Source organism: Macaca nemestrina, chromosome 2 (assembly GCF_043159975.1).
Source record: "Macaca nemestrina isolate mMacNem1 chromosome 2, mMacNem.hap1, whole genome shotgun sequence".
Classification (NCBI taxonomy): domain Eukaryota; kingdom Metazoa; phylum Chordata; class Mammalia; order Primates; family Cercopithecidae; genus Macaca; species Macaca nemestrina.
Window position 1 is genome coordinate 43,502,347 of NC_092126.1, and position 72,089 is coordinate 43,574,435.

The 72,089-nt window shown below is 37.1% G+C and overlaps 1 protein-coding gene across 1 annotated transcript; it reads left to right on the top strand.

Annotated features, from left to right (window-relative positions):
- Positions 1 to 6,468: 6,468 nt before the first annotated feature.
- LOC105469974 (solute carrier family 25 member 36) lies at positions 6,469 to 44,658 on the top strand. Its single transcript, XM_011721622.3, has 7 exons — positions 6,469 to 6,730; positions 21,330 to 21,494; positions 24,092 to 24,169; positions 28,079 to 28,179; positions 36,181 to 36,247; positions 38,859 to 39,148; positions 41,437 to 44,658. The coding sequence occupies exons 1-7, from the start codon at positions 6,690 to 6,692 to the stop codon at positions 41,628 to 41,630; spliced, it is 936 nt and encodes a 311-aa protein (XP_011719924.1). The 5' UTR covers positions 6,469 to 6,689; the 3' UTR covers positions 41,631 to 44,658.
- Positions 44,659 to 72,089: the final 27,431 nt, after the last annotated feature.

Below are 72,089 nucleotides of genomic sequence, written 5' to 3' on the forward strand. Positions count from 1 at the left end.
AAACAAACCAAAATGTAAAGACAACCAACACTATGAAGAAACTGCATCAACTAATGGGCAAAATAACCAGGTAGCATCTTAGTGACAAGATCAAATTCACACATAACAATATTAACCTTAAACGTAAATAGGCTAAATGTACCAATTAAAAGGCACAGACTGGCAAACTGGATAAAGAGTCAAGAGCCATTGGTGTGCTGTATTCAGGAGACCCATCTCACATGCAAAGACACACATAGGCTCAAAATAAAGGGATAAAGGAATATTTACCAAGCAAATGGAAAGCAAAAAAAAGCAGGGGTTGTAATCCTAGTCTCTGACAACACAGACTTTAATCTGACAAAGATCAAAAAAGACACAGAAGGGCATTATGTAACGGTAAAGGGATCATTGCAAGAAAAAGAGCTAACTATCCTAAATATATATGCACTCAATACAGGAGCACCCAGATTCATAAAGCAAGTTCTTAGAGACCTACAAAGAGACTTAGACTCCCACACAATCATAGTGGGAGACTTTAACACCCCACTGTCAATATTAGACAGATCAATGAGACAGAAAATTAACAAGGATATTCAGGACTTGAACTCAGTTCTGGACCAAGTGGACCATCTACAGAACTCTCCACCCCAAATCAACAGAATACACATTCTTCTCAAGACCACATAGCACTTATTCTAAAATCGACCACATAAAACACTCCTCAGCACATGCAAAAGAATGGACATAATAACAGTCTCTCAGACCACAGAACAATCAAATTAGAACTCAGGATTAAGAAACTCACTCAAAACCACACAACTACATGGAAACTGAACAACCTGCTCCTGAATGACTACTTTGTAAATAAGAAAATGAAAGCAGAAATAAATAAGTTCTTTGAAACCAATAAGAAAAAGATACAATGTACCAGAATCGCTGGGACACAGCTAAAGCAGTGTTCAGAGGGAAATTTATAGCACTAAATGCCCACAGAAGGAAGCAGGAAAGATCTAAAATTGATACCCTAACATCACAATATCACAATTAAAAGAACTAGAGAAGCAAGAGCAAAAAAATTCAAAAGCTAGCAGAAGACAAGAAATAACTAAGATCAGAGCACAGCTGAAGGAGATATAGAAACAAAAAAAACCCTGAAAAAAATCATTGAATCCAGGAGCTGTTTTGAAAAGATCAACAAAATAGATAGACCGCTAGCCAGACTTATAAAGCAGCAAAGAGAAAAGAATCAAACAGACACAATTAAAAATGATAAAGGGGATATTACCACTGATCCCACACAAGTACAATTTCCATCAGAGAATACTATAAATATCTCTATGCAAATAAACTAGAAAATCTAGGAGAAATGGATAAACTCCTGGACCATACGCCCTCCCAAGACTAAACCAGGAAGAACTCAAATCCCTGAATAGACCAATAACAAGGTCTGAAACTGAGGCAGTAAGTAATAGCCTACCAACCAAAAAAAGCCCAGGACCAAACGGATTCATAGCCGAATTCCACCAGAGGTACAAAGAGGCACTGGTATCATTCCTTCTGAAACTATTCCAAACAATAGAAAAAAAGAGACTTCTCCCTAACTCATTTAATGAGGCCAGCATCATGCTGATACCAAAACCTGGCAGAGACACCACAGAAATGAAAATTTCAGGCCAATGTCCCTGATGAACATCAATGTAAAAATCCTCAATAAAATAGAGGCAAACTGAATCCAGCAGCACATTAAAAATTTATCCACCACAATCAAGTTGGTTTCATCCTTTGGATGCAAGGCTGGTTCAACATATGCAAATCAATAAACATAACCCATCACATAAACAGAACCAGTGATAAAAACCACATGATTATCTCAATAGATGCAGAAAAGGCCTTTGATAACATTCAACACCCCTTCATGCTAAAAACACTCAATAAACTAGGTATTGATGGAACGTATCTCAAAATAATAATAAGAGCTATTTATGACAAACTGATAGCCAATATCATACTGAATGGGCAAAAGCTGGAAGCATTCCCTTTGAAAACCACCATAAGACAAGGATGCCCTCTCTCAACACTCTTATTCAACGTCGTATTGGATATGCTCTGGCCAGGGCAATTAGGCAAGAGAAAGAAACAAAGGGTATTCAAATAGGAAGAGAGGAAGTCAAATTATCTCTGTTTGCAGATGACATGACTGTATATTTAGAAAAGCCCATCATCTCAGCCCAAAAACTCCTTAAGCTAATAAGCAACTTCAGCAAAGTCTCAGAATATAAAATCAATGTGCAAAAATCACAAGCATTCCTGTACACCAATAATAGACAAACAGCCAAATCATGAGCAAATTCCAATTCACAACTGCTACAAAGAGAATAAAATACCTAGGAATATAACTTACAAGGGATGTGAAGGACATCTTCAAGGAGAACTACAAACTACTGCTCAAGGAAATAAGAGAGAACACAAACAAAGGGAAAAACATTCCATGCTCATGGATAGGAAGAATCAATATAGTGAAAATGACCATACAGCCCAAGGTAATTAATAGATTCAATGCTATTCCCATCAAGCTACCATAGACTGTCTACACAGAATTAGAAAAAACTTCTTTAAATTTCATATGGTACCAAAAAAGAGCCCATATAGCCAAGACAATCCTAAGAAAAAAGAACAAAGCTGGAGGCATCATGCTACCTGACTTCAAACTATACTACAAGGCTACAGTAACCAAAACAGCATGGTACTGGTACCAAAACAGATATATAGGCCATTGGAACAGAACAGAGGCCTCAGAAATAACACCACACATCTACAACCATCTGATCTTTGAGAAACCCGACAAAAACAAGCAATGGGGACAGGAGTCCCTATTTAATGAATGGTGTTGGGGAAAACTGGCTAGCCATATGCAGAAAACTGGAACTGTACCCCTTCCTTATACCTTATACAAAAATTAACTCAAGATGGATTAAAAATTTAAATATAAGACCTAAGACCATAAAAACCCTAGAAGAAAATCTAGGCAATACCATTCAGGCATAGGCATGGGCAAAGACTTCATGACTAAAACACCAAAAGCAATGGCAACAAAAGCCAAAATTGACAAATGGGATCTCATTAAACTAAAGAGCTTCTGCACAGCAAAAGAAACTATCCAGAGTGAACAGGCAACCTACAGAATGGGAGAAAATTTTTGCAATCTATCCATCTGACAAAGGGCTAATATCCAGAATCTCCAAGGAACTTAAACAAATTTAAAAAAAAAAAAAAAAAAAAACAGCCGGGCACAGTGGCTCATGCCTGTAATCCCAGTACTTTGGGAGGCTGATGCGGGTGGATTGCCTGAGGTCAGGAGTTCAAGAACCAGTCTTGCCAACATAATGAAACCCTGTCTCTATTAAAAATACAAAAAAAAAAAAAAAAACAAAATTAGCTGGGCGTGGTGGCGGGCACCTGTAATCCCAGTTACTAGGGAGGCTGAGGCAGGAGAACCACTTGAACCCAGGAGGTGGAGGTTGCAGTGAGCCGAGATCGCACCATTGCACTCCAGCCTGGGTAACAAGAGCAAGACTCTGTCTCAAAACAAAAACAAAAACAAAAACAAAACAGCAACAACAACAACAAAAAAAAAACCCATCAAAAAATGAATGAAGGATATGAACAGACACTTCTCAAAACAAGATGTTTATGTGGCCAACAAACATATGAAAAAAGCTCATCACCACTAGTCATTAGAGAAATGCAAATGCAAACCACAATGAGATACCATCTCATGCCAGTTAGAATGGCGATCATTAAAAAGTCAGGAAACAACAGATGCTGGAGAGGATGTGGGGAAATAGGAATGCTTTTACGCTGTTGGTGGGAGTGTAAATAAGTTCAACCATTGTGGAAGACACTGTGGCAATTCCTCAAGGATCTAGAAATACCATTTGACCCAGAAATCCCATTACTGGGTATATACCCAGAGGACTATAAATCATTCTACTATAAAGACACATGCACACATATGTTTATCGCAGCACTATTTACAATAGCAAAGACTTGGAACCAACCTAAATGCCCATCAATGTTAGACTGGATAAAGAATATGTGGCACATATACACCATGGAATACTATGCGGCCACAAAAAAAGATGAGTTCGTGTTTTTGGAGGGACATGGATAATGCTGCAAACCATCATTCTCAGCAAACTATCGCAAGAACAGAAAATCAAACACCCCATGTTCTCACTCACAAGTGGGAGTTGAAAAATGAGAACACATGGGCACAGGGAGGGGAACATCACACTCTGGGGCCTGTTGGGGGTTGGGGGACAAGGGGATAGATAGCATTAGGAGAAGTACCTAATGTAGATGACCGGTTGATGGGTGTAGCAAACCACCATGGCACATGTATACCTACATAACAAACCTCCACATTCTGCACACGTATCTCAGAACTTAAAGTATATTAAAAAAAAAAAAAAAAAAGGAACTGGTAAGTAGCAAAAAAAATCTCAGAAAGTTTTTTACTCTTTTCAGTTAAGCGAAGGATGGAATATACGTAAATTTAAATTTATATAAACATTTTCCCTAAAAAAAAAAAAAAACAATGTATGAATTTCAAACTTTTTTGCACCAAAAATTCATACTCACTTGTCATAACGTATGTGAACAAGATCTAGTTTGAGGCACTAAAAAGGATAAGACATCAGCTTGAAAACAGTCCCTATCAGAGCAGCATGAATTGAAGCAAGAACAAAAGTCAAATTTATGGTCAAGATTGGGTGGAAGGATGGGGAAATCGAGGATGCTTTACAAAGTTTGATGGGGAAAATTCCCCCAAAGAAATCTGAAGTTTACAAATGGATAACTTGTTTGCAGAAGGGATGAGATAATGTTGAAGAGGAAGCCTGCAGTGGCAAACAATCCACATCGATTTTTGAGGAAAAGATTATTCTTCGGTGTGCCATAATTGAAGAGGACCCGCAATTAACAGCACAAATAATAGACAACACCATAGACATCTCAACTGGTTCTACTTATACATTTCTCACTGAAAAACTGAAGTTGAGCAAATTTTCACGTGATGGGTGCAAGAATGTTGCACCCAAATCAGCTGCAGACAAGAGCAGAGCTTTCAATGGAAATTGTAAACAAGTGGGATCAATATATTGAAACATTTCTTTGAAGAATTGTAACAGGAGATCAAACATAGCTTTCCCAGTATGATCCTGAAGCCAAAGCACAATCAAAGCAATAGTTACCAAGAGGTGCAAGTGGTCCAGTCAAATCAAAAGTGGACTGGTCAAGAGTCGAAGTCAGAGTAGCAGCTTTTTGGGATGCTCAAGGTATTTTGCCTGTTGACTTTCTGGAGGGCCGAAGAACAATAACATCTGCTTATTACAGGAGAAAGTGAAGCAAAGCTTTAGCAGAAAAACACCTACGAAATCTTCACCCGAGAGTCCTTCTCCACCAGGACAATGTTCCTGCTCATTCCTCTTTAAATAAGGGCATTTTTCCGGGGATTTCGATGGGAAACTATTAGGTATCCATCTAACATTCCTGACCTGGCTCCTTCTGACATATTTTTGTTTTCTAATCGTGAAAAATCTGTAAATGGCACCCATTTTTCTTCAGTTAATAATGTAAAAAAGCCTGCGTTTTCATGATTAAATTCCCATAACCCTCAATTCTTTACAGATGGACTAAACAACTGGTATCATCACTTACCAAAGTGTTTTTAACTTGATGAAGCTTACGTTGAAAAACAAAGTTTGTATTTTTAAATTGTATATTTTAATGCCATTTTCCATGAACTTTTACTTTATTATTTAAAAAATAAACCCGAGTGTTTAAATTCTACTTGCCTTTTTTACTTATTACACACCTCGGGAGATTTTTTGCCATATGGAATCACCTCATCCCTTGTCACGATTACATAATATTCCATAGTAGGAATGTTCCGTGATTTATTTCTTCATTCCCCCACTGATTTCAATTTTCTGCTACTACAAGCATTGTTCATAATTCTGTACTGTTTGAGAGCCTGTACAGGAGTATCCATGCACAAACCTTTTTATGCATTGTGCGAAATGTTACTCTGAGATAGACACCAAGTGAATTGCTGGGTCATAAATCCAATTTTTTCAAAGTAATACTCTTGTGAACCCGGAACCAAGGCGATTTTTCCGGCCCCGCCAGTTCCCTGTTCAGGAGAGCGCAGCCGTGATTGTCGCGTTCATTCCAGGTCTCTCGCCCCAGGCCTCAGGTGCGAGAGGCGCGGTGACCTACCACCCCGTGGGCACGCGCTCTGGCCACGCCTCGTGGCCCCTTTCATTGAGAGAGCCCACAGGGATCACGTGAAAGAGCCCTGCAGAGTGCTTGACGTCACGACGCTCAGACCAATGGGAGCCTCTGTTTATGTCGGGGGCCATCAAATAGTCATCTTCCCCCTACCATCCCCCGCCCACCCTCTGTCGCGCTGCGCCGGGTCTCTCTCAGCCTTCGGTGGAGGGCGGCGCGCTTAGGCAGGCGGCGGGGCGGCTAGAGTGCCGCGGGGAGGGCTGTGCCGGGTTGCTTTCTGCAGCCGCGTCTCGGCCAGCTCTCCTCGCTGTCCCCGGGGCGCTGTGCGTCTCCAGTCCGGGACCGAAGCCGCCTGCCGTAGCGGGCGGCCAGATCCGCGTCCCGCCTCAGCGCCCGGAGGACATGCGGGAGAGAGAATGAGCCAGAGGGACACGCTAGTGCATCTGTTTGCCGGGGGGTACGGTCCTGGCGGGGCGTGCGCACTGGGGCTGAGGGTGCTGGGGCCGAAGACGCAGGCGAGAGGGGCGAAGGGGGGTGAAGGGGGACGAGGGGGGGCGGGGGTGAGGCCTGGGCGGGTAGCAGCCACGGGCCCGCGGGTGAGGGGAGAGACCCAGCCCGTGGGTGGCGTAGGGGGTTTCGGTTCGGGGAAGCAAGGGGGTGAGGCCCGGGCCCGAGAGCGAGAGAGGCCCAGGCAGACAAGGTTGAGGGTTTCATAACCCGGGCCGGGAGTGAGGTTTGGGCCCGCGGGGCCTGGAGTGAGGCGGAGGCCGAATTCAAGCGTCTCAGGAGACGCCGGCGAGAACTGGGGTTGGCGCTTGATTACCCGACCGCCTCTGGACCCGGCTGCACGCCGCAGTCTAGCGGGTGTCGGGGATGCAGGGCCGCTTTGAGTAGCCTGGCTCCGGATTTCGCGTAGGTTGCATGGCCCAAGGGGACGGGGCGGAAAGTGCGGAGGCTGAGGACAAAATGGGCGCCGGAGCCTCCTTCAGCCTTCGCTCCTTGCCGCGCGCTTGGGCCTCCGCACGTCACTCACGCCCCACCTCGGACCTCGGGCAGCTCATTTCCGGGCTCGGCTTTGCAGGGTGGGTGGTAAGGGAGCTACGGGATCCAACGGGGAAGGCGTTGGCATTCTCCCGTGGTTGCTGTAGGGTGTTTCTAGGCCTTGGAATATTTCTTGCCCGAGCTTTTCCAGGTGGTGAATGGGGTGCAAAGCTTTGGAGTACTTTTGGGGTCAGATTCCTTTCGAGAAAACCACCCCTCTTGTACACCGTCTGCTTTTCTGCTGCTTAGGAGAAAGTAGGAGTGGAGAGAGGTCAGATTTTTTGAAGATAGTGTTAATAGTTACTATGTGTGTGCAAGATTAGGACTAAGCCCAAAGTCTTAGTTCCCTGATTGCCAACATGAGTATTAGAGCTGCCAATTTAGCCTCCTGTTTAGATTTGTTTCTTCTAAATCATTTGGAGAATCATAGCAATTTTAAGAGTTACTTATTTGGAGGATTATAAAGAGTTTTTTTAAATCAAAAATGGCTTCGGTGATTTATGCTGAGACTGTTACTGGCATCTTCTTGAATACTACAGTTTTTAGATCCACCACTTTTGAGATTATGAAAGAAATATACATGCAGTTCTGTTCACGGTGTCTTGCTTTGAGTTGGACATATGGACTCTATTGAGCCAATGATGGCAATACTTTATTTAGGTTGGCACACTTTCATTCAACAAACATTTATTGTACACCAATTATGGGCCAGCCACTGTTCTGGCATAAAAACAATATTTTTCTATTAATTTGTGAGACCCAGTTTAGGCAATTGGCTTTCCATATTTTTGAAATGTTTGCTGCCAATAATCAGGCAAATTAAATCTTTTTAAAAAAATTCAGTAGCTGTGTAGATGCTCTTGAAAAGATCTCATGCAAATAATTGAGTTCCCTCGTGTAATTAGATCTATAACACCTGAAGTGAGGAGACCACAGATGTAGTCTAGCACTATTTTAATTTGGGTGAAAAATTGACACTTTTATTTCAATTGCTTCATCTATAAAATTAGGAGATTGTATTATATGATCTCGAAAGCCCTTCTCTAGCTCCTAACATTTCTATTACTCTGCATTCAGGATTCATATATCAAGTTTTGTTAAAAATGGGACATGCTTATATTTGAAATAAATGTTAGCTTGATTGCACTAATTTCCCACTTTGGATTGGGATCATCATTTTGGTATTACAAAAACATGTAAATATAGATTTTCTGGTTTAAGAACAGGAATGGGAGGTTTTTGTAGCATCTAAACACATAGATTAGGAGCTCCATCCCGTCCCCGCCAGTCTAGCATATGTAGTTTATTTAGACTATTAAATGAGATATTGGTATGTAGAATCTGATACAAAGTAGGTGCTCAGTCATATGATTTCTCTTCCTTTGCATTTCATCTTGATTTTATTTTTATATGTGGTTACATAAGTGAGTTAAGTAAAACACACCTTATCTATTTAAAGAAAGCCCAGTGTATTTTAAAAGAACCATCAGTAACCTGTCACAGTGTATTTAATCTTAGGCAAGGGTTTTCAGAATATGGAGCCTTTGAGTTGTTTTTCTGATAAGTAAAATTGTAATATTCAAATATGTTTATCAGAATCCCAGATTTCTAATAGCCTAGTAACTGTATTGTTAAACACCATCACAGGACCTTGGTTCTGGGTGAAATACTGACATGCATAACTCGTGCTTTCTTTAAGACACCCTTTGATCCCATTATGCTTTTGCCAGAGTTAATATTCAGAGTTTGTAAGGTCAGTAGTTAGGTTAATTGAGTTAAGGAACCATATCATGGCAGCCAGTAAAAAAGATGTAAATATAATTTAATTTTATTTGTACCTCTAATACTGTATGTATATAGAGATGAAAGCAATATGAAATGCATTTTTAAATACATTGTCCAGTTATTGTATCAGTGGCATATATCTACAGAGGCAGCTCATTTTTTTGTATTTAAGGGAGATACTGTCTCATATAAGAGCTATATACCTTCAGACTTTAAGTAGATGAAATTTTTTCTTTGTAGCTTCTATGATAGAATTTAATATATGTAGTGAGTAAAATCAAAGATGATCTAAGAACTGTCTGTTTTTATATCCTGGAGCTCATTTATTTGCTCAATCATTATTATTTATTGAAACTCCCATTTTGGTATAATGAATGATATTTGTTAAATTATTTCACCGGTTTTCTTGAAGATCAGGGCAGAAATAGAATACTTAAAAGTATAATTAATATGATTTATTTCCCCTTCACTCTGACCATATTTTTATTAGTCTCATTTCCTTAATTTTTACTACCTCTCCTTTTCCTCTGTCTTGCTCTGTTTAAGCTGCTATTACAAAATACCAAAAACTGGTGGCTTATAAATAACAAATATTCCTAACAGCCCTGAAGGCTGGAAAGTTCAAAATTAAAGCAGTAACAGGTTCTTTGTCTGATGGTGATCTACTTCCTCATAGAAGACACTCTCTTACTGTATCCTCATGTAGTAGGAGAAGCTAGCCAGGATCTCTGGTGTCTTATAAAGGTGGTAATCCCAAATGTCAGGGCTACAATCTCATGACCTGATCACCTTGAAAGTGTCTACCGCTTAATACTATCACCTTGGGATGTGAGTAGGATTTCATCTTACTAACATTGGAAGAGACAAACATTCAGACATCCTCCCCTTTTTTTCCTTCTAAAAATGCATTCTGTTCTTCTTACTAATAGATTGCAAAACTAAGGGAAGTTTCTTATCCTGTTGGATAATATTCTCAAAGAAACCACTTTTCTGTAAATGGATTATTGTAGCAAAGCAGCTACCATTTTTCTGCAAATGGATTAGTGTAGCACAGCATTGTGGGTCAGGGATTCTCCTTCTTGAGACCCTACTTGTGGTCTCAGAGTTTAAAACTATTTTCATAAAAATACTAAGACATTATTGGCACAAATGTGTTGACATTTGTCCTGATGGTACAGAAGCAATGATGGGTAAAACTGCTGATGCCTTAGCATGCATCAAGGCAGTGGCACCAGACTATAGTCATCATATTCATCTCCAGGTACTTGCAATTAAAAAAAAGCCAGTTTAACTTAAGAATGCTGATTTTATTAAATCGCAACCTTTGAATGCCTCTATATTTAATATTCAGTGTGACAGAATGGGAAATGGGCATAAAGTAACTGCATGCGGAAGTGGGGTTCTGCATTGTTTAATTGTAGGCTACACTAGCTTCTTTTTTTTTTTTTTTTCTTTTTTTTTTCTTTTTTTTTTCTTTTTTTTTTTTGAGACGGAGTCTCGCTCTGTCGCCCAGGCTGGAGTGCAGTGGCGCGATCTCGGCTCACTGCAAGCTCCGCCTCCCGGGTTCACGCCATTCTCCTGCCTCAGCCTCCCGAGTAGCTGGGACTACAGGCGCCCACAACCGCGCCCGGCTAATTTTTTTGTATTTTTAGTAGAGACAGGGTTTCACCGTGGTCTCGATCTCCTGACCTTGTGATTCGCCCGCCTCGGCCTCCCAAAGTGCTGGGATTACAGGTGTGAGCCACCGCGCCCGGCCTACACTAGCTTCTTTTTTTCATGGAGACCCATTCTTAACGATTCATAGACTGACTACTCAGACTAGACATTTTCTTAAAAACTGAAGGAAGCCTTTTTAAGGAAAACCGCTGATAGCATTTGTTATCAATGACAAAATTCTAGTTTTCAAACAGAAATTTGAATTTTTGAATTGACCCCTCGCCCCCAGCCTTCCAATACCTAAGGATGTTTCTGATGAGATGGTGATAGTAAGTGTACATTTTTTAATACTTTTAGAATGTTTTGAAAGACCCGCAAACCCAGTGAACCGGTATTTTTCAAATGACCGATATATATATGATGTCATAGAGTCAGGCATGGGTAAAAGAGTCATTCAGATTTTAAAATAGACCAGTGGATTTTAATACAACAGTATGAAAAGTTTACTGGTATAGTTCAGATTCTACATTGCAACTAATCTTTAAGAACCTACCACTTGTCTGGTTTTAATATAGTACTGAAGAATATCGACAATTATCTAAAAAGGGACTGTCCTGTTTAGTAGTTGTTTTCATTAACTAGAAGGCGTTAAGTGCTATGGGAAAAAAGTGGTGCACCTTTAAGGGCTGTGGTGGGAGTGCACTCTAGTACTGAATCAAATGATGATGAATCTTACTGAGAAGATGACATTTGAGTAAAGACTTGGAAGGGAGAGAATTAGCTATACAAAAGGAACTAGCCCCAGTAAGACCCTAGTCCCAATAAGACCCTAGCCCCAGTAAGAGTGAGATAATGAGGCAGGTATGGCCAGAATGATAGAGCCTTCTTAGGCCTTTAAAGGACTGTGACCTTTTCTATTGAAATGGGAGGAGTCATCATAGAATTTTTAAAGGCTAATTGGTCTCTGTTAGACTATGCATGGGTCAGGGGCAAAAGTAGGGAGTTGATTTGGCTATTTCAGTAACCCACTTGAGTGATAATGGTGATTCAGACTAGGTTAGAAGCAATGGACATTGTGAGAAGTGGTTGAATTCTAGCTAGACTTGGAAGGTAAAGGTAATAAGATTTTTGACCTATTGAATGCAGAGTGTAGAAGAAGAGCAGAGAATAACTCCAGGGTTTTTAGTTTGGGCACCTGGAAGGGTGGAATTGCTGTCAACTGAGATGGGCAAGGTTGCAGATGGAACAGAGTTGGCGTAAGGGGAGATCAGAAGTTCCATTTTAGACATGGTAAGTTTGAGAAGTAGAGAGGTCAAAAAGCTGGTTGTTTAAGTGATTGGATGTACTAGCCTGGAGTCCAGGAAAGAGGATTGGACTAGGGATATACATTTATTAGTCATTGGAACATAAGTGGTGCCATGAGCCTAGTTGAGATCACTAAGGGAGTGAATATAGAGAAGAAGGGACCAAGAACTACGCTCTGGGGACTTCAACAAAAGAGAGCAGGAAAAGAGGAATGAGGAGAAGAGGAGGAACCAGCCAAGTAGACTTCATAGTGACCAAAAAAATATGGTATTCTGAAATCCAAATGAAGCAAATACACAAGATCTAGAAAGGAGTAAATGATCAACTATCCAATGTTGGTGTCATTTAAGATGTCTGAAAGCTGTTAACCACTGAATTTAATTGAGGACCTTTGGTGACTTTTTCAGTAATTTCCAGGGCAAGGGAGTAAAAGTCTGGTTGGAGTAGGAGAGAAATTAGAGACAACACATAGACAATTTTAAGGTTTGCTGTAAAGGGTAGCAAAGAAAGGGGGAAATTTACTTTTACTAAACCTACCACATTCTCTCAGCCTATTTTGTTCCTATAATGGATTTTTTTTTTTTATTTCTCAGTCTCGTATCCTACTATTTTTCCTTAAAATAGTAAGCACTTTGAGGCCCCCAACAAAGGCATTGCTGTTTCTTAAAAGACCTATTTGCACAGAGATTTTCGTTTTTGTTTTTTTAAACCAGTCTTGGTTACACTGTGCCTACCTTTACGAAAACCAAAAAACACTCTAAATGGTGGTAAAGACTGTACAATTGCATCTTGGGCTGCATGATACGGCTTGCTTCCATGTTTATCTAAGTTGGCTAAAATTTTGTGTGTATTACTAGTCTTGATTTTGCTTTATCGTCCAAAATAAGAATAACCTGTGAATTTTTTTCTGCATCAGAAACACTTCTTACGTTTTAAAAAATGCTGTTTTATTTTGAACCACGCATTGCTGACTTTTCATAAGTTAGTCGGGTATATAGATGACCATCGCCATTTCAAAAACTTGTATTGTTTCTTGTCTGAACATTAAAGCTTCAGAGAAAATAGTTACACAAATGTACTACCAGAGAAACAGTTTTTGGTAAGACTTCCTTAGTGATTTGCATAGAATTTCAGGGACAATCTATATTTTATTATTATTATTATTTTGAGATGGAGTTTTGCTGTTGTTGCACATGGTGGAGCGCAATGGTACAATCTTGTCTCAGTGCAACCTCCACCTCCCAGGTTCAAGCAATTCTCTTGCCTCAGCCTCCCAAGTAGCTGGGATTACAGGTGCCTGTCACCACGCCCAGATAATTTTTTGTATTTTTAGTAGAGACAGGGTTTCACCATGTTGGCCAGGCTGGTCTTGAACTCCTGACCTCAGGCGATCCACCCACCTTGGCCTCCTAAAGTGCTGGGATTTACAGGTCTGAGCTGCCGCGCCCAGTGCAGTCTACATGTTTTAAGATTGAAAAACTCCTTAGTTTGGCTAGCATTTTAAAGAAACTTCATCTTTAGTGAGTGATATTTCTTAATGTAACTAATACGCTAAGTAGAGTGTCACTACAGGCAGAAAAATAAAATATTTTATCCTATTTATCTTGCCTTATAAAGCTAAACACTGTGTACAGTTAACAAAATGAATTCTGAAGTACCTTTTTAAATAATATGCACATACAAATATCGTGGACCTCATCGGAAAATATTTTGTTCATCTGTTACCTTTCCTGTTAAAAACAAGTTTCCTGGTCCATACATGCTCAAGAGGTTAATATTGAGGACATATATCTAACAGTGCCTTGGATTTTTTCCAAGTATGGTTAGTAAAAGTCCTTTTAAAGCTAGGGGAGCCAGATCTAGTGGTTTAGCAGCTTGGGACTATCCAGTCGATGGAGTTTTATGTCTGTGTACTGTCTTAGGGATTCATGACTGGGTATGATGGCTGAAATTCATCTGCTTGCTATTCATATTCACTTAGTGAACAATTTCTTTCTCCTTTCTCTCCCATCTCCCCACCCTCAACTTTTGATTCCTGTGCTTCAATAACTAGTGTGGGAGAGCACTTTGAGGCCCCCAACAGAGGCCTTGCTCTTTCTTACAAGACCTGTTTGCACGGGTTGTTTTGTTTTGTTTTTTAAAGCAGTTTTGGTTACACTGTGCCTAGCTTCAAAAACAAACAAAAAAAACACTCTAAGTATCTTTTTGCCACTCCTTTACTCAAGAGGTCCATAAAGGCCCTTGAGGTAGCTAGATGCCCTGGCATGCTAGAATTTTTATCTTCATTATATGCACTAAGTAGAAACAACATTTGAAAGTTCTTAGACAGTTAAACTCTAAAAAGTTTGGCTTTACTAGCCTCTGCAGTATTACCTAATAGGCTAGAGATGTGTCCACATTCCAGTAAATTACTGAGATGACTTGATAAACTTACTGTACAATTTGGCAAACATGAAAATGAAATAGTTTAAAGTGTCTTATAAAATTCTTCAGTGATAACCATATTAAACAATTTTAAATATTCTATAAGATCAATACATAGCTATGTGATTATTTGACTCACCAAGTGATCTTGGCCTTCTCATATCTTTAAGATATAAGACATTTGCCTATAAAACTTTAAATGAGTGGCGATCCAGGTCATTTTGTTCCAAACATAAAGAACATGTAGTTACTTCTAATCTGGGTATACCAAGGGTATAGTGACCAGGGGTATAGTGACATTGAAAGAAACTCTTCTTTCTGAATTTTTGATGTTACAGAGTAATGAACTTACGCTCTTCTGCTACAGACTTGGCTATTCTGTCTTTGGAATTCTTTGCCAGTCAAGAAAGCACACAGAACAAACCAGTGACTGTTTTATAGAAATAACTTTGAATTGTAACTTTTTAAAAATAGTAAAGCATCCAGCCTTGAACTGTGTTATTAATAGCAAATTAAATTGGCCACACCTTGCAACTGATGTCATCCACATCACTGGATCAGAGGGAAATAAGACCAGTAATGAGTGCCTGCTTCTACTCCACCATTTTTTCTCTGTTGCTTTTTCTTTTTTTTTTTTAATTAAGTTCTAGGGTACATGTGCATAACGTGCAGGTTTGTTACATATGTATACTTGTGCCATGTTGGCGTGCTGCACCCATCAACTCGTCAGCACCCATCAACTCGTCATTTACATCAGGTATAACTCCCAATGCAATCCCTCCCCCCTCCTCCCTCCCCATGATAGGCCCCAGTGTATGATGTTCCCCTTCCGAGTCCAAGTGATCTCATTGTTCAGTTCCCACCTATGAGTGAGAACGTGCAGTGTTTGGTTTTCTGTTCTTGCCATAGTTTGCTGAGAATGATGGTTTCCAGCTGCATCCATGTCCCTACAAAGGACACAAACTCATCCTTTTTTATGGCTCTGTTGCTTTTTCTTAGTTTTCAAATTAATATATTATACATCATCTTTCTGTTGTGGTAGATAAGGCGTTAGTTATATTTTACCACTCTCTGTTTCCCCTTTCTTTACATCCTCTCAATATAAAATTTGATACAGTTTTTGTTAAATCAGTAGTCAGTGCTTACCTTATTATGACGATACAAATATTGTTTGTTCACTGCTGAGCTAAGTTTGAGTTGTCTATTATGGTGACCTTTCCTTTCTTATGAATAACTTCATTCCTCCCCGCCCCCCCACCAACCCCCATGCCACTGCCCCTGACTACCCCTGAAGTTAATAATTGCCTCCATTAAAAAACTTTTGCTTAGTTGTGTTAGTACTCATACTTGAACATTTTTTTTCATATGGTCAGCTGTGTTCATCTGTGAGTCTTTTTTTTCCTGGAGACTTCTGTCCCACTGAATTCTGTCATACTAATCCTGTCTTGCTTGGTTTTTTTTTCCAGGTCTGCCGTTTCACTATTATCTTGGGACTTCTTTCTCTGTCTTGGGTTATTCTGTTCCTGCATTTGATTCCCTCCCCACCACCATCTTCTTTTAGCTTACTCTCTTAATTTATGGAATACATTTTTTAGTTAGCTGTGTAAGAAAAGGGTATACAGTAGACAATTTCTTGAATACCTCTTTGTCCCAGATGTATAGTTTGGTTTGGTATAGAATTTTAGGATAAGTAATCTGCAGTTGTCGAGAAGCCTGATGCTAATCTGGTCACTTTTCCTCTATTTGACCTTTTTTCTTTCTGGAAGTTGAAGTCCTGGAAAGATTGCAGTAGTGCATCTTGGTGTGGATTGTTTTTGCATCCTTTGTTCCTGCTAAACCTAACCTCAGAAATGTTGAGTTTGTGTTCTTCAGAGAATTCGCCTTCTGCCTAGGAATATAGTTTTATCGTGTGTGTGTGTGTGTGTGTGTGTGTGTGTGTGTGTGTGTGTAAGGCATAGGGAGACACTGGGCATCCTACCTTTGTCATACAGCCTGTGTGGCAGCAGCCAGTCCTTCTGTTTTCAGTTCTTTGCCTTAATTCCCTCTTGAATACTTGGTGCCCTTAATCATTAGGCCTCCCAGGGATTCTGCAGGGCAAAACCCTGCTGCTTTTTGGTATTTCCCTCTGCAAGCCTTTCTTCCTCTTTACTAAGTTGTCTTTCCCATTTGCCTCATTGGTTGAAAACTTGCAGCTGCCGATTTCTCTGGGGCTTTCTGTTCTTCTGGTGTATTTCTTTAGACAGTGATATTTTTGACATGGAGAAAAGATAAATCTAATGTAGTTCATCCCAACTTTATTGAAGCAATGGTTTTGTTCTCTACATCAATTCTGATTTCAGTGTGCATAATAATTATTTTTTAAATTGCAGCAAGAGAAATACCAGAGTGTCACCCCTACACTACACATCTGTTGCATTCTATAATGTAAAACTGCTTCAGGACAACCTAGTGCTTGTGTATCTACCCACTTATGCCACCCCCACCTCTCTACAATTTACTTACTTATTTGTTTGAGGTGGAGTCTCGCTCTGTCACCCAGGCTGGAGTGTGCAGTGGTGCAATCTCAGCTCACTGCAACTTGCACCTCCCAGGTACAAACAATCCTCCCACCTCAGACTCCCGAGTAACTAGGATTACAGGTGTGCACCACCATGCCCGAGTAATTTTGTGTGTGTGTGTATTTTCAGTAGAGGTGGTGTTTCACCATGTTGGCCAGGCTGGTCTCGAACTCCTGACCTCAGGTGATCCACCTATCTCGGCCTTCCACAGTGCTAGGATTACAGGCATGAGCCACCATGCCTAGTCTCTTTTTTTTTTTTTTTTTTTTTTTTTTTTTGTTAAAGAGACAGAGTCTCACTGTGTTGCTTAGGCTGGTTTCAAACTCCTGGACTCAAGTGATCCTACCACCTCAGCCTCTAAAAGGGGCTGGAATTACAGGCATCAGCCACCATGCCTGACCAGTTCAGATTCTCATGTGTTTTACTTCTGAAGTGTTTTTTAAATATCATAGTATTTACCTTGTCTGTTGGTCTGGCCACAACATATTCATAATACTTCTATTACAAAATTTCATAGTTACTATTATCAGTAATAGAAATACATAACTATATAGCTGCTATTTATTGAGTACTTTTTATGTGCCACTTTACAAAATGCTTTATGTGGATTATATTATCTTTACAGCAAGCGTGTGAGGCACAGGTGTTGTTTTTACCGTTGTTGCTTTGTTTTTGCTGTTTAATATTTATTTTCTTGGAACCAGGAATGACTGGGTAGGAATCATGGCTTTATGTGCTCATGTTGCTTTTTGTTTGTTTTCGTTTTAATTATAGAAGTAATTCATGTTCATTGAATACATTTTTTAGAAGTTATTCATATTCAACAATACTCTTTCTTAGGTTTTACAGAATATAAAATCAAAACATGTGCATATTTATTATAGATTTTGGGCCTGTTTGTGGGTTTTATGCTCAACAAATTTACAAAGTAAATAAACTAAACTGCTAAAAAGAAATCAGGCAAAGACAAATTGAAATTACTATGGTTTGCCATAATAGATCACTGTTGTAGTGTGAATATGGTATGGACCAACCCACAGGTTCTTGAGTTCTGCATTGCATATACTCAGAGTATACTGTGTGATGATGACTCATGTCTTTTACCACTTAACTCTCAACTCTTATCGTAAGTAAATTAATGGCTTCTATTTAAGATTCTCCTTGTGGCCTTACATATAATGAGGTTTTAAGACTATTTCATGGCTGTTTGAAAATATCTTTTCCTTGTTTATTGAGTATTGAGGTTTCTAAGTTCTACTTAATTTTGTTTCAGATTTGCTATAATCCTACTACTTTTTGTCTAATTTTGTTGAAATCTGACCATATAATTGTGGTTTCGACATTTTTTGGGGGGAGGTTAAATTTTTTTAACTGCCTATTTAAAGCTATGAGTGGAATTTTTTTTTGAAATATTAAGCTTATTTATGATTGAATGTTTCACATAATATAAATGTATTCAGCCCCAGATAGTTCATATATTAAGAATTCCTACTAGTTTTCACATATTTTTCAAATCAGATTTGTCAATGTATCGTTTACGTACAGTAAAATCTACGCTTTGTTAAATGTGTACAGTTTATTGACTTTTGGCAGATTTATAAAGTCTGTAGTCCCAGCTGCTAGGGAGGCTGAAGCAGGAGGATTGCTTGGACCCAGGAGTTCAAGGCTACAGTGAGCTATGATCATGCCACTGCACTCCAGCCTTGGTGACAGAGCAAGACCCTATGCACTCCAGCCTTGGTGACACAGCAAGACCCTATCTCAAAAAAAAAAAAAAAAAAAGGATATTGAACATTTTTTGTTATTCCAAGAATTCCCCCATACTCCTTGCAGTCACTTTCTTCCCTCTCCTCTACCCCTTGGAAACCACTGATCTCATTTCTGTTTGTCTCATTTTGCCTTTTCTAGAATATCATAAAAATGTTTGCTTAAGTAGAGATAATTTTTTAATGTCAAAAATAAAAGCCTTTTGTGCCTAGCTTTTTCAGTTAGCATAATGCTTTTGAGATTTTTTTTACTGCAGAGTAGTATTCCATGGTATAGGTGTATCACATCTTGCTTCCACTAGTTGATGGACATTTGGGTTGTTCCTGGTTTTTAGCTATTAATAAGTATAGCTATTATAAACATTCATGAACAAGTCTTTTTGTGGACATACCTGTTCATTTCTCTTGGGTCAGTACCCACAAGTGAGATAGGGTTGTGTGGCAGTTTTATGTTTATCTCTGTAAGAAACTGACAAACTGCTTTCTAAAATGTCTGTACCATTTTTAATTCCCACCAGTAGTGTAAGAGATTTCCAGTTGTTCAGCAGTTGGCTGTTGATCAGTCTTTTTAATTTTAGCCATTAATAGATGGGCAGTGGTATCTTATAATGGATCTACTTTGCTTTTCCCTGATGACAAAGGATTTTGAGAATTCTATGTATTTATTTGCATCTATATATCACTATCTGTTAAATCTCTTACTGAATTACGTGGTTTTGTTCCTGATTATAAGCACTTTTGCAGGTAATGATTTGCAAATATTTGTTCTCAGTCTGTGGCTTTCATTTTCTTCTGTTTCTTTCATTATCTTAGCAGTTTTAGTTTCTTTCAGAGTATAAGTTTTTAGTTTTGGTAAGGTCCAGTTTTTCAGTTTTTTTTCTTTAATTTGTGCTTCTGTTGATCTCCATGTAAGAAGTCTGTGCCTAACACAAAGTTAAAAGATTTTTTTCCAGATGTTTTTTTTCTAGATGTTTTATAGTTTCATCATTTTAAACTTAGGTCTATGATCCATTTTGAGTTAATTTTAAAATGTAGTGTGAGGTAAGGGTTACGTTTTTTATTTTACGTATGAGTGTTATCTTTTAATAGTTTTGTTGCATAAGTTTTTCATTCATTAGTTGCATAGTTTGGTTTTATCTTATTTTCTTGGTGGCATATACTAATAAATCAATATGACATATTTTTGTCTTTTAAAATTTCTTTTAAATTCTATTTGGAGTGATACTAACATTGCCATGCCTGCTTTCCTTTTTATATATATGTGTGTGTGTTTTTTTTTTTTTAATTGTGGAGGTAGAATTGTTTAGTGTTTTATTGAATAGGTTGCTTTTCTTTTTCTTTTAATGCCCATTTTGAAGGTCCATGTTAACCTGACTCAACTAGCTTTTCTCTTTGACCGCACTAAGAGCTTTTCTGAGCGATTTTCCTTTTTGGTTAGAAAGCAGTTCTAAAGGCTTCACTTGGTAGCTATTAATGTTTTAAGAGGAAATTACTTTCTACTCTTGTATTTTAAAATAATAAACTAATAATTACTCAGCCTATATCTTACATACCTTTTAAACAGTTTGATGTCATTAAGAGCTTTTGTTCTTATGGTTCTGGTGATCCATCCTTTTATTTATGTTGGATTATTCTAACAACCCTACCTACATTGCACAGATTTCCATGTGTAGGCCTGACAGACATTAATTGTGAGACTCAAATGCCAATTTTTTTCTCTTTTGAGACAGGGTCTCACTCTGTTGCCCAGGCTAGAGTGCAGTGGCGTGATCATATTCACTGTAGTCCTGAACTCCTATGCTCGAGCACTTTTCCCACCTCAGCCTCCCGAGTAGCTAGGACTACATGCATACCCCACCACACCTGGCTAATTTTTTAAACAAATTTTTTGTAAAGTGGGGTCTGGCTATGTTGCCCAGGCTGATGTCAAACTGTCCTCAAACCATCCTTCTGCCTCCTCCCAAAGCTCTGGGATTACATGTGTGAGCCATGCCCTCAAATGCTGTATTTTTTTGTAGATGAAATACTTTTGAATATTTGGGTATCTAACATAAGAGAACTATATATGTTTAAATATCAGTGAGTTCTTTCTTAATGCTCAGAAGACCATTTCTTCAGTTTGAAAGGACAGGAGTTTGAAAGACAGGATATACCTCAAAGAATGGCCTAGATTTTAACGGAGCCACAAGTTATCTATACATGAGTACTAAATCAAACCTTAGGACAGTATTGAAAGCCATGATGTGACTTACCAGTACAATTTTAGTAACAGCACCTATCGGTTGAAGTCATGAGCAATTATTCTTGCCAGATAGTTATTAAGCTGTGTTCATTTTAGTTACTGAAGATGTTTGTATGTAATCAAATAATGGAATCTCTTAAAAATTTAACATCTAACATAAAAAATTATAAATTTTAGTATGTTGGCAAAGCTCCAGGTACCCATGAGGGTTACAGCTCTGGGCATATGTACTAACTTATGAATCAAGTAGATGAGCTTTGTTCTTTTTTTTTTTTTTAGATGTGGTGGTACAGTGGGAGCTATTCTGACATGTCCACTGGAAGTTGTAAAAACACGACTGCAGTCATCTTCTGTGACGCTTTATATTTCTGAAGTTCACCTGAACACCATGGCTGGAGCCAGTGTCAACCGAATAGTGTCTCCTGGACCTCTTCATTGCCTAAAGTGAGAGCATAGTATTCAGCAGTCTTTTTTAGTTTGCGTTAGTGATTTCCAGATGTTTGTTTACTTATATTCTGCGACATTTAAAATGATTCTTTATAAACCTATTTACAGAAGTTACTCTGAATTGTACTCATAAGGAATGGTAATCCCTAATGGAGAAGAATAGTTAGATAAGATAAAGTGTAATTTTATTTCCAAATCATGTGTATTTAGAATATTTCTACATTTATCCAGTGGATTTTTTTCTAACGCTATTGTAAGAATTTTATTTTGGATTATTCATTTACTTTTGAAATGTGATAATGTTTAATGCTAACTCCTTTCGTGTATGTTTTTAATGTTCCAAGTACTCTCACAAGTAAGTACATCCAATTAACGACAATCTGTGATTTTTATGTAACCTAAGTACAACTGAGACAGCAGAGTTCTAATGCTATTCAGGATTTGTTTAACATTTCCTGATGGTTTGGAAAAGATTTGTTTTTACATTTTGCCATACTTCATTATGTTGCCATTGGATTTGAAATTTCAAAACTATTAAAATCAGGTTTTGCATGTTTTTACTCGTAAATAACTGAATGCCTTTGTGTCTGCCTTATCAGCTCACTGTTTGAACTTAGTTCAGTAGTGTTTATTTTGTAATAGCAAATAAACTCATTCTGTGTATTTACATTTGTTACTAAAAGGTTTCATCAGCCTTTTCTTTTTTCAAACTTGTTTACATAAGTACATGAATAGGTAGAATAAAATTGATAACAGTTTTGGATTAAAATGCCGTAATTGGGCCAGGCGTGGTGGCTCACGCCCATAATCCCAGCACTTTGGGAGGCCGAGGTGGGTGGATCATCTGAGGTCAGGAGTTCGAGACCAGCCTGGCCAACATGGTGAAAAAGAAAAAAAATGCTATAGTTACAGATAAATATTTCTATCTGATTTATAATAGGAAAAGTATTTTAATACCATGATTTTGATATTTACTACCACAGATTGCCTCCCCTTAAAATTCTTCTTTTGACCTCTGTGATAATACTTTTTAATTCTCTTTTTCCGTGGTTTTGCCTTCTCTTCACAGGAACTTTAGTAATCCTTCTGGGCTGTGTTTTAGTTTCTCAGTTTTTCAGGCCCTCTTTTAAGCTCTTCATATATTAATTTACTTAATTCTCACAGTAACCAGTAGAAGGGTACTGTTTTTGTTTTGTTTTGTTTTGTTTTACTGCTGATGAAACTAAGTATGAGAGAAAAGTTATTTCAGGGTCTTAGAGTTATTCATTACCAACATTGAGCTTCATATCTTGAGAAGTCTGGCCGCTCAATTCAGGCCTTAATTAACCATTAGACCCAACTACCTTTAAAGAGGTAAGCAGATTGATGCTTGAGAACTACTTGGCCTAGTCTGTTAACTCTGAATTAAAATACCTACTCTTCAGTTTCTGTTCCTTCTCACGGCCAAAACTTCATTTCATAACTTACTCCAAAAAAGCCTTCTGTGACTTACACCTGGCTCTGTTCCTTTCTCTGCTGGGCATATATGTATCTAGGTTGTATGGTATTTGCTTGTTAATATGGTCTGTTAATTTATTTGTTTTGTTGTAATTCTTTTTACCAAAACAGAACAGCAAATTCCACAGTGTCAGGGTCCTCGCCTTCTTTTTTCTATCTACTTACTTTTTCTACTTATAAACAGCTAATTATACAGTTAAATACTCAGTATAGCAACTGTTAACTGAGTGGCAGGAGAAATAACAGGCCAACCATTCTGGTACCTTAAAGGACATTAGGGTGATAGGTTCTGCTACAGCATTTCAATGAAATGGGGATGAGATAATACTGCAATACTAAGAAGTATTGTCCAATATTGAGTAAAAGACCTGAAAATTAGGAAGGAACTACATTTCTAGTTGGCAAGTAGTTATTAAGCTTTCAATTTGCTGGTAAAGATAGTAAAGTTAAGGAAATCAAAGATAAGAGTAGCATGATCATATGAAAATAATGTAGAACTCTTTATCTTTGTGTCTTAATCTTTCAGGAAAGAATCTGAACAGATTTTTTAATCACTACTAGTAAATCTATTATCAGTCTGCAACAATTTATGCTATGTCATGAAAAAAACAATGTTTTGTGTTTTGTTGTGTTTCTTCTTTTTCTTTTATTATTATTATTTTTTTTTTTTTGGAGACGGCGTTTTACTCTGTCTCTAGGCTGGAGGACAGTGGCACAATCTTGGCTCACTGCAACCTCCGCCTTCCAAGTTCAAGCGATTCTCCTACCCCAGCCTCCTGAGTAGCTGTGATTACAGGCATGCACCACCATGCCCAGCTAATTTCTGTGTTTTTTATTAGCAACGAGGTTTCACTGTGTTGGCCAGACTGGTCTTGAACTCCTGGCCTCAAGGAATCTGCCTGCCTCAGTGTCCAAAGTGCTGAAATTACAGGCATAAGCCACCGTGCCTGGCCACAAATTTTTAATAAATAAGGAAAACCAGAGAAGCATAACATAATACAAATATACTGGATTTAGACTCTAACTTTATTTATACAAAGTAAATAAAGTACCAGACTTTGAAGGATATTTCTAATAGAATGTTTTTTCTCTTTCAGGTTGATCTTGGAAAAAGAAGGGCCACGTTCCTTGTTTAGAGGATTAGGCCCCAATTTAGTGGGGGTAGCCCCTTCCAGGTAAAAAAAAAAAAAAAAAATTGTTTACAGTTAAGCAAATTATGGCAATCTCTTTTGTTTCAGCACACCTGGATTTAATCATTTATAGATACAGTTAAATTTATAAATGTGGTTTTCAGTGTTTATGGGAAGTTAAAATACTTAATTTTCTTTTTAAGAATTTCAGGTGCTAGCCAGAACAAATTTATATAATAATGTTTGGTGGTAGGAAATGGTACTGGATATTTTGAAGACTAACAGTATTTCAGTGCTATTAGAAATTAACAGTAGTAATATAAATACAAAGGCTATGTTTCATAATATAAGGGAGAAGGTATAGTATTTGCATTAAATTATTGATAGTCTTATACTGGGGAAAATAATAAAGTATCGCTTATTATAGCTAGAAGTTTAAGGAACACTGTATTTATAGATAAGAGTTTTAAATGTTAAAATTCTGTAAACGGACCTGAGATTTTTTGGGGGAGATGTTGTAATCAAAGTTGAAAATTATGAATATATTATATATCTTTATATTGCATTGACTAGGAGATGTAAAATTAGTAATATTTGCAAGATAAATCTGGAAATACCCTCATAGCTAGTGGCAGTATATTGAGTCTTCTGGGGAGATGCTTATGCTCTCATCTGACCATAGGAGTTAGAAGAATTTGGGGCTGCAGAATTGAAAATCTACACAGGGCTAAGGCTGTAAAATACTCCTGATATTTTGAGATAAGTGCTTGGTAGATTTCTGAGTTTAACTAAACCAGCTTTTGCATCTTGAAAAATTTTGACTCTAAGAAAGGTAAGCATTCTTTTAAACAAATATTTTCCTTGGACCAAAAGGCATTTAGGGTATCTTGAATTTTTCTGCTTTTCATAGCTATCCTGCTCTGCACTCCACCTGAAGTTAGTGTTCCTTTCTCCCTTTCCACATAGAAATCAAACTTCAAAGAAACAAGATAGAAAAGTAGAACCAAAGGACTAGGAAGGATGTCAGGGCTTAGAACAGGGTTGAAGAAAGGGACAAAAAGTCTAAAAACCTGAGAATTTGTGTATCGTTGAAGGGCAGTAAGTGATGTACATGGCCTTTACCATAATAAAAAGGAAGCTATTCAAGGAAGATGCTGAAGAGATGTCAGGGTGATAATGATAAAGAACTGTGGTGTAACTGGTATCAGTAACCATCCAAAAGGATGGGCATGGCACCATGTGTATAAAGAACTATGGTGTAACTGGTATCAGTAACCATCCAAAAGGATGGACATGGCACCATGTGTAGGTGCAAAGGACCGCATAGTAAGATCATTGTGAAGCAGTTTTTATGCAGAGTCAAAAGACAAAGAACAAGCAAAGGAACTAATAACTAAAGGAGCAGCCAAAGGAACTAGCAGTAAGAAAAGAGAAGATCTGGAACTCTTAAAACTAAGTCATTTTTTGGCTTATGGGACAAACCAAACAGATAGAATGGTTCTGTTACCTATTAAGGAAGCCAGAGGACATGAAAACATCACTTCGTCATTTTTCTCTGACACCATTGCATCTTAGATTGTTAACCTCTTCCACGACAGAACACGGTACAAAGTTCATATTTAGAGTGAAAATGCTTTCTGTATCCAAACCATGTACCAGATCCATGTCTTGTTATTTATTAGGTTTCAACTTTTTATGGGTTCTTTTCTCTCTTTAAGAAAATATCCAAAATTGCATCCTAATTATAAAAAAAGTTAAAAGAAAAAACACCAAATGCAATGGCTCATGCCTATAATCCATCTTCTTGGGAGGCTGAGGTGGGAAGATCACGTGAGACCAGGAATTCAAAACCAGCCTGGGCAACATAGCAAGACTCTATCTCGTAAAACAAAAACAACAAAAAAAGTATAGCGTAAAGTTTCTACCCTAAACACATCATCTCTCATCCTGTGTACCTTCCCAAACACACTTCTCGTAGATAACCACCATTAATAGACAGTTCCTGTATATTCTTCCAGTAATTTTTCTGGGTTATCATATACATAAAAACATGTATACTTAATATTTATTATGCTTTACATAAACTGAATCATACTAAATGTTTAACCTAATTTAACTTGAAGTTTTTCCATGGATAATATGTAGGGGTTTTTTTTAATTGTATAGTATTCCATCATTAATAAACATTTGCTTATTATACATTTAGATTATTTTTAGATTTTCACTGTATAAACAATGGTTCAGTAAACATACCTCAACCTTTATCTTTGAACACTAGGAAGTATTTTTTTTAGGATGGTTACCTAAAATTAGAATTTCTGAATAAAAGGGCATATGCTATTTAAGACTAGTGAATATTACTAAATTACCTTAGTATAAAAAGGCATACTGGATTTTTATCCCTTATCCATAGCCTTACCAATGCTGGCTACTGTCCATCTTTTTTTAATACTTACCAAATGGACTGAAAGGAATTTTTCACTGTTTTAATACATATTTATTTAATTTTTGGTATAGTCATACTTTCTTGTAATTTGTCATTTGTCTATCCTGTGAATTGCCTATATATATTTCATGGCCATTTTCTCATTAGGATTTCTTTTTTTTTTTTTTTTTTTTTTTTTTTTGGAGACGGAGTCTCTCTCTGTCGCCCAGGCTGGAATGCAGTGGCCGGATCTCAGCTCACTGCAAGCTCCGCCTCCCGGGTTTACGCCATTCTCCTGCCTCAGCCTCCCGAGTAGCTGGGACTACAGGCGCCCGCCACCTCGCCCGGCTAGTTTTTTGTATTTTTTAGTAGAAACGGGGTTTCACCGTGTTAGCCAGGATGGTCTCCATCTCCTGACCTCGTGATCCGCCCGTCTCGGCCTCCCAAAGTGCTGGGATTACAGGCTTGAGCCACCGCGCCAGGCATAGGATTTCTTTTATTCTTACTGATTTCTAGAAATGCATTGTTTATTCCTTTTCCCAACTTGGCATCAAGTGTATCTTATGTTTTTCCTTCTCATAAAGTACGATATTTCATTTTAAGTTATGTTAATTTTCCTTTTTTCTTAAGCACATTAATAAAGGTACAACAGTGAAATTCTCATTTGTATTTGTCTACTCTGATTCTTATTGGATGAGTAATCATCCAGTAAGATGGGGAAATAACAGGATGTTTCATACAGCAAGCAAATAATTCAAAACATGGGAAGTTAACATAGAGGAGGTAGTGGGGATGCATAAAATCATAGTAAGTTAACAATGAGGGAACTAATTAAATTTCACTCAGTGTTTACAAACACTGGAAAACATTCTAACCTGATGGGTCTGATTTCTTTTGTTGGAATTGTTTTGTCTGTTTAAGGATAATGTGAATTACAGTGTGTGTACTATGAATTAGAATATACCACAGTATCTTAAAATTGTTTAGCATATATTTTAATCATTTGGATCTGCTTCACCCTCTTCTCCCCATGAAAAAAAATTGTTAAGTGCTCATGCCATATCTACTTATCTCCAATAACTATATTTACTTTAGCCTTAGCACTGCACCGGCCTTACAGCCTTATTCATTCATTTAGTTTCTAAACATCAAAATCTTAAATACTTTTTGTTTAAATTAGTTGTTATTTTGTTTTTATTTTCTTTTTTAAAAATTTCATTTTTTCTTTTTATCTTTTTGGATACCAAGTTTTAGTGAGTTAAGTGGCTGTCAGAGTATTGGACAGGGGTCTGTTTGAGGATGAATGGTAGGAACTTTACATTTGATACTGTCTTACTTTAATGAGTCAATACAAAAAGTACTTCATAGTATTTATGAAAAGTGTATATATCTAATGTTACATGAGAATGTGGCTAGGACTTTGTTTATGGTTTTTAAATTTCTGCATTCTAAAATTATGAAGATCAATTTATATGTAAGTCTTATGCATTAAGAACATGCTTATTGATAAATCTAAATCTCTATTTTAGAGCAATATACTTTGCTGCTTATTCAAACTGCAAGGAAAAGTTGAATGATGTATTTGATCCTGATTCTACCCAAGTACACATGATTTCAGCGGCAATGGCAGGTATGAATGTATAATATTAAAAAACAAAAAACTTCTTGAAACCTAGAGGCTTAATATTAATTATAAGTTTGTAGTGAGAAGTTGATGATTTATGTGCTTTTCATTGATTAGATGATTTTTACATTTATCCATGTAAACCAAATTAGGTATATGTAAAATCTGTCATCAGTTGACGTTTTTGTAGTTAGGAGTTTCCATGCTAGGGTACAAGTAATATATTTATATTGCCTTGTGTAGTCCACTGAATGTTTAGTGATCATTGTTAACAGTTTTAAGAATCCAACCATAATTACACTGTAAATAAGTTACAGAGCTGTGTTTTACTCTTCTCTCCTCAATTTCTGTTAGTGTCTTTTCCCTTTTTGCTGCATGTTTTGGCTTCTGTCTGAAATGTGTCGGCAATTCTTGGTAAAGTATTCATTTTGTCCTGTGCTCAAATGCTGAAATTTTTGTGAGTGATGATAATTCAGTTACCATGTGTATTTTTTAAAATTGTTTATTCTACATAATTTACACTAGATAGCTCCTGAAATTTAGACACTGGCTATGTGTACATGCTTACTATAGAAATGTTTCCAGGAACTCTCTCTTTCTGTCATCACTGATAAGTATATATGATTCTGAATTAAAACAACAAGTTTTAGGTCTTTATACTGCCATAAAGATAAACAGTTGGTTTGACCAATCTGGTTCTGGAATCATTTGCTGCTATGCATGTTGGACAAAGCCATGAACTTTGGTTTTCCATAGAAAATTCTCCCTAATATCTGAGATTTATTGCATATTTACTCATATCTCAGATTTTCAAATTATGCTGTAACTTTATAAACTGTAGCTGCTTTCATCAGCTATTGATCAATAAATTGAGTGTCAATTATGCGCTTAATAATAAGTGCCCTAAACTGTTAAACACTTTTGGTTTAGAAATAAATTGAATCAATTTGACCTATATACTTCATGAAGTAAGTAAGTTTGAAATACAAATTTCTGAAAGGTCAATAGCCCTTATCATATTACAAATTGTTTCTAAGACTTTTTGTATTTAGTAATTGTCGATTGACTCACTGAAGCTTTAAAACTGGAAGGGACAATCTAAAGGTCAAAAGAGTGAAATACAATCATTTACCAATAAGGAGACCTTGGGCAAATTCTGTAATTTATGTGAACCTCTGTTAGCTTACCCATGGAATGAGTCAAGTGGTCTACATAGATTTGGATTTTGAGAATCAGTTCTTTCATTTAGTGTCATAGAGATTATCTTGTTACAATTAGAATTTTTTTAATGTAATTTTTACAGATGTTGAATATTAATAGATAGAATTTTTCCCCTATGAATTTGGATGTAAGGTAAAGGTTGGTGGCCAGTGACAAACCTTATAACCACTCTATCAGGTTCTTTAAAAATACATTTCTGAATTACCAGTGATTATGATTTTGGCTTATAACCTCAGATAATTATAAAGAAATATTAATCTTATTTGAAAGAATTGGAATCTAGAAAGTTAGATGAGCGGTCATTTTAAGTTGATTTTTTTTTTTTTTCTTTTTTTTTTTTTGAAACGGAGTCTCGCTCTCTCCCAGGCTGGAGTGCAGTGGCGTGATCTCTGCTCACTGCAAGCTCCGCCTTCCGGATTCCCGCCATTCTCCTGCCTCAGCCTCCCGAGGAGCTGGGACTACAGGCACTCGCCACTGCGCCTGGCTAATTTTTTGAATTTTTTTTAGTAGAGACGGAGTTTCACTGTGTTAGCCAGGATGATCTCGATCTCCTGACCTCATGATCCGCCGGTCTCGGACTCCCAAAGTGCTGGGATTACAGGCCTGAGCCACCGCTCCCGGCCTTAAGTTGGTGTTTGTTATATCAATATAGCAAATGTAGAGGTTCAGAATATATTTCCACTGGAACATCTTATTTCATTAGATTATCTCATCAGAATTTATTACTGTATTTGTATCACATTGCAAAGAATTTCAGTAGAATTGTCACTTTGCACTTTTTTCTCAAATGTTTACGAATGTTAACATGTAGTTCGTTTTTATCTATACATTGATACCATTTCCCAACTTGAATTCCTCGAGTTTTGGTAAACTTATAGTCTCATACTTGTTCAGAGGTTATTGCACTGTACACTTATTGTGTAGAAAATACTGCTTGAATTTGTTCGCAGTTACATTGTTCTGAGAACTGTGCTTTCAGAGCTTCTGTGCACTATTAATGAGCATTAACATCTAGCTTTGCAGTTTTATTCATAACTATATGGTTGGTAAAACTGAATGGTCCAATGCAGACTCATTGAAGTAGCCTTTTGCCCCCTTTGTTCTTGAAATAATCTAGACCAGATTACTCTGGGGTTTTTTTTAGGATTATTTTTATAGGTCTAAACATGAATGATTTGGGGGTATGAAGTAAAGATAGTTCTGTGAAAAATCATTTTCAGCTGTCTATTCAAGGGAAAAAATGCTAACCTTGTCGCTTTAGTACACAAAAACACACTAAAATGGACCATTAATGATACTGCCTGCAAGATTTTAACACACCAGATAGCACACACATTAAGGATTTATAAGGCACTGTACATTATTTTTATTCCAAGTGACCTCTCAATTCATTTTCATTTTGCATTTTATCCATATGAACTCATGTTTAGATACTAAAAATTTATTTTATTAAAAGGACAGTTTAAAGTGGGTCTTTTTGTTGTAGTGCATACTATAAGAATGTGTAAGCCTCTAAAATTGAGCTGTACATTTTCATGCATTAAAAATTTTTTTCAGTTGTGAGGATATTTAATCAAATTAAATAATGTTGACCCTTAATATTTTGCCTGCCTTTTTTTTCTCTTACACATGACCTTTGACAGACTCAGTATATCTCAGCTATTGAGGGTATCTGTTTTGTTGCCTGTATATTTTGTTTAAATTAACTTGTATATTCCTCTGTATACACCTAGGCACAGATGTATGCAAAAAAATTTATTAAATTACTTCTTTCTTTATAGTAATTCCCAATTTTTAAAAGATTTTATCTGGCATGTTTATACTTTTATATAGAACATTATAAATGTAAAGGAAATGAATTCTGATTTTGATTGGATTATATATTCATACAGTTCTCAATTTTTAAAATACTAGTAATGTAATCATTGAAAGTTTCCTACATACGTAGTGGGTTTTATTTGCTTACAGCATACACTGTTATTTTTCAATTTATGTTTTTCTATTAGACTTAAACTTCATTATAATAAAGGCTTTTACTCATTAAATACAGGTATTGTCTTGCATTTATGAAATATTTTTGAACAATATTTTATTTGTCCATGGCAGTTAATTCAGCCAGATGGATGGTTGGACAGATGTTTTGTGTGTTTGTGTGTAAACATTCTTCCTGTTTTTTGTTTTGTAGAACACAAGAAATTAAATACAAAATAATGCAAAATATTTCATAAGTATGGATGTGCAATATTACTGGCCATAGTGCAAAAGGTGAAAGGTACTATTGTAGCAATGTATACTTTATTTTATTAAAAATTTATATAAATAGCTCCAAAATGAAGTTACTTGAATATTGGGTTTTTTTTTTTTTTTTTTAAAGATTTACTAAGTAGGCTGATTGTTAAAGAATAGAAATTGTGTTTTCACCTCCTTAATCATAATAGATAATAGTGGTAGGAAAATGGGAGATGATGATCCCCTGTAAATATTCCCTTTTGACAAGGTTAGCATTTTTTCTTTAAGGCAGAATTGATCTTCTTTTAGGTAAGTATTTAGATTCTGAAACTGCTGCAGATGGCAGGATTTTCAGTACTCGGTACATTTTTTTAAATGGCCCATTTTGATATTCCTTTCTTTTTTTTAAACTTAAAATTTTCAAAAAAGTTAGATCTCACAGTAAATATTTCTCAAATCCTTCCAATGGGATTCAATTTGTACACATGTTTCTGATGAGGTCACTGCTTGTTGTTATGATACAGAAAAGCCTGTGTCTATTTTAGGCATTTACTGTACATTTCTCCCGAGAAAAGAGTGAGATCGTGTCATCTCATGCTCCCCATCCGCAGGTCACTTCCTGTAGAAATATGGACTAACTTAAACCTCGTGAGTACTGATCTGAGCATCTCTTGCAGCCTGTAGTATAAGAAACGCACCCTGGGATTTTATAATAGCTGTGGAATTAGGAGGCGGGAAATTAACTTTTATTTCCTGAATTTGTGTGTGCATTGCGTATTTTATAAAGGCTAAGTCTGATTCCTTTATAATATTCCTTCTAGAAGGAAGAATGAGGTATTTTTCAGTCGTCATGTAATAAAAGCCTGGGGTCTTCAGCTTGGCGGTAACAGCCTTGACCTCCAAAGAATGTGATAACAATATATAGCTGTAAATGGTATTATACTGTCTTAAAAGTTTTAGATAAAATCACAGTTCTCTTTGCTTAGTATAACATATTTAAAAGCCTGATACAATGCTTTCCATTCTTTTTTGTCTGTTGATACTTGGCTTTCTTAGAACTCTTTTGCAAAAAAAAAAAAAAATTAATATCATTACTTTGCAAATAAATGCAGGATAAGAATATATGGGATCTTAGCTGTTTTAGTTTTAATTACTTTTAAAAGTGGTGTTAATACATTTAGGTTAGGTGGGCTTTGTTCTTACAGAAGTTAGTTGAAATAAAAAGTACCGAAAACGCAACACTACAGGTATCACTCACTTAATGAAATCAACATTTTCAGCAAGTTTAAGCAGAATTTTTCTGTTAATCTGGTTTTTAATTGGTCGACACTGTCAAATGGAATCTTACTTAGATAAAGCAAAACTTTTAAAGTAGCATTTAAAAAAATTTTTTAAGCTTTCTAACATGCTAACCACCCTACTAACAGTATGGCCAATATGTTGGCACTTTGCTTTTACTGACTGTGGAGCAATATTAGTTCTTCTTACCTTACAAATGGATCCCTCATGTCATCTTAAGTTCATTTTCATGTTTCACTAGGTGCTCAGAGTCTTAATATAAATTAGCATATTATCAAAATGTCACAAAATTAAAATGCAAAATAAAAAGTAATAGGCAATTTCTAAATTTCAGGGGCACTATTCCCAGTATCTTTGTGTGTGTTTGTCTTATAAGTAATGGAAAGATATGTTTAGCTTGGGCTAACCTCAAATTGCCTTACCATATTTAATGCTAAGTTACGATAAATTTTTGGTTTTTTCCATTGGCTTCATTTCTTAGATTATTAGATTATATTTATTAGATGTAATTATCCTAGTAATGTCTATTTAGTTTGTTAAAGTGTCTTTGGTTAGGAGAAAGTAATAGCATAAAACTCAAGGACCTGAGTTTTAAGTGGTAAAAGGCTAATAGCTGAAACTCTGTGGATTGTGCCTAGATTCTTTATCTAACCTAATGGTTTGCTGGCATTTAGGTTAGTGTCTTTATTAAGAGCTAGCTCTCACTGGGAGAGTTGAGCCAGAGCAACCGTAGTAAACATAGCGTACTGATAATAGCAATTACATAGGGATAAGATAACATTCTCTCACTTACCTAAATTTTAATGTGGCCTGTTACATAGGTTAATTTGTGCTTGGAAATGAATTTTAGTTAAGTGAGAAATACCTGTTGTTTGCTTTGTGACATTATAGTAATATGTACAGAGAATAATTTAAAATTATAATTTATGGGTCTTTAAAAAGTTTTGTTCCTAACAACATTTATAAAAATTTATTGTACTATTATAAAGTTTTTTATATATGGGTTTTTTTCCAGCCTCAAATTCTTTTGTGACTTGGAAGAGTATTATGGACAGAAGCTTGGGTATTTAAAGTTTGTTTTTAGAAATAGAACTTTTATTTAAAAAAAAAAAAACTTAGGTGCTCATCTTCTTTTCAAATAAGTATAATAAGATGAATGAGAATTTTTACCTAGATCGGCTGTTTTTAAAAAGTTTGATGTAAAGATTCCCAGTTTTAAGCTTTTAAAATTCAATAAAAAGCAAATAGTTTTTCTTAAGATTTCTATAAAATGATTAATAAAAATCATTGTGAGTAATGCAGAATATTTTGTTGGTTTATGCTGGCTAGCAGCTTTTTACTTACAAACTCTTAATTTTGCTGTGCAGACATTTAGCTAATACAGATATTTAAGTTTACAAAACAAGAATCATTAAATTGGAGTTTGACCAGAATATTGATGTCCGATTGCTTTAAAATATAATTTGAATATCCTAGCCTTTTCATGTAGAAAAATGAGGTTCAAAAGAAGAGAAAAATAATACTCTATAATTTTATTCTCAGTTAAGCTAGAACCATGCAAGAAAAATATTTAAACTGGTCTGATAGTTTCATGTTTTTCTTTTATTTTACCAAGAATATATGCATGAAAACAACCTTTTATATAAAAAGATGTTCCTGGGAACCTGCTCAACATTTTAAATTTTATCAACTTAGTACCTGCTGATGCGTCTAAAATTGCTGGTCCCATTCTAGTTTTATACTTATGTATGTAGTATTAAAAGCACTTAAGAGAAATGTAGACTATATAATCTTTACAAAAGTGGTAAAGGAATTATTTAAACTGAATATTTATTCCATTTATCTTGCTTGCTAAATAGATTTAATTGGAGCATCCATCTGTGTAATATCTGGGTAGTTCTACAATGTTAAAACAGTGGCTTAAGGAAGTAAAATTTGAGTTAGCCAGTTACTGACATAGAAAAGAACCCCGTGAGACCAAATTCAGCTTTGTAAACAATTTAGTATAATTATTTTGCGTATGTAGATATACCTTTGAAAGCCAAGAAAGGTTTATGATTGGATCTGTACTATATTAATTTAAAAACAAATTATTCTTAAGTATATTGTAGCATTTCTGTTCCTGTAAGTACTTTACTCATCTTGAACATACTGATCATTAGCCACCTTTATAAAAATAATGTGCCTGACCTGCTAGTATTTGATAGAAATATTAAAACAGTTAAGATCCTTAAACATTTCTGCATATAAGTTTTTATTGAATAAATGTAACTTAACGTAAGTAGGTCTATGAAGTCTGTGTAAATTAAAACCCTGTTTTGTGTAGATGAAGCAATCTTTATAAGTTTCTGTCATCAAGATTGTATTTTGTGTGCTATTTTTCCATAGCTAGGAAGGTGGCAGTAAAACATGCACTATCCTAGAAACATACTGTTCCAGGTAGATCTTAATTTACTACCTGGAATGAGCCATCTTAGGTGACCACCATTCTGCACCAATACTTAGTACATAATACTTTAGTTTTAAAGTAAACTAGAGCTGTCTTCTACCCTGAGTTTCTTCCATGTCTATAAAAGTAAGAAGGAACTTCCAATTTGTAACTTTTTGAACTTTTGAGTTTTTGTATGTGTTTAAGTAGATGAAGATAGGCCTGTCCTAGTAACCCTAACAAAAACTTTACTGTGATACGGTTATTTTAACAGTATTAGTAAGTATATATGTAGAAAGTATTCATGGGGCCAAACAACAGTCTTTCCCACTATATAATCAATTGAAGATCAAAATATTGGTGAAATTTGACATTTATGTAGAATTCATTTTGAATGTAGTGATTTGGAATGCTAATCAAACCCCAAGTAACTGTTTTTTTAGCTGGTTTTTAGGATCCCAGGTGCATGCTTTTTAGCCATAGAATACACAAAATGTCTACGTGTTTGTAGAGATGGATTTCTGAATTCAGCTTAGATAGTAGAAAGCACCCTAAAGGATATTCTAAGTAGGTTGGGAAAGCAATTTATATTCATTTTGCTTTTAAAAGAATCTGTTAGTTTAGGACAGAATTTGAGAATTCATATAGATTGGAAGTGAAGACAAATGTTTGTCATTGTATGGATTTGTAAAATGAAAAGTGTAACATATACATAAATTAGTAGTTTATATACATTTTCTTTAATATAGATTTATCTAATTTTTAAAACCTTAAAGTTAATAGTGTATTCTTCATTTTTACCAGAGTTCATTTTAAACATGTTTGTTTAGGTTTTACTGCAATCACAGCAACCAACCCCATTTGGCTTATAAAGACTCGGTTACAGCTTGATGCAAGGTATGTTAATTCCTTAAAATAAAATTGGTTAAAGTGGATTTAACCACTTTTTTTCTACAAATTTTTTCTTTCTTTTGCTGCTGAATTTGTTGTTGTAGTTTTGAAACTTGGGTCTGCCATCAGAAAAAAGATAATGTAAGAGTTGACAATATGAGCTTTTCCAGGTGAAAAAAGTGTATTATTAATATGTGTTGTTTTGTTTTGTTTTAAAAAGAGTGGCTAGAAAGATTCCGTAGAGAAACAGAAAGGAAAGAAAGAGATAGATTAACCTAACCCAAAAGGTAATACTTTCCCTACATGGGTACTTATAATTGGCCTAGGCTAGAACCCTAGGCTGACAAAATAGTTCTCATATATCATCTGTTACCACTGACCACTTTATAATAGTAAGATTCATTCATTCAACAAACCTATATTAGCAGATACTGCTATGTCTTAGAGATGCACCAGGAAACAGTGGGGACTAATTTTAAATGGAATAATCAAGGAAAGGTTTTTTGAACCCATTTAAAGCAGAGGAACCAATCTGTGCAAACCTCAGAGGTTCTAAAGTGTAGGGCCTTTGGTGTTCCGGGAACTGAGGGTAGGCCAAACGCAGTGCTGCATAGGGTCTTGCCATCTCAGCTCTCCTATTGGCTTTAGAATAGACTCAAGTAGCAAGATGGTCCTATCTTTTATGTTACAATAATAATATTGATTTTAAACTATTTTAGACTTTCAGTCTGGAGTAGGTTCTGTGTATAACATGTTTTTACTGTTTTATATTTTGGTGTTTGGGAAATAGTGTTATGTCCTATAGGCTTTAAGTCAAACTGATCTAACACATCATTAACAATTATGCCTGCTTAAATATCTGTTTTCCATCTTCTGTCATGTTGAACTATATACTGTTTGGAAACTTGAAATATCTAACTGTTTGATCTGAAATAGATCTTTTAATAAAATCTTAAGTGTTGTAGTAAAACTCCAAGTTTATTTCTTAAAGCCACATATCTGAAAAGTAATGGTAGCTAAGACTTATTCCAAAGGTTATAAAGTACAAGATGCTAGTCCACATTATTCTATTGTAAACTACCAGGGTTAGGTTTCACTGTGTTTAGCATTGCTTTATAAGGAATCCAGGAAAAGCATGACTTAAAACTCTTTATTTTTTTCCACTTGTAACACAAGCTAGCACAATTCTTAGGCTTGCAGGGTTGGGGAGTTAGATAGGGGTGGGGTGATAATGAAAGGTTGACTTGAGGATTCTAGTTTATAAGGCTGAGGGCTGGGTGCAATGGCTCATACTGGTAATCCCAGCACTTTGGGAGGCCAAGGCAGGAGGATTGCTTGAGGCCAGGAGTTTAAGAACAGTCTGGGCAACACTGCAAGACTTAATCTCTACAAAAAAAAATGCATGCCTGTAGTCCTAGCTACCTGGGAGGCTGAGATGGGAGGGTTGCTTCAGCCCAGGAGTTTGAGACTGCAGTGAACCATGATTGCACTATGGAGACTCCATTTGTTAAAAAAGAAAAAAAAGAAAAATCAATAAAAAAAAATAAAAATAGGGCTGATATGTCACCTTTCAGGATTTGTATCTCTTTTAACTTGTGAGGAAGGATCTTTAATGGCAGAAACTAGTTACAGTTGGTTTGTGGATCATTTATCTAATAGGTATTCAATATCTCAAGGCAATCCATTCATAAAACTGGTGGAATCTGTAGGTAATTAAGTGGGTGTTGTGGTGGTGGTTTTATTTTATGTCAGAAACAAGTTAGGTATAATTTATAAATAGGTAAATTTTCCCTTTTTTTATAGGTAGCATATAAACCTATCTCTTTATAGATAAGGTCCTGTTGGGGGAATCAGTATAAGGTAACAAATATTGTTAAAACTCAAAATTACATGCATGTGTAGGAGGAGATGTTGTATTCTGTAAGAGTAGGTGCTGCCCCCTTAGGTAGAACTAAGGACATTGTCTTAGGCAGAGTACTGAATAAATACTTTATGACACTACAGGTTCTCATTTACTAGTCACCAGGGAGACTGATATGGCCATTGCCTTTAAATGATCATAGGGAATTTGACTTACATTCACCCCATTGCCTCTTATGTAGAATATGAGTGGGGTTGAAAGAGAATCCCTCAGGTGCACAGAATTTTAGTTAATCATACTGCTTGCTTTATGATATTGTATCATCATTAGTGTCTCAGTCATTCTATTTGTGTTACTAAATGCAAAGGAAATTCAGTTTACTTAGAACTGGAATTAATACAATGTGAGGATTTTTGTTTACTTTGTTTTGTTTTTGTCTTGAGCTGCAGTCAGGGTGTACAGTTCCTAAAGGATTTGATTGCTTATCACTGCCACATGAACCCCAATGAGGACACGAGACTGAAGATTCAATGTAGTGCATTTTGCATTCAGTAAAATAAACTATTTACTTATCACTCATTTCATACGACAAATTTGAGACAAAAGAATAGGAAATCTAAAATATGAATTTTTTTTTAAGTTCTAATTTAATTCTTCATGAGTTAAGGCCATTATTATTAGAGTGACATATTTTATTATATTTTACTTACTTTATTTAAAAAACCTATCAGTAAGATGTTTCTTTTTGCTTTTCAGGAACCGTGGGGAAAGGCGAATGGGTGCTTTTGAATGTGTTCGTAAAGTGTATCAGACAGATGGACTAAAAGGATTTTATAGGGGCATGTCTGCTTCATATGCTGGTATATCAGAGACTGTTATCCATTTTGTTATTTATGAAAGTATAAAACAAAAACTACTGGAATGTAAGACTGCTTCTACAATGGAAAATGATGAAGAGTCTGTGAAAGAAGCATCAGATTTTGTGGGAATGATGCTAGCTGCTGCCACCTCAAAAACTTGTGCCACAACTATAGCATATCCACATGGTAAGAAGAGATATCTATTAAATCAGAAATATTTTCCCACCCCAGCCAACAGCTCACTTATTAAAGCATTTATAATTTTACTGCGTTCTGGTATAACAAAATACAATTCTTGAGAGTTCATAATGAGATTAAATCTGGTTAAGTAACGTAGGCTCTATTAATAGGTCAGTATTATGCTATCAAATAGCATGGTGATGATTGAGCATGAACTCTGAAGTCAATCAAATTCCAGCCTTACTCACTTCCGCTTGGTGACTTTTGGGCAAGTTTCTGATTTTTGAAAAGAGCATAGATGTTTGGGCAAGTTTCTGATTTTTGAAAAGAGCATAGAGGTAGGCGCTATAGTAAATAGTTTACATACATTACTAATCTACGTAAAAATTATCTAAAGTACTTATTTTCCCTGTTTTGCTAGAACATAACCAGAATTGTTCTCCTTTTCAAATGGAATACTGAAAAGAAATGGAAACATGAAATAACTTGCCCAAGGTCACATACCTACTTAATGCTGAAGCCCAAATTTGAATTAAAGTCTGTAATCCCAAAGACCAAGCTATTTTACATTATTTCATGTTGGCAAATAAGTATATTAATATTTCTGTATTTAAATTTTATAATAGCCTTTTTCATTGATAGCTAGATAAATCACTTAAGAATTTATTTGCTACATGCTGAGGTTTTTTGGTAGCTTTTTTGGTTGTTTTAAGTGTAGCTTTTGATTTTTGCATGTTTAAGATTTGTTTTTTAGTGTAAGCACTTCGTTTTTGTTCACTTACACTGATTAATATTTACCGTGTCCATTGTATATCATATCAGGAAAAATGAGACAGGCCTAGAAAATGCACATTTGCTCTAATAGTAATTTATGAAACCAACTCTTTAACCAGGTTGGACTATGAACTTATCTCAGTTTCCTGAAGGAATTTCCTGACTTTTCTAAAAGAAGTCAAAATACGACAGTATCAGCAATATTGTTTAGATACTGACCTATGGGATGGGTTAGGATGGTGGCCTGCTAAGGTGTAAGGAATAGGGTTTTGGGGTTTAAGCAGACTTTTCCCTTGAAGTGAGATGATGTCATTACAGGAAGAGGTACAGTTGATAAACAAGATACGTTATTCTTTTTTTTTTTTTTTTTTTTTTTGGTAGACAAAATGTCACTGTGTCACCCAGGTTTGAGTGCAGCCACATGATCATAGCTCACTGCAACCTTGAACTCCAAGGCTCAATTAATCCTCCTGCCCCAGCCTCCTAAGTAGCTGGGACTATGGGCTCAGGCCACTATGCCCAGCTAATTTTTAAATTTTTAGTAGAGACGTAGTCTCTGGTTCCCCAGGCTGGTCTCAAACTCCTGGGCTCAAGCGATTCTCCCACCTCGGCCTCCCAGAATGCTATAGGATTACAGGCGTGAGCCACCACACCTGGTCAAACAGGACATTTTCGAGTTAAATATATAAATGGCACGAATCTTTAAGACAGAACAGATTTCAAGTAAATAGTAACAATTGCTGTGGGTTGCTTTAGACTATTTCCCCATGCTCTTCTGGAATACTTTGTTGAAAAAATTTGAGAAATAGTGGATGTGAAAAAAGTAGTTACATAGGAAGCTCTGAATTCTTGTCCCAGCTTCTATGCGCAGCTGGCCAGAATCTCTCAGTAGCTCTGGTTTCTCATCTTTTAAAATGAGGAAAAATTGGACTGACTAATCTTTAAGGTTCATTCAGCTCTTAAAAATTTATGATTTTTGCTTACTTGATTCCCAGGCTGGGATTTATAGCTGGCAGCTAATGTTTGGAACATTGTCAGCTTCTTTGTCCACATGATGTTTCACACTCATATGTGTGGACTGTTTTGAATAGATTAATAATGCTATTGTTTCTTTGTAGTATTCATGTTAAATCTTTTTTGCTTGTTTCTCACTGTATCCTTTTTATATTCATCCTGGATGCCACCTCTTTACTGCTTCTTCACCTTCTCCTCCTTCTTATATCTATCCTTCGTTTTATCTGTTTAGCTTACAACTGATACTTCTCTTTTGTTATATTGTGTCTTTTTACATTCAAAGACTGTAAAGTCTTATAATTAACGTGCATGATTTGGGCCATATTAGAAGTTTGATGTTACTATAATGAGACTGGTTTCAATAAGCTACACATTAGAAGCTACTCCTTTTTTATCCTGAGCTTACACTTATAGACTGATAAATGGGATGTGCTCAGTTATAATTAGAAGAGTGTAAAGATATCAATAAAGTTTAAGTAAAATGATTTTATTTCTTTCCTAAACAGAAGTTGTAAGAACAAGACTACGTGAAGAGGGAACAAAATACAGATCTTTTTTTCAGACACTAGCTTTGCTCGTTCAAGAAGAAGGTTATGGGTCTCTTTACCGTGGTCTGACAACTCATCTAGTGAGACAGATTCCAAACACAGCCATTATGATGGCCACCTATGAATTGGTGGTTTACCTACTCAATGGATAGCAGCATGAGGGCTGCTGTACTACAAAAAAAGAAGACCAAAAGATGACAGTGGACCATGGAATATGGAAGCCAGCATGGCAGACAGAAGAAAAATAGTTTGGGGACATGTAACTATTATAAGTGGAAGTTTTGTTGTAGGAATTACAGTGATCACACCACATTTCTTGGCCTTTCAGTAATGTGGAGAAAAAAAAAAAACCTCAGAACCTCCAAGGAAATGCCTTTAGAAGCACTCCTCTCTCAAAATTGCCATTCTCTCTACCATGTCCACCAGACACAGTTGGGTTTTGTTGATTTATGGCAGTCTTTTAAACAAAGCCATCTTTAATTTTACATACTGTATTGTAACTATCCAAAGAAAGTATTGGCAGTCATAAATCTATAACTTCCGGCTTTTGTTTAATTCCAGTAAAATCACAACAATGACAATGAGATCGTCAGTATTATTTTCACATTTCCCTGAGAGGACCTGGCACAATATTTTATATTTAATTATTTGCAGTAGTCACTGTTTTTGACAACCAATGAAATAGCGTCTAAATATCTTGTATATTTTTTAGCATCAAAATGTTTCAGTTTCCACTGCTAACAGGTGCTTGATGTTTAGCCTAATGTGGATATTTAAATTGTTAACATACCAAACACACATGGTAATAGTTTGGGACAAAATAACTAGTAAATTGTTGATTCTTGGCTATTTCGCTGACTGCGGCATGTCCTCATGTCTTCTTTAATTTTGTGGTACATGAATGAATGCATTTATCTTTCAGTGACTTACTAGTTATGAACTTGAATTATCACCTGTTTGTCATACTTAAGTATCATTTACATAAAGTATAAAACATTTTTCACTTTTGAATCTTTCCCTACTTTCACATTAAGAATTTGAACTTTTGAGTTTTTTCCAGGTCTATATATGATAGATTACATTTATTTTGTAGAGAAAATAGTAATTTAAAGTTTTGCCATTTTAAGGTGATGTTAATATTTGGGACAGTATAAATATTACAGACAAGGGCCTCGTTGCTATCTGCTTTAGCAGGTAGTGACATTAATTAACTTCTAGTTTTGTGTAAATAAACAAACTGCTTTTGACAAATTTATTCTGTCCTAGTTTCCTGAGTGGTAAATCATAGAAAGATTCAAGTTCATTTGGGTTAAATGTGCTAACAGGATGTAGCTTTTAAATTTTGCTATTGAGTCAGCTGTACCTTTTAATATTTTAAATGTGTTACGTGTATGGCCCTTATAAAGATGTTTGCTGTAATTCTTTTAAAAGACTTCGCCTATGCTATTCTGATGTATAAAAACTGCCACGATTGGACGCCAATGTGTGGTACTCATTTCAGTACCTGAACTGTACATTTTGTGCAATGGCTTTATCTAAAAGAATGACTCTTTGTGAAAGCACTTTGTGGCCTTTTGGGGGCGGAGGTGGTGAGAGAGTAGGAGAGAATACCATGTTAAGATTTAAAAAAAAAAAATTGATCATGTGTTAGGCAGAAAGAGTGTTCATAACATTTTTCTGGGTTTTAAGTATGTTGTTTTGGAGATCCTTAATATAAATGTTTTAGGTATTCTGTGTACCCTGTTGTGCCCCCAACATTATAGATACTGCAGCGTGTCATCGCAAGCTTTCTCTCCTGTCACCAATGAAACATAGTGCCCTGTTAAATTCCCCCATTTTAACTTCCTTGTGGTCAACAGTAACTGGATGTTTTTGAGGTGCTCAATTGGAATAAAAATATTCCAATCTATTTGGAGACCAAAGGCAAAATCAGCTTTCTTACCTTTGGAATTATTCGTACCTTTCATGGTAAATTTCAGCTTTGACACATATTATGAGGAACATACCAAAAACGGGTTCGTAATAAATCTGTAGAGAAGGTCTGAATCTATCGTGTTTGCCTTTTCAGGTGCCATTTCTACTGCCTAATACAGTGCCATTTGCCTTGTGAAGACCCATAAACATTCATTGTGTTGAATGTAAGGTAGAGACTCTCCCTAGTCTTACTGATCTCAGTACCCCACAAATGATTAAGAATGATATGAAAACCAGCAGCTAAGGAACATCTTATTATTTAGTTGTAGCATATTCATAACAAGTGTCCTTCAAGGATGAACATATATTCTCATTCTATTTGTATTTATCAAGTAAAACTTGTGTTGACCTTTAGTGCATTATATTCAGCTTTTGAAAGTATTATGTATGTACTGGAAAGAAAAGAAATCTTAGAGTCTTGGACATTGTTTATTTGTGCAACAACTAGAAAGGAGCAATGAGGTTTATTTCAGTTGTATTTTTCCCTAAGCACAATCTGCCATAGTTTATGTATGACAGAGATAATTCAGAAAAGAAAACTATATATAAAAGTTGTATATAAAGTTTGTCTCTGAAATATTTCTTTGAAGTTTTTAAAAAATTGACTCATGTTTAAAAACAAAAACATTCAAAGCATTGGACTTTTTTTTCATCTGTTTATCATGACTTTTTTATTTCTGGTGTAGAGGTAGTCCACATTGTTTAGATTGTATGTACTTTTAAATTTCAAAATTCAAATCTGAAGAATTAGCAGTTGTGATTTCGGGATACCATGCAGTGCTTTTAATCCCAAGAAAAAAAATCTGTCACCGAAAGTTGGCTTGATTCTCATTATGTAACTTTGTAGAACCATCCTTTCTAGATGGGTCCCCCACAGTGGATTTGTAACTTTGAAGTCAGGATAGAATATCATTAGATTATCTGTGGAATAGCGTTACTATATTAGGACCAGCAGAATTTGGGTTGGTAAAAATAATGTTTATTACTGGATTACAAACATTTCAGCATTTTAAGATTGGTTTTAAATCACTAAAAATATTTATTCAGATTTGAAGGATTTAAGTGCTAAAAATCAATCCATTTCTTGCTCTTCAAGAATTGTCCATGCCTGCCTTTTGTTGTTTACATGCTCTTCTGCCCAGACTGTTAGTAATCTAGGGACCCTCTTTGGAACTGATGAATACAGTTCAGCCTTTTCTTCTCAAATATCTAATGACTTTAACATTCCTAAGAATATAGGTATTTCTGAATGATTTAAATTTGAGGGATTTTAATACATAAAATACAGTGTACAAACTTTCTGCCCACTCAGATCTCTTCTCCATCATGTGCTTACATTTCCCATTAACCTACACACTGATTTTTATGCTACTCCTTGTAGAAACAAAATTCTAGTTTGACTCAGTTTTTGTGTTTATAAACTTTTGGAATGTATACCCCCGTGTATGTGAACAATTAGGACCTATCAGTCATAGCTAAATAGTGAACCTCAAAAGTGTTAACTTTGGACTATTCATGTGAGGTTTGGTATCTTGCATTTATGTACATGGCTGTAAATTATGTGCATTTACTCTGTATTTATGTTACCTAGCTGACTTTTACTTGAATTGTTCAAATTTTAAAAATTAAAATACGCTTATGAAAATATGGTGACTTTTTCTATAATACATCAACATTTTATTGAGAATATAGTCACACTTTTTTGGATTATCCTATGTGTGGAACAAAAATCTATTGCCATTTTCAGGTTAAGTATTAGGCTCGTTTGATTCAGTCAGCAAACCTTATCTTGAGCACTTTGTATCTATTAGACTAGTGATGTCTAAAGGAACCAAAAGGTCAAGTAATCCAACTCCCTCGTAGTATAGAAAGAAATCTTGCGTATCTTCCACAGGTTTATTGACTTTTATCCAAAGCTTTTCATGTTTTCATTTCAGCCTTTGTGAAAGTTGATATGAAAAATACAGAGGTGAGAACTTGTTAGAATAACCAAATGAATCCACATATATTAGATCGAAATACAGATGACAGATAAAATGCTATGTAGTGCCCACTTGCTTTACATTTTGTCTATTAGGTTTTCCTGAATTGTAGTTAACATCAAACACTGTCCAGTCTTGTAGGTGAAGAAACCAGAACAAAATATCTTTTGTGTTTCAACATTAACATAAATCTGAAATTGTTGGCTTTAATAGTACTCTGCACTGAAGGCACTGGCAAAATAATGGTTAAGATTGAGCACAAGCGTTGCAAGTTGTGTGTGTGTGTGTGTGTTTATTACTGAACATTGGGAGCCGTGATAGAGGAAATAATTTGTGAGTTCATGATTTCTTAAGGTTCTAGTGTAACATCTATACAACTGATAAAACTCAGGCAAGCAAAATGTAATTAAATGTCCCCCCCCCCCTTTTTTTTGATAGGGAGTTTCACTCTTATCGCCTATGCTGGAGTGCAATGACATGATCTCGGGTCACTGCAACCTCTGCCTCCCAGGTTCAAGCGATTCTCCTGCCTCAGCCTGACTTCCCTTTTGTTTATTTTCACACTGTATAGACCAGCTGACTGCCTTAATATGTATTGAATCAATTCAAGATTTATGTATATAGAGTGTTGTTTATACAGTGGTTTCATGTGATTTCTTAATAGCCCATAGATCCAATAACATACAGAGGAATATTAGTCACAACTGGACTCTTGTAACTTGAGTGCTCTGAATCTTAGTCCTGTGTTTTTTTATTTACTACACTAGGTTATTCATCAGCACTTGACGCTAGGATGATGTTTTAGAAACTTCATTTGAAAGGAAAGATGGATAGAAGTTGGCTCTGAATGAAACATTAGGAAGTAATCAGAAACAGAGTTGAATACATAAGAACGGTATGAACTGTCTTAGAAGCTAATGTATATAGACCTTAGATGATATCCTGAGGCCAGTGGGGAACCTCTCGAAGTTTTTTTTCTCCCAAAGAATGATTGGCAACATCCTAGAAAATCAGACTTAACAGATACTAGTTTGTCTTATGTAAGTTGCTCTTAATCATACTGTCTATGAGCTTCAGGAGTGTCAGCATGATCTGTGTTCTCTGAAACTATTAATTCTTTTAGCAAAATCTGGTTGCATGGAGAAAATGGCATTTTTAAACTTTGAAATGGATACAAATTTTACAGGCTGATACGGGGAGGGGCATTCTTTGTTAAAGGTCAAAGTGTTTCAGCCCAAGTAGGGAAAAATAACCCATTTTCTTTTGTTCTTACCTCCTAGGAATTGACTCAAAAGGTGTGAATTTCTTGAGATTTTAAAACCAGGGGTAGACCACGATTCCAAACCTAATCTAACTCAGGAGCTTATCAAATGCAACCAAACAATTTACTACTAGACCCCTGATTCTCTGTTTCCAGGTCCCCTACCTGCTCTTCCAATGCACTACAGAATTCTTCCTTGAGTCTTTCATTGTCAAGGATAAACAGCCCTAACATTCTTCAACCATTACTTCTGAATCTTAACTTTTAAGGTTCTCTAATATGATCAATCTCCTTAGTATGAACTTAACTGAGGTGTTTTAGAGGCCCAGACTATTTGATCTATACCTTCCTAAATTAGATATTGATTCTTAGGGTGTGTTTTTTTTGTTTTCCTAACTTGCAAAAATTGTACTGGAGCAATTGGACATCAATATGAATTAAAATGAAGCATTATTTCACCCCCTTGATCCAATCCCCTCCCACCAGAACCCCCACTTACGACACTGGATATTACATTTCAATATGAGATTTGGGCAGCGACACATCCAAACTGTCACTGTACATTTAAGATGTGTTCATGTTAAGCATTTTTAACTTAATAATGCAAAATAGCATAAACTAGGTACTTATCTCTTTAAAGTGCTTCACCCAGAAGACAGCAAAGAGATAAGAGAACTATATGGAAGAAAAGTTAGGTATCACGGAGAATGGGATGAGCATGTCTAATGTACTTCTGATCGGAGTTCTAGAGTAAACGGAGAGGATGGAGAAGAGACAATATTTTAAAAGGTAATTGGAGGCCAGGCACGGTGGCTCGCGCCTGTAATCCTAGCACTTTGGGAGGCTGAGGCAGGCGGATCACTTGTGGTCAGGAGTTCGAGACTAGCCTGGCCAACATGGTGAAACCCGGTCTCTACTAAAAATACAAAAACTAGCCAGGTGTGGTGGCAGGCCCCTGTAATCCCAGCTACTTGGGAGGCTGAGGCAGGAGGATCGCTTGACCTCGTGAGGCAGAGGTTGCAGTGAGCCAAGATTGCACCACTGCACTCCAGCCTAGGCAGCAAAGGGAGACTCAGTCTCAAAAAAAAAAAAAAGGTAATTGGAAAACTTCCAGCATTGATGATAAACATGAATCCACAGCTCCATGAATCACAATGCATTCTAAATAAGATTAAAACATGCCTATAAACATTGTAGTGAAATGGAAGAATATGAAAACAAAGTGAAGATACTGATTTCTGCTACCTGGATGATGGGTTAGGAATGACGGTGAAATAAATTTCAGAAAAATTAAAACAGTTTGCCACTAGCAGCAGCTCAAGCTCACCAAAGGAAATCCTGTTCTACACCACTGTAGGATGACTATAGTTAGCAATAATAGATAGTTTCAAATAGCTAGAAGGAGGAATATTAAATGTTTCCAAAACAAATGATAAGTGTTTGAGATTATGGATATGCTAATTACCCTCATCTGATTACTATACATTGCATGTAACAAAACATCACTATGTAGCCCTTGAATATTTTTTAAAATTAAATTTTTTAAGATGTCAGAAAACCAGAAAGGATGTACTTTAGGCAGAAGGAATGTGATATCAGAAGAACTAAGATGGAAGAAAAAAAGGCAAACAAAACAGGTGGGCAAGTGCAAAAGGTGATTTACCATATAAAAAGTAATAAGTAAAATATACACAATAGGCTGAGTGCGGTGGCTCACGCCTGTAATCCTAGCACTTTGGGAGGCTGAGGCGAGAGGATCACCTGAGGTCAGGAGTTCGAGATCAGCCTGGCCAACATGGTGAAACGTCGTCTCTTCTAAAAATACAAAAATTAGCCGGGCATGGTGGCACATGCCTGTAATCCCAGCTACTTAGGAGGCTGAGGCAGGAGAATTGCTTGAACCCAGGAGATGGAGGTTGCATTGAGCCAAGATCACACCACTGCACTCCAGCCTGGACCACAGAGCAAGACTCTGTCTCGGGAAAAAAAAAAGATACATACACACACACACACACACACACACATACATATATATACACATACACACACATATATATGTATACACACAATATAGTCTATGACAATTTTATGAAAGTAAAGAGGGAGAGAAATGGAGTTAAAGTGTTCTACAAAGCATTGTGTTATCCAGGAAGAAGATGAAGACTAATTTTAATTTTTGTTAAGTATACATATTGTAATAAGTAGGGTAACCATAAAAGAACATAAATAGTGTAACTAGTATACTTGTAGAAGGAGAAAACATGAAATAATTCTTTTTTAAAAATCAGTTCAAAGGAAGGCCAGAAAGGAGAAACCATGAAATTACACAGTTTTAAATCCAAATCTATCAGTACCATTGACTCTTGAACAACACAGGTTTGAACTGCAAGGGTTTGCTAATAATACACAGACTGTTTTCAGTAAGTATATTGAAACGTTTTTTGGAGATTTGTAACAATTTGGGGGGGAAAAAACCCTCACAAACTATGTAGCCTAGAGGTAACAAAAAAATTAAGAAAAAGTTTCATGTGTGTTCCATGACAGAGCCATATATGCAGACACAGAAGGAGCCTAGAAATCAAAGAATGAGGCAAACAAGTCCAGTTTGTCAGTATAGGGTAATTGGTTTAGAGAACTTACCAACAGAAGCATGGTCTTGGGCCGCTGCAAGACAGGTAGAGCTTTGCTGTTACCCTCAGCCCCAGGGCTTTATACCATCGAAAAAGGGAGTACATGATCTGTGCAAAACAGTTAGAGGCCACCCTCCAGAAGAGGTGAGAATCCTGTGTGCATCATAGCCTATAATTTGTGCAATAACATTAAGGTTGCTTTGATCTAAAGGCAAGATTTAGTGAGTACATGCTCTTACTTTTAGGATAGTAAATAAAGTAGAAATCAGGAGGGATTCATGAGACTGGGGTCAATCATAAGTCAACATGATGGATTACCATCCAAGATGGTGTCACTTTTGTCTCCACAGTATGTGATGAATGCATAAAATAATTGTAGATACTACTTTATCATTTACTACCATGGAATATATACAAATCTATTTTGAAAAGTCAAAATTTATCAAAATTTATGCTCACAAACAAACCATACATGGTGCCATTTGCAGTCCAGAGCAATGTAAGCAAATGTAAACAGGCAGTATTATAACCATACAAAATTAACTAGTACATACTTTACTACTGTAATAATTTTATAGCCACCTCTTGTTGCTATTGTGGTAAGCCCAAGTATTGCAAGTATCCATTGAAAATGCCATGTGACATGACACTAATCATCTCAGATGAGCAGTTCCTGTCTCCAGTAAATTGTTCATTGCAGTAAAAAGTGGTGTCTCTTGCTTCTCAGGTATTTTTTGTAGTGTTTAGTGCAATACCATAAACCTTGAGTAACACCATTAGACTCATGCAAAATACAACTATAAGTGTTGGAAGTGCTCCCAAGAAGCAAAGAAACGCATGACATTACAAGAAAGAGTTTAATTGCTTGATGTGTGCTATAGATTGAGGTCCGCAGCTGCATTGGCCTGCCATTCAAGATAAATTAATCTAGCTAAGGACCATTATACAAAAAGAAAAATTTGTGAAGCCATGGCTGTGGCTACACCAGCAGGTGTGAAAACCTGGCACTTTTTTCTGAACTACTTTTTTATCTCATTGCAAATGCAGCTTTTATGTGAGGCAGGATGGCTATTAAAAAGGCATTACCTATAGACTAATATGATTTGAGAAAAGGTGAAGTCATTATATGGCAACTTAAAAGAAAAGAGAGGGGTCTAAAGCTGGAGAACGTAATGCCAGCAAAGGATGGTTTGATAATTTTGGAAGATATTTGGCTTTAAAACTGTCAAGATATCAGAAGAAGCAGCTTCTGCCAACCGAGAGACAGCACACACATTCCCAGAAACCATTAGGAAAATCATTGAGGAGAAAGGATAGCTGCCTACACAGGTTTTTGTTTCGTATTGTTTTCATTTTTGTTTTTTAGAGAGTGGGTCTTGCTTTGTCACTTAGGCTGGAGTGCGATGGTGCCATCATGGCTCACTGTAACTTTGAACTTCTGGGCTCAAGCAATTCTCTCACCTCAGCCTTTCAAGTATTAGGACCATAGGTACACATGACCAGGCCTGGCTAAGTTTTTTTCTTTTGTTTTTTTGTAGAGACAGGGTCTTGCTATGTAACCCAGGCTTTGAACAGGTTTTTAATGCAGACCAAAGTGCCCTATTCTGTGGGGGGGAAATTCCACAAAAGACATTAATTAGTAAGGAAGGGAAGTGAGCACCAGAATTTAAGGCTGGAAGGGGTAGGCTAACTCTACTGATGTGTGCAAATGTAGTCAGGTTTATGATCAGGACTGTCCTTACCTATAAAAGCTGCTAACCCCCAAGCCTTAAAGGGAAAAGTTAAAAATCAGCTGCCAGTCTTTTGGCTGTACAACAAGAAGGCCTGGACAAGAAGAGCCCTTTTTTCTGAATTGGTCCCATCAGTGCTCTGTCCCTGAATTCAGGAAGTACCTTGTCAATAAGGGACTGTCTTTTTTCGTTTTATCTTTTTTTTTTTTTTAAGTTCTGGGATACATGTGCAGAACGTGCAGGTTTGTTACATAGGTATACATGTGCCATGGTGGTTTGCTGCATCTGTCAACCCATCATCTAGGTTTTAAGCTCCACATGCATTAGGTATTTGTCCTAATGTTCTGCCTCCCCTTGCCCCCCACTCCCCAGGGACTGCCTTTTAAAGCTCTTATGATATTGGATAATGCCTCTGGGCACCATGAGTTCAACTCCATGAATTCAATACCAAGGGTATCAAAGTGGTCTACTTGCCCCAAACACGATGTCTCTAAATCAGCCACTGACCACCAGATCATCAGAGATCTGGGGGTCATAAGGTTTGAGGTTAATTAAACACAGTATTCTGTGGAAGGGATTGTCAATGCTGTGGAAGAGAACCCTGAGAGAGAGAACATCATGAAAGTCTGGAAGGATTACACTATTGAAAATGCCATTGCTGTTGCCATATTCTTAGATTGTTTCAGGTATTTGGGCCCTATGACATATTTTTTATAGACATCAAGTTTCCAAGACAATCTAATTAAGACAATCCATTTAGATTGTCTTATTACTTGAAACAGGAAATTCCTGCTGGAGAAAACTGTGTCCAGATCTTGTGCATGAATTCGGAGGCTTCATGACAGAGCCAATCACAGATACCATGAAATATACTGTGGCTGTGGGCAAAACAGATAGGGGCTGAAGAGTTTTAAGATACAGATCTTGGAGAAATTCAAGAGCCAATAGACACCATGCCAGAGGAATTAAGAGAAGGTGACTTGACAGAGATAAGTGCTTCCAAACCAGCGCCAGATGATAAGGATGAAGATGTAGAGGAGGCAGTGACAGAAAACAACTTGACATTAAGCAATCTGGCAGAAGGATTCTGATTATTCAAGACTACTTTTGACTTCTTTTACAACATGGAACATTCTATGATATCAGCAATGAAGCCAAAGCAAAAGGTGAAAGGAGAATTTGTACCTGATATAGTTAGGATATTTGTGTCCTCCAAATCACAATTTAATCGCTGTTGAAGGTGAGGCCTAATGAGAGGTGTTTGGGAAATAGGGGCCCTTCCCTCATGAATGACTTGGTGCCCTCCCCGCAGCAACGACTGAGTTCTCATTTCATTACATCATGAGAGCTGGTTGTTTAAAAGAGTGTGGCATCCCTCACCTTGCTTTCTCTTGCGCACTCGCTCTCTCGCGCTCTCTCTCTCTCTCTCTCTCTCTCGCTCTTACCATGTGACACACTGTCCCCGCTTTCCCTTCGACCACAATTGGAAGTTTCCTGAGGCCCTCACCAGAAGCAGATGCTGGTTCCATGCTTCCTGTACAGTCTGCAGGACCATAAACATATGAACCTTGTTTTTTTTATAGATTACACAGCTCAGGTATTCCTTTACAGGAACACAAAATGGACTAAGTGTCATACAGAAACATTTTTAGAGAAGTGAAAAAGCAAATATGCCAGACAGAAATTATGATGTACTTCTATAGAGTTTATACTGAGTGTGCCAGTCTCTCCTGCTTCCCCTTTCATTCCCCTTCTTGTGCCTCTGACACCTGAGACAAGAGGGGCAAGACCAGCCCCTCTTCTTTCTCCTCCTCCTCATACTCAACATCAAAATGACAAGGATAAAGACCTTTATGTTGATCTGCTTTCACTTAATTGTAAATTTATTTTCTCTTCCTTATGATTTTCTTTTCTCTTACTTTATTTTAAAAATACAGTATATAATATTTAACATATGAAATGTGTGTTAATCAACTGTTTATGTTATTGGTAAGTCTTCTAGTCAACAATAGATTATAAGTACTTTAGTTTGGGGGAGTCAAAAGTTACACGTGGATGTTTAACTGTGTCGGGGGTCGGTGCCCCTAACCTCAACATTGTTCAAGGGCCAAACTATAGGTACATTAAGTGGGAATGGACCAAATGTTCTGATTTAAAGATTATCAGACAGGATTTTGAAACTACAACAACCAACAAACTATTTGTAAGAGACATGGCTAAAACCTAAAGGTATGCTAAAGTTGAAAATAAAGGAATGAAGAGGATAAGGTGTGAAAACATTACCCAAAGGAAAACAGTCATATTACTCTCAAATAAAACTCACTTTAGGGCAAGAAAGCATTACTAAAATTCAAGAAGGTTACCTCATGATACATAAAAGATTTATTTCACTAAAGATATAATTATTAAAAATTTTCATATATTTAAAAAATTTCCACAGTATATAGAGTCAAAAGTGAGATAGAAAAGAACCATAAGAATTGAAAGAACCACAAGAAGAACCTCAACCACAAGAATTGAAAGAACCTCAACAAATTCCAAAGTATTATAATCATACAGAGGTTTGTTCTCTGACCACAATACAACTAAGCTGGAAATCAACAAGGAGATAATTGAAGAACCATATGTTTTGAAATTGAAGGACCACATATGTTTGGAAATTGAAGAACCACATATGTTTGGAAATTAAGACATTCTTCTAGATGATCCATAGGTCAGATAACTCAAGTGAAACAAATACTTTGAACTGAATGATAGTAAAAATTCTAAATGTCAAAACTGGTGAGATGCAGCTTGTATTAGGGTTCTCCAGAGAAACAGGACCAATGGTATATATTAGGAAAGTGGTTCACATGATTATGGAGACTGATTGATTCACATGATTATGGAGACCCAGGAGAGGCAGTGCTGGAGTTCCAGTTCAAAGGCTGGCATGCATGAGGCCCAGCAAGAGCTCATGTTTCCGCCTGAGTCTGAAGGCAGGGAAAAACTAACATTCCAATTTGATGGCAGTCAGGCAGGTGGAGTGTTCTTACTTTGCCTTTTATTCAGGCCTTCAACTGATTGGATGATGCCCACCCACATTAGGAAGGCCAGTTTGCTTTACTCAGTCTACGGATCTAAATGTTAATCTCAGCCAGGCGTGGTGGCTTATGTCTGTAATCCCAGCACTTTGGGAGGCCAAGGTGGGCAGATCACTTGAGGAGGAGTTTGAGACCAGCCTGGCCAACGCGGTGAAACCCCATCTCTACTAAAAATATAAAAAAGTTAGCTGGACGTGGTGGTGCACACCTGTAGTCTCACTACTCAGGAGGCTGAGGCTGGAGAATCGCTTGAACCCAGAAGGTGGAAGTTGCAGTGAGCCGATATTGTACCACTGCACTCCAGCCTGGGTGACAAAGTGAGACTCCATCTGAAAAATACATAAATGTGAATCTCATCCAAAACACCCTCACAAACACACCCAGAATAATTTTTGGCCAAATATCTGGGCACACCCTGTGGCCCAGTCAAGGTTAACTATGAGGCAGCTTAAGTAGTCTTCAGAAAAACAATTTAAAATTTAAGTCTGCATATTAGAAAAGGAAAAAGGGTGAAAATTAATGAGATGAGTATTATTTAGTTAGGGCTAGTTAGAGTACAGTAGTTTAGAGACATAAATGCATAGTGGTTCAACATGGTAGATATTTATTTCTTCCTCATTTAGTAGTCTTGGACAGAGGAACAAGTGTTCTTCTCCAGCAGCCTTTCAGGGACTCGGCTGCCTGAGGCTCTGCTGTTCTCCACATGTGCCTTCTAAGGTTGCACTGGGGCTGTGGTTCTCAAACTTTAGCATGTATCCAAAACACCTGGAGGGACGTTTAAACACTGATTGCTGGGTGTTACCCCCAGAGTTTGATTTAGGAGGTCCAAGGGTATGGCCCATGAATTTGCATTTCTAATAGGTTCATGGGTGCTGCTGCTGCTATTGGTTCAAGGACCACACTTTAGATTATCTATCTCTAAGTCAGCTGAAAAGAGAATGATCGTAGGGGAGCATATAACTTCCGCTCACATTTTACTGGCTAGAAACCAGTCAGATGGCCACACCTACTGGCAAGGGAGGCTGGCAAATACCCAGTAGCTGTTGTCTCATGAAGAAAAGGAAACAATTGTTACTGCTGTGTCTTCCAAATGGTGACTTTCTATTTCCACATTCCTTCTATATTTATTCATTGGAATTCTATTATAAGGAAGAATGGTGTCTTCACCCAATTTATTTATTTATGCAATTATTTATTACTTTCTTTATAGAGATGTGGTCTCACTATATTGCCCAGGTTGGTCTTGGCCTCAAGTGACCCTTGAGCCCATCTCACCTCAGGCTCCCAAAGTGCTAGGATTACAGACGTGAACCACTACACCCAGCCCAATTATTTATTTATACCACTACGGTGGTTATTCGATTTATTCTATGTGTAATAATCTACTGATTTTTTAAATGTTATATTATTATTTATTTATTTAGAGACAGGGTCTCATTTCTGTCACCCAGGCTGGAGAGCAGGGGCATAATCATGGCTCACTGCAGCCTGGATCCCCTAGGCTCACGTGATCCAGAGTCCTGCCTCAGCCTCCCGAGTAGCTGGGACTACAGGCGCCCCCCCCTACCATGCCCAGATAATTTTTTGTAATTTTTTTTTTAGTAGAGACGGGGTTTTGCCGTGTTAGCCAGGATGGTCTCGATCTCCTGACCTTGTGATCCGCCCGCCTCGGCCTCCCAAAGTGCTAGGATTACAGGCGAGAGCCACCGCGCCCAGCCTAATCTACTGATTATTACTTGATCTTTTGTTCAAATTGTTCCAGAGTTAGCCACTGGGATCTACTTCAAGTTTTCTTCTCTCTCATTTTAACATACCTTCACTATTTTTGTGTGTTTTCTTTCTTTCTGGCACCGCAAGATGTTTCACATTCATCTTGTACGTGCCTATTCCAGCCATGGAATCAGACATTTCTCCAAGCATCACTAGTTGCTTTCGTTGGAGGATGCTGTTTAGAAACAATATCTAAGCACCAGGTGTAATCATTGTTCATGGGGTACCATGGCTTCTAGGCCGTCTCAGCAACAGAACCAATATATACATATACATGTATATATCTATATAGCCATATATCTATATGTATATAGCTGTATATCTAGTACCATGAGTTCATACTAATACATTCTATTCTAAACCAGCACCACAGTGTTCACTCTAACAGTCTCCTTTCCTTTATTTGTAACTTCTTTCTCTGACAGTGAGAAACCTGGCTCTCATTGTTCATGGTGAGTCCTAGAATACACAGAAAGCCGTTTAAAATTTGTGAATTTCACTTCTCTGAAAAACAAATTTACAAAGTAGAGTACAATATTGTATACTTTATAGTCAAAACACTGTTTTCCAAAGTTACTTAGAATTGTTCTTCCTTCTCTGCCCTCTTCAGTTTGGTCACATTGAGCACCCATTTTATTTATTTATTTTCTTCAACATTTATTTATTTATTTATGGAGACAGAATCTCACTCTGTCACTCAGGTTGGAGTGCAGTGGTGCAATCTCCGCTCACTGCAAGCTCTGCCTCCCGGGTTCATACCATTCTCCTGCCTCAGCCTTCCGAGTAGCTGGGACTACAGGCGCCTGCCACCATGCCTGGCTAATTTTTTTGTAATTTTAGTAGAGACAGGTTTCACTGTGTGAGCTGTGATGGTCTCGATCTCCCGACCTTGTGATCTGCCCTCCTTGGCCTCCCAAAGTGCTGGAATTACAGGCGTGAGCCACGGCGCCCAGCCTAGCTTTTATTTTAAGTTCAGGGATACATGAGCAGGGTATGCAGGTTTGTTACATAGTTAAACATGTGCCATGGTGGTTTGCTGCACAGATCAACCCATCCCCTAAGTATTAAGCTACTAAGCCCAGCATTCATTAGCTATTCTTCCCGATGCTCTGTCTCCCTGTCCCCCACGACCAGTCCCAGTGTGTGTTGTTCCCCGCCATGTGTCCATGTGTTCTCATCATTCAGCTCCCACTTATAAGTGAGAACATGCAGAAGCACCCATTTTAAATACAGATACACAGAGAGATTAGAATTAAAGAAAAGGATGAAAAGAGATATACCATGCAAACATGAAGCATAAGAAGCTAAGTGGCTATATTAACATCACATAAAGCAGACATACTCCTAGCAAAGGCTTACATCTGAAAGTAAAAATAGACAAATCTGTAACTATTGTTGGAAATATCAACACTCCTGTCTTAATAAGTGGTAGAACAAATAGACAAAAAGTCAGTAAAGATATAGAAGATTGGAACAATAATATCAACCAACTTGATCTAATTGGCATTTATAGAATACTCCATCTAATAAAGCAAAAAGCTTTCTTTTCAATGCATATGGTACATTCACCAACATAGACTATATACTGGGTCATAAAAGAAGTCTCAATAAATGTAAAAGGATTTAAATAATACAGACATTATTTAAAGTAGAATTAAATCAGAAATTAATAGCAGAAAAATACCTGAAATATCCTTCCTAATATTCTGAAGTTAAACAGCATACTTCTAAATAATCCATGGGTCAAAGAAGAAATCACAAGATTATTCAGAAAATACTTTGAACTGAATGATCATGAAAACACCATATCAAAATTTCTGGGATGCATTTAAAGTTGTGCTTTAAAGGGAAATAAATGGCTTTAATGGTTAAAATAGAAAAGTATAAAATCAAAGATCTAAGCTCCCACCTTAAAACACTAGAAAAAGAAGAGCTAATTTATCCCTAAGTACAAAAAAGGAAATAATAAAGGTAATAAAAAAGAAATCAATAAAATAAAAAGTATAAAACATTCATGACACTGAAAGCTTATTTTTTGAAAGATTAATAAAGTTGATACAACCTTAGCTAGACTGATAAAAAGAATAAGACAGGCTGGGCATGGCGGCTCACAACTGTAATGCCAACACTTTGGGGGCCAAGGCGGGAGGATCACTTGAGCCCAGGAGTTTAAGACCATCCTAAGCATATAGTGAAACCTCATTTCTACAAAAAATTTAAAAGCTAGCTGGGCATGGTGGCATGTGACTGTAGTCCCAGCTACTTGGGAAGCTGAGGTAGAGGGATCACTTGAGTCCAAGAAAGTTGAGGCTGTAGTGAGCTGACATTGCACCACTTGCACCACTGCATTCCAGACAGAGTGAGACCCTGTCTAAAAATAAAAAAAATAAAAAAAATACTAAGACACAAGTTAGCAATATCATAAATAAAACAGAGACAAATACTACCAATGCTACAAATACTGAAATAATAAGATAATAAGCAAACATGAAGATCTTTATGCCAATACATGCAACAACTTAGAGGAAAAGAACAGATTTCTTGAAACGGTGATCTATCTGATGCCTTTCCCTGTCCACTGTAGTCCAGATGCACCTCTCCAGTGTATTTTGGAAGATCTGAACAACACTATCAACTGGTATTCCAGTGGAAAGCTCTTCCTGAAGGAAACTTAAGAGGAAAACTGCAGCTGATTTTGAAGCTACAACTATACTCATTGCTTCCCTCTTCCCCGGGTTATTTTAGATTTCCCCCACTCTCAGGTCATGCTTATGCTGGTCTTAGTGGTTCATATGATGACGTGATGCAGACACTTATCTCTGTAGTGTCTCAATGTCTGGTCACCATAACCTTCTCAGGGCAAGTCTGCTGCACTTGCCTAGCTACCATCAAAATTGGGAAAGTGAATACCAGGAGGGATCCAGGTGGATCTTCTGGTTCCCCTTTATTCCTCCCTGCCCTCATTGTGCAGCAGAAAACCCTAAGTTTCTCCTAATGATGCCGGCCAATTCTTTTTGATAAAATGAAGACCCCTATTCTTGCCTGCTAGCCATGAAGAACTTGACATGCCTAGGTGGCAGATGCAGCTTATGATTCAAGTGGGCTCTTGGCATAAGTGTTCCTCTCTTTGGGGACCCAGACCTCTAAGTTTGCAGAGCCCAGAGTGGCAAAAAGATGAAACTCACCAGCTAGAGGTGATAAGTGGAATCACCTCTTTGGACCCATGCATTCCTTCTTTTGGGAAAGCAGATCCACCTAATAGTTTTTGGTTTGTATACAACATCCTGGAGGATAGTGTCCCATCTTTTTTATTCAGTGTCACCTGTGAACTGGAACTTCAGCTGTGCCTTCAGCAGGCCATTGCAAGGTTATGAGGTCCGAAGCTTTTGGGTAGTAAGTGTGATATAACCAGTAGATCTTGTGATCACAGGCCTGCTCCTACACCACCTTCTCTGGAAAGTGGGCCCCCTGGTCTGATGTGATGTGCCAATGGGTCATATTTTCTGTAAGTTCTCAGATGGAGGTGCTGTCAGGAAAGGCAAACCCATATGTAAAATATATGTCCAGTTCTGTCCAGATAAATATCTGGCCCTTCCCTAATGCAAAAGGCCAGATAGAGTCAACTTCCCACTTCCTAGCTGCCGGGACCCCTCAAGGAATGGTGTCATGTCTGGGGCTTAGCATTGGTCTCTGTTGCCGGAAGGCTGGCCACTTGGTGGCAGCAATAGCTTGATCAGCCTCTACGGGTGGAAGCCCATTCTGCTGGGCCCAGGCAGAGCCTTCATCTCTTTCTGCTGGGCCCAGGCAGGGCCTTCATCTCTTTCTGCTGGGCCCAGGCAGGGTCTTTATCTCTGCCACTGTGGTGACTTTGTTATTGTGCCACTTGCCAGCACTAGAGTAGGCATTTAAGATTTTCAGAAGCATCAACCCAGATGACTCTGTCACATGTGCCTCATTATTTCCCAATCACAGCTCTGTCCTGGGCATAGCAGACCTATGTTGGTTGGGAATTCAATCTTTGGAGCTGGACTGCTCTGATGATTAGATCCTAGGCCTGGTCCTTAGTCTCCTTGCCCTCCTACTGCAGAGATGAGCCCTTCTTTGTGTGCTGCTAAGGAAGCCCCCCTGGCTTTCACACTGGGCTTTTAATGACCTGCTAATCACTCAGCCATTTGTTAATTCTTTCTAGAGCTGTGATAGAGCTTAACAATAGCCACCCAATGCCAATACCTCTAGATACTAGTTTCCCCTGGTTTTTCAAATGCTTGATATGTTTTACCACTTAGTGCATTTGCCTTTGCAGTTTCAGCTATGGAATAGAAACCTTGCACCAGTTGTCTATCTCTACTTGGACCATATCTCACTCCCTTTACCTTTTTACTCCCTCTTGCCTGGAATGCTGTCATCATGCTTGAGGCCAAGCAACTGTGACAAGGTAATCACAAGCACACAGGACGTGACTAAGCAGCAAGACAAAGAAATCATCCCAGATAGCAATGTGAAGCAACGGTACCACTCTAGGCAACCAACCTTTGATCTTACCATTATACAACAAAAATGAAACCAGCTTAAGCCACTAGAATTTTTATTTCTGCTTCAAAAATATGTAACTCATCTTAACTGTGCTGATTATCAAAATATTATACTAAGCATTTTTAAAATTTAGATGAAATTAACAAGTTCATGAGAATCACTTACCAAATTAATTAACACTGTCTTGTGAAGAGAAGTTTAATCTGTGGTTTAAAATTTTCTCATAGCACACCCAGAAATCCTAGATTTTAACCATCAAGTCTCATCAACCACTTATGGAACAGATCATTGCAAATGTACATGTATTTTTCCAGAAAACAGAAAATAATAGTACACTCTCTAATTCATTTTTTTGATTATTATATCTTGATTGCAAAAGCAGGCAACAAGAGGGCAGTATGAAAAATTGCAGACCAATCTCATTCATGAACTTGATAGGCTCAAAACAAATGGAATTTATTGATGGCCTTTTAAAAATTATAACAAATGTATAATTAAGTTGGGTTAATCCCAGCAATACAAGGTTAGTTAACATTTAAAAAATTATCAGTGTAAATTTTTCACATCAGCAGATTAGTGAAGAAAAACCACATGATCCTCACAGGTGTGGAAAAAGCATTTAGTGAAATGTTATATTCATTTGAGATAAAACTCTTTGCAAACTAGAAATAGAAGGAGAATTATTTAACCTGATAGAAAATATCTTCAATAAACCTAGAGTAAGCATCATACTTAAAGTGATGCGTTACAGTAGTTTCTTCAAAATCAAGAACAAATCAAGAATGCCTGCTTTTATCACTTTTATTCAATATCATAATTAGGGTCCTAGCCAGAAACAATTAAAAAGGAAGAAATGAAGCTATTATGATCATCAGTATGGAAAACTGAAAAGAATCCATAGGTAAATTATTAGAATTAATATATGTTTAACAATGTTGCTGGATATATAGAAAACACTGTATTTTATAGTAGGCAAGAAACAAAATACAAATTTTAAATAATGCCTTTTTTATGCAACCACGAAAAATCATATAGCTGAACATAAAGCTCAGAAAATATAGGAAGAAAATGTGAAAAAAAATAACTCTTTTGGAAAACTTTTGAAGAAGTCCCAAATAATTGGATAGGAATTGTTATGGTTAGAAAAACTTGGTATTAGAATGATGCCAATTGTGTCTAATAGACCTATTAGTTCTACAAAATTGAAGCTCAATAACTTTTTCTTAGAATTTGTTAAAATAATTCCAAAATGTACATGGTAGAACAAAGGACTAGCATAGCCTAGATGCTTCCAAAGAAGAAGAATAGGATATAGTAACATTATTATTATAAGGTTAGAGTAATTAAGACAGTATGGTTTTGGTACAGGGATATACAACTAGAATAATGAAACAGAAGACAGAGCCCAGAAACAGAGACACACCTATGAAGAAACGTGACTGTGTCAGAGACAACATTGCAAATCAGTGAGAGATGGCTCGACCATCCAACAAAATAGTGCTGTTTCAAAGTTATCCATATGAAAAAATATATAATTAAATATTCATATCCAATTGGTGGATACCTCATACTATACTAAAAGAAGCGATTTCAGATGGATTAGCCTTAAACGTGAGAGGCTAAACTTTTACAACTGGAAGAAGAAAATATAGGAGAAAGTCTGTAAACGAGTGAGAGAAAGGGCTTTCTTAAGCAAAATATTAAAAGTGCTTTAAAAAGATATTAAAAATGATTGATAAATGAGCCTACGTTAAACTTCAAAACTTTTTTTCTGAAAGTACTCCAAAAAGAATGAAAAGATAATTCAAAAAACGGAAAAATATATTTTCCACACGGATGACTGATGAGAGATAGAAATAGAATATATAAAGAATATCTATGAATCAATAAGTGAAAGACAATCCAGTAAAAACCTGGCCAAAAGTCATAAGTATTTCACAGGAGAATAAAACCTGATATGCAATAAACATGTTAAAAAATGGTCATGTTAATAGTATGATAGTTAGGAAAATGCAAATTAAAATCGTAATGAAATGTCATGTTGCAACTATTAGAGGCAAAAGGTAATAATTCAGACAATATCAAATGGATGTGGAACAAAGAAATGTTTATGTACTCTAGTTGGGAGTGTTAAGTGGTATCAGCGTTTTGGGAAAAAATCTTCACTATATTATAAAGTTGAAAATATTTATAAGGTATAAACTGGCAGTTTCACCCCTAGGCCTATAATTCCCCAGATAAATCCTGACTCCCGTGTTCTAGGAGTCACACAGCATGTTCATAGTAGCCTGGCTGAAACAGCAAAACTCTGAAAGCCTTCTGAGAGTCCATGCACAGGAGTATGAGGAAATACATCACATAAGTGAAAATGAACTACATCATCAATGTGGCTCAATCTCAGGAACTTAATTTTGAATAAGAAAAACAAGTCACAGAAGCATACCAATGACATGATTCTGTTGATGTAAAGTACAAAATCTGGCAAAACTCAACAAAATTTGTTTAGGCAAACATACATCCATGTCAAAATGATAAAACCAAGGGAATGATAAACACAAAATTCTACATGATGGTTACCTTTGTCAGAAGAAAATATTTTTCTTATCTATCACTGCATAACAAATTACCCTGATACTCAATAACTTAAAGTAACAGGTATTTATCATCTCATAGTTTCTATGAATTACAAATCTGGGTTTTCCAACTCCGAAAGGGACTCTTATAGGTTGCAAGGTGTCACCTGGGACTGCAGGCAACTCAAGACTCTACTGGAAAGAAACCACTTCCAGGCTCACTCACGTGATTGTTCCTCGTGAGCTGTTGGACTGAGGGTCTCAGATCCTTGATAGCTTTTGGCCAAAGCCCACCCTCAGTTTCGTGCCATGGCACTGGCTTTATTAGAGTGGGTGAGCGATGGGGCAAGAGGCAGGCCAGAAAGAAGCCAGAGTCTTTTATAACCTCATCTCAGGATGAAAACCTATTGCTTTTGCCATATTCTATTCATTACAAGCAAGTTACTAGGTCCAGCCCACACTCAAGGGGGCGGAATTACCCAAGTGTATTCCAGGAGGCAGAAATTACTGAGAGCTCTTTTAGAAGCTGCCTACCTCATATCTGTGTGTGTGTGTGTGTGTGTGTGTGTGTGTGTGTGTTCTGTATTAAATATTGTGTAATAACAAAACCTCCCCAGTAGCTCTCCAGGAACTTCAGGATCAAAAAAGCAGGTAACCCCATGCTAAGAGACTCAGTTTCATGACGTGGCCATGTTTTCTCTTCCTTCCTCCCCTGTCGTTCCCATCAGACAATTGACTTAAGTTTCCCAAATAGGCAAGGCTGTTAAGCCTGCAAGCATTTTCCCATGCTACACTCCACCTAAAGTGTCCTCACTTACCTTCTCCACTCATCTGATGAACAAGCATCCCATCTCCCAGAAAGGCTTCTCTGCCCCTGTTCCTCATCTTCCCCCACCCTCAGGCCTGTGCTGGGTTCTGCTGATCTCATGATAGCTTGGGCATTCGCTCCCTTCCACTCTGGGCTCTTGAAGAGTAGGGCCCTGCCTCCCTGTTTTGCCTCCCTGGTACCAGGCCCAGAGCCGGACACATGAACCACTGTCAGTGAAACTGCATCGACTGAATGATGGGATATTGATACTTCTGCAGCAATGCGTAGTCATAGCAAGGGGGTAAACTGAGGCCATAAACAGCCTTATGGCAGTTCAGGTGGGGCTTTGTTGCCAAATAAGTTATTTTAAAAACTCAGTTTTCAGAGCTTTTAACCTTCAGAATTTTAGATAAGGGATTGTGGTTGCTTGAAATATCCAGCATTATTGTAAGGTTTTTTTAAGTTAGACTTTTTATTTTGTGAAAAACATTCAAACCCACAAAAAGCTTCTAGTGTATTGCACTTAATTTCCATACATCCTTTATTTCTTCCATTTTTATTTATTTATTATTTGACACAGAATAATTGTACATGTTTATGGAGTACAGAGTAATATTTTGGTACATGTATGCAATATGTAATGAACGATTCAGGGTAATTAGCATATCCAGCACCTCAAGCACTTATCATTGTGTTAGGAACACTAAAAATCCTCTCTTCAAGCTGTTCAAAAATATGCAATAAATTATTGTTCACTGTAATCCCCTACAGCACTGTAGAACACTATAACGTATTCCTCCTATGTAGCTGTACTTTTGATCCATTAGGCAACCTCTTCCTATCCACCCACCCTGCTACCCTTCCCAGCCTCTAGTAACCAGTATTCTACACGTTACTTCTATGAGTATAACTGTTTTAGTTCCCACATATGAGTGAGAACGTGAGATCTCTGCCTTTCTGTGCCTGACTTATTTCACTTAACATGTTTTCCAGGCTCATCCATGTTTGCCATGAATTACAGGATTTCATTCTTTTTTATGGATGAATAGTATTCCATTGTATATATATACCACGTTTTCTTTTTCTGTTCATTTGTTACTGGACACCTAGGTTGATTCCATATTGTAACTATTGTGAATAGTGCTGCAATAACCATGGGGTTACAGATATCTCTTTGATATGCTGATTTCCTTTCCTTTGGTTAAATACCCAGTAGCAGGATTGTGGGATCATATAGTAGCTCTATTTTTAGTTTTGTGAGGAACCTCCATACTGTTTTTCACAGTGGCTGTAACAATTTATATTTCAACCTGTAGTGGATAGTTCCCTTTTCTCCACACCCTCACCAGCATTTGTTATTTTTTGTCTTTTTGATAATAGCCATTCTAACAGGGGTAAGATGATATCTCATTGTGGGTTTTATGTGTGTTTCGCGATGATTAGTGATGTCGACCATTTTTTCATATACATTTTGGCCATTTGTATGTCTTCTTTTGAGAAATAATCTGATGTCTATTCAGATCATTTGCCATTTTTAAATGAGATTATTTGTTTTTGCTATTGAGTTGAGTTCTCTGTATATCCTGAATATCAATCCTTTGTTCAATGAATAGTTTGTAAATATTTTCCCCCATTCTGCAGATTGTCTCTTTACTCTGTTGATTGTTTCCTTTGCAGCGCAGAAACTTTTTTTTTTTTTTTTTTTGGAGATGGAATCTTGCTCTGTCACCCAGGCTGGAGTGCACTGCCGTGATCTCAGCTCACTGCAACCTCCACCTCCCAGGTTCAAGCAATTCTCCTGCCTCAGCCTCCCGAGTAGCTGGGATTATAGGCATAGAGGCTATTTTTTTTTTTTTTTTTTAGTAGAGATGAGGTTTCACCATGTTGATCAGGCTTGTCTTGAACTCCTGACCTCAGGTGATCCACCTGCCTCAGCCTCCCAAAGTGCTGGGATTGCAAGCTTGAATCACTGTGCCCGGTCAGAAACTTTAATAAAATTTACCATAATCTCATTTGTCTGTGTTTGTTTTTGTTGCCTGTGCTTCTGAAGTGTTATCCATAAAATCCTTAGATCATAAAATCCTGAAGCATTTCCCCTGTGTTTTCTTCTAGTAGATTTATAGCTTCAGGTCTTACATTTGTCTTCAATCCTAATGAGTGGATGTTTGTATATAGTTAGAGATAAGAGTCCAGTTTCATTCTTCCGCATGTGGGTATCCAGTCCAGCACCATTCATTGAAGAGTGTGTCATTTTCCCACTGTATTTTCTCAATTCCTTTGTTGAAAAGCAGTTGGCTGTAAATACATGAATATATTTCTGGGTTGTCTATTCTGTTTCATCATTTTGCATGTCTGGTTTTATTTCTAGTACCATCCCATTTTAGTTACTATAGTTTTATAGTATTTTTTGATGTCAGGTAGTGTGGGCCTCCAGCTTTGTCTTTTTGCTCAGGATTTCTTTGACTATTCAAGGTCTTTTGTGGTTCTGTACAAATTTTAGAATTATTTTTTTCTATTTCTTTGACAAATGCCATTGGTATTTTGATAGGGATTACATTGAATCTGTAGAATGCTTTGGGTAGCACAGTCTTTTTAACATTATTAATTCTTCCAATTCATGAATATGGGATATAGTTTCTTTTTTGTGTGACTTCTTCAATTTTTTCATCAATGTTTTATAGTTTTTATGGTAGTGTTCTTTCACTTCCTTGGTAAAATTTATTCCTAGGTATTTTATTTTTGTGGCTATTACAAATGAGATTGCTTTCTTGATTTTCTCCTCAGCTAATTCATTATTGGTGTGTAGAAATGCTACTGATTTTTGTATGCTGATTTGTATCCTACAACTTTACTGTATTTGTTTATCAGTTCCAAGAGTTTCTTAGTGGTGTCTTTAGGTTTTTCTGTATATAAGATCATGTTGTCTGCACACAAAAAAATTCGACTTCCTCTTTTCCTATTCGGTTGCTCTTTACTTCTCTCTCTTACCTAAGTTGCTCTGACTAGGACTTTCAATACTATGTTGAATAAGAATAATAAGTAGGCATTCTTATCCTGTACCAGTTATCCAAAAAAAGCTTTCAAATTTTCTGTATTTAGTAAGATGTTAGCTGTGCGTTTGTCACACCTGGCCTTTCTTCTGTTCAGGCATGTTCCTTCTATACCTGATTTATTGAAAGTTTTTTATCATAAAGGGATGTTGGATCTCATTAAATGCTTTTTCTGTGCCTATTGAGACGATTATGTGGTTTTTGTCCTTCATTCTGTTAATGTGATGTATCACATTTAGTGATTTGTGTATGTTAAACCATTCTTGCATCCCTGGGATAAATCCCACTTGGACGAGAATTTTCATGGTGCATATACCCTTTATTTATTGTTAACTTGTTAACATCTTGGAATGTTTGCTTTCTCTTATGTGTGTGTGTGTGTGTGTGTGTGTGTGTGTGTGTGTGTGTTATACAGACTAATGACTCCCCAAAGATGTCTACATCTTTATCTCTGGAGCCTATGAGTATATTTTGTTACGTGGCAAGAAAGAATTAAGATTACAGATGAAATTAAGGCTTCTAATCAGCTGACTTTAAGATAATGACATTATACTGGATTACTCAGGTTGATCCAATGCGATCACAACTGCCTTATAAACAAGGAAAAGGGAGGCAGGAGAGTCAGAACCAGGGAGATAACTTCGTGAGAAAGACTAAATCAGTCATTACTTGTTTTAAAGATGAAAAGGGGCCAAGAGCCAGGGAATGCAGGCAACTTCTAGAAGCTGGAAATGGCAAGAAAACAGATTATCTCCTAGAGCCTCCAGAAAGCAATGCAGCCCTGCTGAAACCTTGATTTTAGCCCAGTAAGACCCATTTCAGATTTCTGACTTCTGTAACTGTTAAATAATTAATTTGTACTACCTAAAGCCCTAAGTTTCTGGTAACTTGTTAAAGCAACAAACGGAAGCTAATATAGTGTGTATATTATTTACATATCCTCATTTGATTTTTTGTTTTAGTTTCTTTTTCAGTTAAAAGTAAATTGCAGAGATTAAGAACATTCTCTTATATAACTACAGTCCAATGACCAAATCTGGGGAAATTAACATTTATGCAATGCTACTGTCTAATGTACAATGCATATTCAAGCGATTGTCCCAAAAAGATTCAGTTCAGAATCACAGGCTGCATTTAGTTATCATGTCTCTTTAGTCTCCTTCAGTCCAGAGCTATTCTCAGTTTCACTTTGAAGACACTAATCCTTTTGAAAGCACAGATCAATTATTTTGTAGAATGACCTGTAATTTGGGTCTGTCTTATTTTATCTTTATGATGAGATTGAGGTTATGCACCTTTGGGAAGGAATACCACAGAAAGGATATTGTGTGACTGCAAGGTTAATTCTATTCCTGAAACAATTAGAAAATAATTACAAATGCAACCCAATTTTCAACTTAGGTGAGAAATAATTTAGAAAAAAATCCACCCTGACATTTTTCCCAATCGAAACCTAGTTCTAGTTGAAAAGGTTTTTAGAAACAGAGTTGGCTTGAGACTTAAATAGAATTAAGGTGTCGTGCCCCTTTAGACGCCTAGGGGGTGCCCAGCGGCTGCTGTGGGGCTTGGAGCCACTGTCTGGATGTCCACACTGGTTCTTCCCCTCTGAGCTGAGGAGCAGGCACTGAGAACCTTCAGAACCTGGAGACAGCATCCACCCACAGAGGAGTGCCCCTGAACATCTGTTAGATTAACATTTTATCAAAATACACAAGATGCCCAACAGCCTGATAGATGACAACCATTAAAACACAGAGAGAAATAAAGAGTGGTTTCATAGTCTTCTGTGATGATAAAGGGCAAATTAAATATGGTTTGAATAAACTCATTTGCCATTAGGTACTTGCCCTTTAACATATTATTTAGTACTGTTGTATATATCCAAGTTTGTGCTGCATATTAATACCTTTGTGATTGAATGGTATAATTTAGCTAGAATGAGATTACGAAGTTGAAAACAGCAGCTGGGTGCTCCCAGGCTCCCTACCTCATAGAAGAATAGTCTGTAAAATGTTGACATTGTTTCTTTAAAACAATTTGATTCTGATTCTAATTGCAGTTGTGATAAATGCTCTCTTTTTAATCTCCCTCTAGCCCCTCTCCACTTTTTTGGGATGGGATTTCATGCTGACTTGAGTGGGCATGAGAGCAAATGCTTTGCTATGTCATGCAGGAAATCGAGGATTTAAAGTAATATTGTGTTTATTGGTGCAATTTCCTCTCTGTTCCTGCAGGGCTTTACTTTAAAGCAGGTGGGAAGAGGGGAAGAGCCCAGGCCTGCAGTAGGCCTGTTCCAGCACTTCCCTTAGTCCTCACTCATTGAGAAAGTATTCTCAGGCTGCGGAAGCACAGAATACAGTCATCAGTTTTCTTGTTTATTCGTTTATTCATATTCAGCATATGTTTACTGAATTATAGTGAAATCATGGCAGAGCTTGATGGAATTTAGAACTTCCTTCAACAGTTCTTCATTGTGTATAGTGAAAGACCATTGAAATTGTGCTCACAGTTATATCTGCTGGAGAGACAGAGCTGAGAGGAGAAAGACCTCCTCTCTAAAGGCCCCTGAAAGTAGAGTTTCCATTTACAATTGCGCCCCTGGGGTTTCAGATTTCAGAACTGAGACAAATTCTAAGGGCAGAAAGTCCAGCTCTTTGTGCCATGCAAAGATTTATGCTAAGGCTGGGTGTGGTGGCTTATGCCTATAGTCCCAATACTTTGGGAGGGTGAGGCAGGAGGGTCGCTTGACACCAGGAGTTCCAGACCAGCCTGGGCAACATAGTGAGACCTCGTCTCTACAAAAAATTTAAAAAATTAATTGGGCATGGTGGTGTGTGTCTGTAGTCCCACCTACTCAGGAGGCTGGGATGGGAAGAACCCTTGAGCTCAGGAGTTTGGACTATAGTGAGCTATGATTACACTCCTGCACTCCAGCCTGAGAGACAGAGTGAGACCCTGTCTCAAAAAAAAAAAAATGCCCAGTGGGGCAGTGAACACTATGCCCTATGTGAGACAGTGGAGGAAGGCAAGGTTATACAAACAAGTGGTTACCAAAGGGTATCATAAAATCACTATGGTTTCCCAGTTCAGACAGATCTAGATTCAAATCCTGAGTCTAGCACTTGCTTGGGCACTTGAGTAAGTCAACTTCTCTTATTTTCCCCATCTATAAGATGACAATTGTAATGACCAACATGTTTGCTTTGGCCATTAAATTTGATGAGCGCCTGTGAGAAGGTTTGGTACACAGTAGGAGGCTGGTAAGTACAGGGTCTTTCATGCCGCCTCACCCCAGCCCCCTCCCCAGCTGGAGGAAAGCAATCAATTGCACTTCCATTTAAACCCTTTAGCTGCCTGACGTATGCTTAGAGAAAACTTTGCCAGCCTTAGTCTTTTCCTCTTCCAAGAAAAAGAAAAAAAAATGAGCATTGAAAGGAGATAAATTGGGTAAAGAACACATTTTTCTTTATTTTTATACATATGAGAGAAATATATGTATTCTCTATTATATGTGTGTGTGTGTGTGTGTGTGTGTGTGTGTGTGTGTGTGTGTGTATAAGGAAAACTTGGTCAGTAACTGAAGTGTTCATCTGTATGAAGGAAAGAAATCACAGTGTAAATTCACCTTGCCTCAAGTTCTGCAAAGCCAAAGTCAAACCATAATTTGGAAGGTAAGAATAAATTGGTCAATTTTTGGTAGAAGAAATATGGATTTTTCATATTGTTCCTCTCATGCCGTTGCTCTTAGGAACTCCCATAATAAATTCCTTCTTGCAGCTGAGTATCAGCCCAGGGTGGTCTGTGGAACCATGTGCCTAAAGGGAGTCCCTGCTTATCCAGCTTGCATTTCGGGCTGAGTAGTTGTTAGCAGAAGAGTGACACAGAGGCATTTCATCTTTACTCTTATGACACTAGCAAAGCATTGTTAGATTATAATTTCATATTATCCAGGGATTCGTTACCCCAGCCCAACTTAATTGGCATGGCAAGTGTCTTATGAGAAAAATCTGCAGCGTTAGCTAAGTGTTTCTATATAAAACAGAGACAGTTGTGTAGATGGTTAGATGTCCCTATTCTTTGTCACTTCTCTTAGAGATTGAGAATTCAATTGTTGAGTTGCTCAGGGTACAACTGTTTCAGCATCAGTAATTTCCGGTTTCTTCTGCTTCTTCATCTGGCAAATGGGGACAATAATACCCACTTCCTAGAGTTGCCCCTGAGATCCAGAAGGAGCATGAAAGAGAAGGCACTCTCGTTGTGATGAGTTTGTTCTCATATTGGAAGCTGCAGAGGAGACGTCTGCATTTCACAGAGATGCTCTGTGCCAGAAATTCTCAGCAAGAACAGGAGGGGGCGCTCGGGAGGCTTGAGGGGTGCTTTTCGCCCTCAGGCTGATAGAGAAGAGGAGGACGCTTGGTAGGTGTGGGTGGGTGTTGCTGGCAGCCCTGCAAAGTATGGGACAGTCCCATACAACACAGCCGTCATGCACCTCACATGAATTCTTAGTATTCTACCAGAAATTGACGTAGGTGAACCACCTGTACATAACTAACTGATCCTTGAACTCTGTTTTATAAACAGAAGTATTTTTGATATTTTTGGGTGGTTTCAATATACAGTGTTTTCTAGAAATGCATCTACTGTGTAAATCAAGGCAAAATTCGTTTGACTAAAACTTTACCCAGAGTTGTTTGCCATTTCAGAGAATCACACCACCAATGACACTACCACTCCTGTATCTGAGTCACAAATAACCCCCTCGGTTATCAGCTTGCATTTGAAGCTGCCTTGCTCACAGTGAGTTTACCTGTAAGTATTGGCATCCGACTGCTTCATCGTATCTGCTGCATTACGATGAATGTGCCTGAGCACCTATAAATTAAACTACATATTATTACAAATTACTTTCCTTTTATTTCTCCTTTGTATTAGAATTAGGACATTATATTGACTGGGATAGATTACATGTAAATTTTTTTTTCAAGATGATAAAGGAGGCCTTGCAAAATATTTGTTATACAAAGGGAAGTTTGATCAGGAAGCCTGAAACCTTCTGAACTAGGAGATCACTGAAGTTCCAGCATTCTGCGTCATGTCTGATTTGGATGCTGTGGTTTATATCCATTTAAATTAGGCTCATCTGCCTGGAACAAAATACCCAAGTAAGTGGCTTAAACATGACAGAAGTGTTTCTCTTTCCCAGAAATGAAGTACAAA

Bases quoted from the DNA above. Each gene is read 5' to 3' on its own strand.
- LOC105469974 (XM_011721622.3), top strand. From the start codon at position 6,690: ATGAGCCAGAGGGACACGCTAGTGCATCTGTTTGCCGGGGG. The intron at 6,731-21,329 runs GTACGGTCCTGG...TTTTTTTTTTAG, and splicing joins GTGCATCTGTTTGCCGGGGG to ATGTGGTGGTACAGTGGGAG. The intron at 36,248-38,858 runs GTATGTTAATTC...TTTGCTTTTCAG, and splicing joins CGGTTACAGCTTGATGCAAG to GAACCGTGGGGAAAGGCGAA.